Source organism: Camelina sativa, chromosome 9 (assembly GCF_030686135.1).
Source record: "Camelina sativa cultivar CO46 ecotype springtype chromosome 9, ASM3068613v1".
Classification (NCBI taxonomy): domain Eukaryota; kingdom Viridiplantae; phylum Streptophyta; class Magnoliopsida; order Brassicales; family Brassicaceae; genus Camelina; species Camelina sativa.
In genome coordinates, this window is record NC_141888.1 from 9,828,334 (window position 1) to 9,889,281 (window position 60,948).

A 60,948-nucleotide genomic window follows, 5' to 3' on the forward strand; every position below is an offset into this window, starting at 1 on the left:
AGAACCATAGCAAATAAGTAAGAATCCCCCATCCCACTAGAAAGATCAAATAAGAAACCTCTCCTAAGACTTGAAAACCAAAAGAGAAAAGGGTGAAAGAGAAAAGAAGAAGTTAAAGGGGAGCACTAGGATCATTTGGGTTTAGATTGATAGGATAAACACTTTGGGTGCCTTTGGGTAGACAAGGTTTTGTTCTTGTATGTGTCTAAGTGTTCTTACCTTTAGCATTCTTCTAAAGCTCAATCAATTTTTTTATGAGAGAACCTTGATATTGATAAGCCGCACTCTAAAAAGAGACCATCATTGTCTCAAAACCTTTATCTCCAAGCCAAATGAGTTTTAAGCATTGCATAGAATTGATTCATGTTCTTGATTAATGAATGTTAAAGGAAATGGTTGATTTGAATGCATGTGGACATCTAAGGCTCAAATCATTAAAGGTTGTGATAGGCTTATCTAAAATCTTTAAGTATAGCTCATTCAACTTGCATCATAGTACTAGTAACTTGGACATTGATTGTAGATGGTCTATTTGCAAGCTTTAGGAGCTGAGATCCCACTTTCAAACCTCACCTACCTTCTTATGTCTTGATTATTTGCTTGAGGGCAAGCAAAGACTAAGTTTGGGGGTGTTGATGTTCATAGATTTTAACCTGTTTTCCCTTAGTAAATTCACATCTTTTTCATCTTTTGCTATCCATTTTTACCATTGTTCCATAGCTTTAGGACCAATCATGCATTAGAGTATAGTTGCATTGTATTTGCATCTTTTCATGCATAATCAGGTGATTTTGGAGCTTAAAGGGCATGGAAGCAATGCTGAGGAGAAGTGAGGCAATCATAAAGGCAAAGCAAGAGAGTTAAGGCTGAAGAACCAAGGTCCAGAGTCCCACTCGACCGCCCACTCGACCAGACACTCGACCGTGTGCAGAGAGGGACTTGACCGAGTGGAAGGTGCACGAGAGAAGCCAACTCGACCGGTCACTCGACCGAGCACCGGGTCGAGTTAGCCGAGCCGCCTAGCTATTTTGTCTTTTAGCATTTTTAGGGCTTCCACTACTTTTTCTATTTAATGACCTTGTACCCAGCAGCCACCAGGAGTCCAGCTTTTTAGAATAGTCAGAAACCTAGTTTTTACCCTTTTGGAAATTATTCCTTTTGCACTTTTATTTTTCTTAGATCTTGTACTCTTTTAAGAGAAAACATAAGATTCTTGGATTTTGTTGGTTTCATAACTTTCAAGATATTAAGAATTCGTGTTTGATTCCTCCTTGAATATTGTAGATCTTTGTTTTATCTTTCATTTGATGCAAGTTTCAGTATTTTCTGGGTTTATGACTTTGATGTTCATCATGTGTTCTTGTGAGTAGTAGCTTAGGATCTTGAGGATGGGTTAGGCTGGGCTGTGTTTGAGGTTTGTTTGCTTTGGTCAAGCTTGATTGTGGTAGAATCTCTTCTAGGCAAGATGTTCTTAATGCTGATCCTATAACTGAGAGGGTAGGGTTTGATTTCAAGCATCTTAGCATCACACCAATGTTTAAGAAGCATAGATAAGGCTAGATCTAGAGCTTACCATTAGGCTTGCTACGAGATTAGAGGTCTTGTTTGGTATGAGACATGTTGCTTAATGCCTGCTTGTGTAGATTCTTTACTTTGTGAGAACAAGTCTAGAGATGCATAGGTTTGATTGTTTCTTGCCATGAGAGTGGATTAAACTTGTCTTAGAATTATATATCTAGAGATTAGCTCAAAGTTTGCTTGAGATTTGTTGACCAAGTTAGATGACCTCATTCATTAGTCCAGCCCATGAATCCCTCCTCAAGGCCTTCCTTGTTTATTGATTTTTAAGTCTTAATCCTGCTGTTTGATCGTTGTTTGATTCGCTTGTGTATTGCTCTGTTTTTCTTGTATTGCTCTGTTTCACGGATTTGTCCAGCTCGACCCTGCACTCGATCTACACTCGATCGAGTGCTTGCTCGAGTTCATCCCCAGAACTCGAGTTTATGATTTGTAGTTGTCATGTCTTATCTCTTCTCTCATTCTATTTGCATTTCTGTTGCAATTACTTATTGTCCTGTTCATTAATTGTCTTGCATTACTTCATTAGTATAGTTTCTATTTCTGTTCTAGCTTCATATTAGTTATAATCATTCTGTTCTATTTACATTTAGCATCTAGTTCTAGTAGCTTTACCTTCTGCTCTTTACATTTCATCAATAGGACTGTTATTGACAAACATCCTTTGCATATTTGGCTTAACTTAGGCTCATATACACATCTTGATTGTTCACAGCTCTCAGATTGGATTGACACCTCTTATACTGCAACTGCATAAGGGGAATTGAAACACCTTACCATCCATTCATTCATATCTCACCATTGCATACATTCATCATCTCATCACCCACCAAATATATCTTGTTTCATAGTGGAAGCCCTAAAAATGCTAAAAGACTAAATAGCTAGGCGGCTCGGCCAACTCGACCCGGTGCTCGGTCGAGTGACCGGTCGAGTTGGCTTCTCTCGTGCAGCTTCCACTCGGTCGAGTCCCTCTCTGCACACGGTCGAGTGTCTGGTCGAGTGGGCGGTCGAGTGGGACTCTGGACCTTGGTTCTTTAGCCTTAACTCTCTTGCTTTCCCTTCATGATTGCTTCACTTCTCCTCAGCATTGCTTCCATGCTCCTTAAGCTCCAAAATCACCTGATTATGCATGAAAAGATGCAAGTGCAATGCAACTAAACTCTAATGCATGATTGGTCCTAAAGCTATGCAATAATGGTCAAAATGGATAGCAAAAGATGTGAATATTCTAGGGGAAAACAGGGTAAAATATATGAACATCAATACCCCAAAACTTAGTCTTTGATTGCCCTCAAGCAAATAAACAAGACATAAGAAGGTAGGTGAGGTTTGAAAGTGGGATATCAGCTCCTAAAGCTTGCAAATAGACCATCTAGAATCAATGTCCAAGTTACTAGTACTATGATGCAAGTTGAATGAGCTGTACTTAAAGATTTTAGACAAGCATATCACAACCTTTATTGGTTTGAGCCTTAGATATCCACATGCATTCAAATCAACCATTTCCTTTAACATTCATTAATAAAGAACATGAATCAATTCTATGCAATGCTTAAACTCATTTGGCTTGGAGATAAAGGGTTTGAGACAATTATTGTAACGCCCCCGAACCGTCCTAGGACCACGAAGGCCATCGGACAGCCACGGAACGCCACATGCAGAATTGCGCCGAGGTGGTCCGGCCGAGGGATGGAAGCTGCAGACTTCCCGACCGATCCTCCCTAGCACAATCCCACCCGCAACCGAGGTTACTTAGGCTTTTCAACCCTTGCGGCCTGGTGCGTTGTGTTAGCCCGGACAAGGCCGAGTATCATTTGCAACTTGCCATGTTTTCCTAAAAACCGTATATATATTACTTTAGTAAAATAATTCATCACAAATAAATTATTAAAGCAATATATATTTAGATAGTCGGAAAAATATATACATAACCATTTGTGAAATTATAGGGTTTTACAAGGAACACATGAAAACCCTATCCGGTACCCTAAAGTTTGCTCCGGCTCTAGACTCACTTAGGCTTCCCTGCAAAACCACAACAACAGAGACATGAGTAATCTAAGATTACTCAGTGAGTCTGGGTACCCCTTTATCCTAAACAGGATTCTACTTCCCCAACCCGACTACCCCGGCAAGCAAAGAAAACCAGCAAGTAATCAAAGCAACACAGCCGAAAGCGATAGCGGAAGCAAATAAAATTACCATCAAACAAGAGAGGTTAGATCAACGTGACTCGACTCAACGCTCTAACTCTCTATACGCAACATAGAACGGCTAAAGCTCACTTTAGACTCTTCATCTATACACAACTCGCAAGGACAACTAGGATAAACAAGGAATACTTGAACTACCCCAAACTCCTTAAGCGAACAACCAAACAAGACATCTAGAATACGACAAGGAATGCTTGACATATCCAGACTCTTTTCACCTCGCCACACGCAACATGCAAAGACGCCTAGCCATAAACAAGAGACACTTGATTACTCTAGACTCTCTACACCTAGGGCCCTTCGATAATCTGTTCCGTTCCATCTCCTTCTCCATGCCGAGACCACAAAGTTCTCCGGCATGATCCCACCTTTAGCTACATCGTCATGTAGCGGTCACGCTGGTAGCTAGCCAGCCGTGACAATGTCCTCGCGCGAGTGGTCGTCGGGAACTCGCGCGCGACATACACTTTTGGAAACAGAAATATCGTCACACTTCTCTAGCTTAAGACTCAAGAAACGAATTCGAGAGACTAAGCTAAAATAAAACACATAACCCCAAATTCAAGCAATGATAAATCACGCACGTTAGCATGAAATCAAGCAAGAATACAACATGCAATAATCAACAAGAAGCAAGAATATAAATTAAGCAACTTAAGATTATTTTACCGGCATGCAACCAATATAAGCCACTTGAGCGAAATTATGCTACAAGTCCTATTACACATGCAACCATTTAAGATTTACCCATTTAAATCTTAAGTCCAAATTAACATGCAGCCTAACCGATTTACTCATTTAAATCCTTAGGTTTATTTGTGCATGTTCTAACCTCGATTAAAATTATGCAAAACAATGCAAATTACTTAATCGTTTATCACGCATGCAACCGGATTTTAACAAGAAAATATTCAAGTTAAACCAACTCTTTTTAGCATGCAACTCGAACCAAGTTTTAAGTCCCAAACTTACTTAAAACGCAACCGTATTTAACATGCATGGGGATTCAAGTTAGATGTGCTCCTACACCTTTCACTGAAATGAATCCTACTCGGCATGCAATCAATTTCAACCAAAGCTACATGCATCCACCCAACATGCACTACCTCAGACTCACCTTTCGCGTATCGACGATGACTACACAGACTCACGGCACCACACGATCAGACGGTCCTCGCTTGACAATCTTCCACTCCTTCAACCGTTCCCGTTCTCGACTTACTCAGTCCAACCGCGTCTCTCTCCCAACGGCCTCTTCGACAGAGACTCCCTTCTCTTCGACAGCTTGATATCAACACTAACACCGTGTTTTCTCGATGATCACCAGCTAACAGCTCCGCTCCTTCGTCTATAAATAATTCGACGGCAACTCCTCCTTTTACTCGAGGATCTCTCTCTCTCGGTGATCTCTCTTGTTCCTCTCTTGTCTTTGAGAGAAAGCAAAGCTTTATGCGTTTGAGTGTTGAGAGAAATGTGAGAAACTTTTGGTAATGAGTCTCCATTCCTCTATTTATAATGCTCGAATCCTCTTCCTTTCCTTAGTGCAAATCGACATGTGTCTTCTCCTTTTCTTGTTTATGCGACAAGTGCTTCTCCCTCCAATCAAAGCTCGCCAATTAGCCTCTTAATCCTTCTCTATTAGTGCAAAAAACTCCTCCTTATTAGTGCATGCCTTCTCTTTTATTAGTGCATGTCTTCTAATCTCCACAAAATTTTATAAGGCAAGGGGTGACTTGGCTCCATGTTACCCACATCTTCTCCCTTGAATTACTTGGCCAAAATTGATGAAACTTGGCTCAATGTGGTTCTCTTCTTCTCTCTAAGTCTTCTTGGTAGACATTAGTGAGACTTGGCCACCTTAACACCACTTCTTCCTTAATCACCTTGATTAAGCTTAATCTTCCACTAACTTCCTTAATCTTCTTGAATTTTTAATTCTTCCACTAACTCCTTTCTTAATGTCGCATGACTTGGCCTAATTTGCTCCACTTCTTTTCCTTGGTGTAAAATTGCATGACTTGGCCTCCTTAAACACCACTTCTTCCTTGGGAATTAATTTCCCATTAATCCCACTAAGCTTTCTTGAAAAAAATTAATCTCCCACTTATCTTGATTCTTATTGGCCGAAATTTTGAGAAAATAATAATTTTTCCCAAAACACTCCATCCTTTGCCTAACACCTTCGATGTTTCCTTCCGGCATTCTTTGATGCATTCAGACCAGTTCTTTGATAGTTCGGTCAATGGCTATCGGTCCTCCCGTCCATTGGTTAGTCGTTAACGTTCCTCTTGATAAGTTTTCTCGGCAACCTTTTTCGACTCCTCGACTAATTTTTCTCGACTCCTCGATCATCCTTAGGGTCCTGGCCATACTCCCGGTCACTCCGTCTTGGTTTGGTCATTTTTCAACTCCTGACTTTTTCCTCGGACTTCTCCTGGTCGTTCTTCTTTGTTTTACATCTTCTTTCTTTTCAAGCCTTTTCTGGTCCATTCCCTTGATCTTTTATTTTGGGATTTTTACTCTTGGTGAGGGTCATTACATTCTCCTCCCCTTATAAGAATTCGTCCCCGAATTCTCACTTCTCCTTCTCCTTCTAGTGCCGGTTATACTCCTGGCACAGATGTCGTTGCCTTATAATCACTATCGTGCTTATATCTCTGCCGAAATCCTCCTTCCTTTGGCCGTTTTGTCTCCAACATTGAACTCCACATTCATACCACCGTTTTAACTTAAAACACCCGGACCTTGCTTGCAGTTGCTTCTTGGAAAAACTTCTGCATCTCCAGCATATACTTAGCTCCTCCTCATATTTATGGTCCTCCACACATTGAGACTCTTGCTTTGTTGTACCATTGCTTGGTCACCATAAACTTCCTTGAGTCAATGCTTCTCTTTCTTCAGCTTATTCCGGACTCTTCTCTCTTCCTTCCGTTCATAGCTTAACTCATTTCTCCTTGATACACTTCAATGTAGAACTTGAATCGGCTTCATTACGATGCTCCTTCGATTCGCCTACCTCTTCATCCTTACACGCCTTAGGATTTTCTCTCCTATCATTTTTTTTTCGACTGGTTTTTGCCTCTTAAGCATATTAGGGCTTTGCCGTTGTTGTTCATTATTTTCTTGCACCCTCTTTGTCCTCCTCCTCTTGCACATTCTTGGTCATGTTTACTTTGACACTCTCTGCACGTTTGCCGCTGTCGATTAATTTGCACTATTCTTCTGGTTTCTTTGAGTTTGCCTCAACCTTCTTTATCATCCCTCTCTTTTTTTTTTTTCATTCTTCCTTCTTTTAGTTAACAATCTGAACTGATTGTTCTATCTTAGTCGAACTCTCTTGTTCTTTCTTGAGCTTCTTGTCTGATCGCGCTTTGTGGTGACTTATGTGAATCTTCGTCGATCGCGTTAAATAATGCAAGGTAATTATGCAATATAATTATCTATGCAAACCTATAAAACTCAAGCACAATCACAGCAAGTATTAAACATGCAAGGATTAGCAAGCAGTTAAATAGTACTTCGAGAAATACGGCTAGAGAACATAAGGTACTTTTACAAACCGATGGAAAAGCTACACGAGTTCTACACCAACCTAGCCGATATTTCTAAGGGTTCGGATCCTAGACAACACAACAATGTTAGTTCTAGGTACACAACAGGAAAATTATCCAACCCTCACACTTACGCCCAAAAAGAAAACCACCTTCCCTTACCCCCCAAGAGTTCTACGGGTTCCTGAGCCTAGTACATGCTTCGCAAAAGCATACGCACTCGCTAACTGGCTCATCAGGTGGCGGTTCAGCGGGAGACTCGGTTGAGGTAGAGGCGGCAGACGTCGAGTTTCTAGCTTGGTTCATCGGGTTCTCTTCCACTCGTTCAACTTGCCTTAACGGATTCTCTCTCGTCTCTTCCCATCGACCGACTGGGCTCATTCTCTCTCGTACCATCTGATACGGACATTCATGGACATAGTGTCCTCTTCCACCACATACGGTACATACCATAAACTCCAGGTCCGGAAAATGTTGAGGCCTCGTCCTCCAACAATGATTGTTCGGGTGCCCCGGTTCCCCACACGCTTCACACCGCCTCCAATACCTCATGCGGTTTGGGTTTGGGCAACGATAAGCAAAGTGCCCTCGCAGTCCGCACCACTCACAATCTTGGTCCGTTGGGTCGCATATGCGTCTCAACGCCGTCCTCCAACAGTTCTTCGTCCAATGCCCGATGCCTTCGCACAGTTTGCAATAGGGCGTGTTCCTCATGTGAACTTGGTTCGGGTACACCACCCTCTTCCTGGCAGTGGCTCGCACTCTCAGCCTGCCTCTTGGTTGGAACGCTATGGAGTGCATCTCCAACTCCCCTTTCGCCTGCAACGCTTGGTAATACTCCCTTGTTCTCTTCAAACTCGAACTACTTTCACCAACTTCGAACCTTATCTGCTCTCGATTCTGCCTTCTCAACTCATACCTCTTAGCGAGCTTCTCCAAATCCCGGTCCATTGGTTCCTCCTCTTCCTCTGGTAACACCATTTGTAATGGCACAGCTCGAATAGGGCTATCACGCCTCAGCGCTATCTGGTTCGATACTATAGGGTCTGGTACTACTTGGTCTTGATCTCCTTGATCGTTCGCAACTTGACTTGGTTCCCCTTGTCCTCTTACTACCCGTCTTGCACTACGTCTCAATCTCGCGTCCTCCATAAACTCCGTACCCGTATCAGCTTCTTGTTCTCGATCACTTGGTATCGGGTCCTGCTCGTCTCTTGTCTCCACCACAAAAGTTGGGATTCCTTCATCATCACTTGATACTAAGTCAATCACTTCCACAACTTTATCCCTTCTCGCCATTGGTTCTCCAAACTCATAATCCTCCTTGATTTCCGGTACTTCAACTTCACCATCGTCTTCTTTCCCCCTCTCCGGTGAGCGCATCTCGTCCAACACCAATACAATTCTGCTACCCGTCTCTGCTTTCTCTTCCGCTGGTTGTTCACCACTCGGACCTCCGGCCTCGGGTACCACTCCCGTACCGCTTGCAGCTCCTTCTTCCTCCGGCACATACACGTCCGTCAAGAAATTTAGGATCTTATCAATCGCCTCCGGGTACTCCCTTATAAAGTTTTCGGGACTGACATCCTCGCCTTGGTCCTCCACAAGATCCAATAATAACTTTTGCAATCTGTCGGCTAGTTCTACCTCCGCCTCTCCATGATCTCCCACAGGGATAGTTTCAAACTTCCCTTGTGCGTCCATTCGTACTTGAAGTCGGCTTGGCTCGCCAATCTCCAATACTATGGTCTGGTCATCCTGATTAACTTCCAACTCCTCCGTTTCCTCCAAACACTCGGACGGATCGGTCTCGACAGACCAATTGGTGTCGTTGGCATCAAATACACCGTCCTCACTCTCATTACTTGAATCATATAGCCCTTGGCCGCTTTCTGATTCCGTTGACAAGAACCCGTTATGATGTCCACAACCCTCATGTCTCGGCCCCTCATCTCCTGAACCATCCCCGCAACCTGAATCACCTGAATACATCTAAAAGCCCACAAGAAACAAGGTCAGACGCTTAGTTCATTTTAAGGTTCAACCTAGACAAGCAAACCACCGGATAAAATTTCTATGTTCTTGCGACACATTACTCGATAAAACTTTGAAATGCACAAGTGCTCACGGGTTTGAAAACACCGCTCTGATACCACCGTTGTAACGCCCCCGAACCGTCCTAGGACCACGAAGGCCATCGGACAGCCACGGAACGCCACATGCAGAATTGCGCCGAGGTGGTCCGGCCGAGGGACGGAAGCTGCAGACTTCCCGACCGATCCTCCCTAGCACAATCCCACCCGCAACCGAGGTTACTTAGGCTTTTCAACCCTTGCGGCCTGGTGCGTTGTGTTAGCCCGGACAAGGCCGAGTATCATTTGCAACTTGCCATGTTTTCCTGAAAACCGTATATATATTACTTTAGTAAAATAATTCATCACAAATAAATTATTAAAGCAATATATATTTAGATAGTCGGAAAAATATATACATAACCATTTGTGAAATTATAGGGTTTTACAAGGAACACATGAAAACCCTATCCGGTACCCTAAAGTTTGCTCCGGCTCTAGACTCACTTAGGCTTCCCTGCAAAACCACAACAACAGAGACATGAGTAATCTAAGATTACTCAGTGAGTCTGGGTACCCCTTTATCCTAAACAGGATTCTACTTCCCCAACCCGACTACCCCGGCAAGCAAAGAAAACCAGCAAGTAATCAAAGCAACACAGCCGAAAGCGATAGCGGAAGCAAATAAAATTACCATCAAACAAGAGAGGTTAGATCAACGTGACTCGACTCAACGCTCTAACTCTCTATACGCAACATAGAACGGCTAAAGCTCACTTTAGACTCTTCATCTATACACAACTCGCAAGGACAACTAGGATAAACAAGGAATACTTGAACTACCCCAAACTCCTTAAGCGAACAACCAAACAAGACATCTAGAATACGACAAGGAACGCTTGACATATCCAGACTCTTTTCACCTCGCCACACGCAACATGCAAAGACGCCTAGCCATAAACAAGAGACACTTGATTACTCTAGACTCTCTACACCTAGGGCCCTTCGATAATCTGTTCCGTTCCATCTCCTTCTCCATGCCGAGACCACAAAGTTCTCCGGCATGATCCCACCTTTAGCTACATCGTCATGTAGCGGTCACGCTGGTAGCTAGCCAGCCGTGACAATGTCCTCGCGCGAGTGGTCGTCGGGAACTCGCGCGCGACATACACTTTTGGAAACAGAAATATCGTCACACTTCTCTAGCTTAAGACTCAAGAAACGAATTCGAGAGACTAAGCTAAAATAAAACACATAACCCCAAATTCAAGCAATGATAAATCACGCACGTTAGCATGAAATCAAGCAAGAATACAACATGCAATAATCAACAAGAAGCAAGAATATAAATCAAGCAACTTAAGATTATTTTACCGGCATGCAACCAATATAAGCCACTTGAGCGAAATTATGCTACAAGTCCTATTACACATGCAACCATTTAAGATTTACCCATTTAAATCTTAAGTCCAAATTAACATGCAGCCTAACCGATTTACTCATTTAAATCCTTAGGTTTATTTGTGCATGTTCTAACCTCGATTAAAATTATGCAAAACAATGCAAATTACTTAATCGTTTATCACGCATGCAACCGGATTTTAACAAGAAAATATTCAAGTTAAACCAACTCTTTTTAGCATGCAACTCGAACCAAGTTTTAAGTCCCAAACTTACTTAAAACGCAACCGTATTTAACATGCATGGGGATTCAAGTTAGATGTGCTCCTACACCTTTCACTGAAATGAATCCTACTCGGCATGCAATCAATTTCAACCAAAGCTACATGCATCCACCCAACATGCACTACCTCAGACTCACCTTTCGCGTATCGACGATGACTGCACAGACTCACGGCACCACACGATCAGACGGTCCTCGCTTGACAATCTTCCACTCCTTCAACCGTTCCCGTTCTCGACTTACTCAGTCCAACCACGTCTCTCTCCCAACGGCCTCTTCGACAGAGACTCCCTTCTCTTCGACAGCTTGATATCAACACTAACACCGTGTTTTCTCGATGATCACCAGCTAACAGCTCCGCTCCTTCGTCTATAAATAATTCGACGGCAACTCCTCCTTTTACTCGAGGATCTCTCTCTCTCGGTGATCTCTCTTGTTCCTCTCTTGTCTTTGAGAGAAAGCAAAGCTTTATGCGTTTGAGTGTTGAGAGAAATGTGAGAAACTTTTGGTAATGAGTCTCCATTCCTCTATTTATAATGCTCGAATCCTCTTCCTTTCCTTAGTGCAAATCGACATGTGTCTTCTCCTTTTCTTGTTTATGCGACAAGTGCTTCTCCCTCCAATCAAAGCTCGCCAATTAGCCTCTTAATCCTTCTCTATTAGTGCATAAAACTCCTCCTTATTAGTGCATGCCTTCTCTTTTATTAGTGCATGTCTTCTAATCTCCACAAAATTTTATAAGGCAAGGGGTGACTTGGCTCCATGTTACCCACATCTTCTCCCTTGAATTACTTGGCCAAAATTGATGAAACTTGGCTCAATGTGGTTCTCTTCTTCTCTCTAAGTCTTCTTGGTAGACATTAGTGAGACTTGGCCACCTTAACACCACTTCTTCCTTAATCACCTTGATTAAGCTTAATCTTCCACTAACTTCCTTAATCTTCTTGAATTTTTAATTCTTCCACTAACTCCTTTCTTAATGTCGCATGACTTGGCCTAATTTGCTCCACTTCTTTTCCTTGGTGTAAAATTGCATGACTTGGCCTCCTTAAACACCACTTCTTCCTTGGGAATTAATTTCCCATTAATCCCACTAAGCTTTCTTGAAAAAAATTAATCTCCCACTTATCTTGATTCTTATTGGCCGAAATTTTGAGAAAATAATAATTTTTCCCAAAACACTCCATCCTTTGCCTAACACCTTCGATGTTTCCTTCCGGCATTCTTTGATGCATTCAGACCAGTTCTTTGATAGTTCGGTCAATGGCTATCGGTCCTCCCGTCCATTGGTTAGTCGTTAACGTTCCTCTTGATAAGTTTTCTCGGCAACCTTTTTCGACTCCTCGACTAATTTTTCTCGACTCCTCGATCATCCTTAGGGTCCTGGCCATACTCCCGGTCACTCCGTCTTGGTTTGGTCATTTTTCAACTCCTGACTTTTTCCTCGGACTTCTCCTGGTCGTTCTTCTTTGTTTTACATCTTCTTTCTTTTCAAGCCTTTTCTGGTCCATTCCCTTGATCTTTTATTTTGGGATTTTTACTCTTGGTGAGGGTTTTACAATTATGGTCTCTTTTTTAGAGTGGGGCTTATCTATATCAAGGTTCTCTCATAAAAATGGATTGAGCTTTAGAAGAATGCTAAAGGTAAGAACACTTAGACACATACAAGAACAAAACCTTGTCTACCCAAAGGCACCCAGAGAATTCATCCTATCAATCTAAACCCAAATGATCCTAGTGCTACCCTTTAACTTCTTCTTTTCTCTTTCACCCTTTTCTCTTTTGGTTTTCAAGTCTTAGGAGAGGTTTCTTATTTGATCTTTCTAGTAGGATGGGGGATTCTTACTTATTTGCTGTGGTTCTCTTTTCTTCTTATTCTTAAGACATACAAGCTTTTTGCAAGACTTTTCTTTTCTTTCTTTTTTTTCTTTAACTAGAACCATCTTTAATAAAATTTCTACTTCCCATCCTTTCACTAGACCTTGCTTAAACTCATTCTCCTCTTAAAGACTCTACCCTTTTTCTTTCTCTTTTTCCTCTTTTCTTTTCAAAACAGCCAAGTCCCAAACCCAACAAGTGAACCACCTAGTCCTATCTAGTTTGAAAAATGCAAACTAGAACTACAAAAGGCTTTACTCTTGTCAGTTCAAACCTAACACTTTCTACCAAGCTCAATCCCAAAAATAGGCCTCACACACACAAGAATAAACATGGCTTGAAAGAAGGGTTCGTTAAGGGGTAGGAAAACTGATTTCAATGGTTAATCAGCTACTTGGATCAACAAGAGTGGTAAAAAGGAGAAAGATGATCCAAATATGTATATGGTATCCATGAGTTTAAAGCAAGGCACACATTGATAATTGAAATTCAATATTAGGTTCTTATAGATAGGAAATGGTGTCAAATCACAACATGCTTCAATTTAGACCAAATGCAATACAGGAATTCAAGGCTTGGTTCAATCTTATGCTTCTAACTACTCAACTAGCATCAAAGTACTATTAACATGGGCATTGATCCTAGTCTAGTGAATTAAGCAAGCTAATAAGGGAAAACTCATCATAGATCCCTAATGCAAATATTATACAATCCTACATGAAACATGCTAAACAAGATCCTAATATGCAATGCAAACTACATGAACACTCTTTTTTTTATAACAATTTTGCAAAAAAATTTCAAATTTTTAGGGTTTTTCTATGCCTTAGATGCTATGCAAATACTAATATGATGATGCTAAAAATTTGAAATAAGAACATAAAACACAAAGTCAAATGCTATCTCAAACCCTCCCCCAAACTTAAATCACACAGTCCTCTGTGTGAAAGAAATTTGATTGAGGATTCAAGACCAAAAACAAAACACAATTTCAAATGCTATGATATTTACAAGGAAAGGTGATAGTGGTACCTCAAGGATTGGAGAAGAAGTTGTCCCCATCCTCTTGCATGCTGTCAAATGAGTAGTTGGGGTCTTGCTGGTGACTTGGAGGTGGAGTTTGGGGCAGCTCGACGACGATGATCGACCTGCACTCGGTCGAGTGCATGCTCGAGTGGGTTAGTTGAGTTGGACCGCGGATGCCAAAATTCTGAGCTTGCTGTTGGTAGAACTGCTGGTAGAGTGCTGGATCCATGAAGTACTAGGGTGGGATGGGAGGGTAACTTGGATAGCCTGGATAAGCAGCTGGAGGTGGGAAGCCATATGGTGATCTAGGTTGGAACTCGGCCGAGTGCATATGGGGTGCTCGGTCGAGTGGGTGCTTGAGTGACCCGGTCGAGTGCCTCGAAAATGGTTGTTCTTGGGTACTTGAACTCCTCTTCCTCTGAATTGGCTCGTACATTGAAGCTCTAGCTTGTTCCACAGGGTTCGCAACTCTTGAAAGTGCTCTAGTTGAGCTACTTCTCCTCAAAGGGCTTGATGGTGTAGGTGAAGAATTCCCACTTTTCAACTCAGCAATCTCCTTCTTTAAGCCCTTGATAGACTTAGCCATGTTGGTCACCTTCTTCTTCAGCTTATCAAACCTCTTCCCATGCCACTTGCTCCACTTTTGCAAAACTGTCAACCTCTTGCTATTCTCCCTCACTCCTCTACTATCCCTTGGGTTGGGCTCATAATCCTCAAACTAAAACTGCTCTTCCCCATCAGCCATTTGTGTATTCCGAGCTTCTTTAATTCTAGGTTGAACTATCCCATCAAACAAGAACTCATCAGCTGGCCAAAAGTCAATGTTGGCTCCTTCTTGAATGGTGGTGAGCTCTTGGTTAGGTAGGATCAATTGCTTCTTTCCAACTGTTGGGAGCTCAAAGTTAAAGATGTGATTTCCTTGATGCATCTCATTGGCTAGTATGAGGGTGGTGGTGAGGTATCTTGAGTCTATCCACCTTGGTGAAACCCTTTCTCTTCTAAGTGGGACCTTAGCAGCTTGAAGTATTGGAGTGATGATGCCTCCAATGGTTAGGGCTCCTCTTGAACCTTTGTTGTACAGCTTGCCTACCCAGCTCCTTAAGTCTATCATATGGTCAATAAGCACCATTCCAAGATCAGTCTCCACAGTGCTCCCAAGAATGATGGTTCCATTTCTTGCATGAAGGATGATCCCATTCAAAGCCATGTCAATCATCTTAAGCTCTCCTTCATTTAGATTTCCAGTTTCCTTCCTAGCAAAGAAGGTGTTGGCAAGAACTTTGTGGAAGTATCTTAGAACTGGGCTTCTTATCTTTGAACTCTTGGTCTTGGAGAATGAGTAGGTGATGTTGTCTCCAATGGTTTCCCAAATGGAATAGAGCTCCTCTCTTGGTATCATCAAGCTCCTATTGCTCCCAACCTCAAAACCAAAAACATTGGCTATCTTCTTCATTGAAAGCTCATGCTTCTTCCCCATGATTGTGAAGGAAATATGACCAGCTCCAACCTCAGCATCCTTCCTTGCATATGTATGCAGCTTGACTGTGGCCAGAAACTCACAACTTTCCTCCTTGTAGCCCTCCACGCAAAGCCCCATGAACTTGGTTAAGTTGCTCTTCTCATAGAGATACTCCACATCTTCATCAATGGCTAGCCTCTCCATGGTTTCCTTGTGTGGATATCTAGTCCCCAGGAACTCCATGCTCATGAAGGCTTCATAAAGTTGCCTCTTTGTCAAACCACAAGATTCTGCTTCTCCATCATCCTCTAGCTCTTCTTCTTCATCTTCTTCCTCACTCTCACTTTCTATCTCCTCTTGTTCAACCTCAACTGCTGGCCTCTTCCCTTTGGCCTTGTGTCTCCTCATTAACTCATTAAGGGTTGGCTCCCTTTCTTCCTCACTCTCAGTTCTCTCAGGATCTTCCTCAACTGACAGATTCCTTGGACACGGCATCTGGCTCGACCGACCACTCGGTCCACCACTCGGTTGATGGCCTGCTCGAGTGGGGCATCGAGTGGTTCTCCCAGCTTCTCCTCTTGATTCAAGGCTGGCATCACGACGTTCCATGGAGCTTGCAGCCGTTTGTTGAGACTTCCTGGTAATCCTTGAAGACATTTTTGAATAAAACTGAAGGGAATAGACTCAAAGCTCAAAGTTAATAGGTTAGTGACCCAAAAACTTGAAAGAACTAAGCTTGAGCAAAAGATGAACTTTGAGAGAGATTTTAAAACTTGAATTTAGTTGTATTGAGCAAATAAGAGAGTGTGAGAGGTATAGGATCGTGCAAGCTCTATTTAAAGAAGCTAAGGAGACAAGAAGACAAGGGTGGAGCATCCATACCATTCAAATTTGAAATGGGAATCTTTGACTTGCTTTTTGCTGCCACTCGACCCCACACTCGACCAGCACGTGGTCGAGCTCCATTGACCAAAGTTTGAAAATTCAAAATTTTCTTCTTTTTCTTCCCTCCACTCGATCATTCTAGATGAATGAGAGTCGAATGGGCTTTACTTCATTTCCAACTCGGTCGAGTACCTCTCATGGACTGGTCGAGTGGGCTTGCGTATCTACTTCTCCAAGTCCAAATTTCTCTATACCCATCTACATTTTCATTAAAAGGCCTGCCCAACACACACATAAAAGAAAACACATCAAAACTACTAAGAAAATAAAGCATATTTATAAAGGATACCTTAGGGACTTCCTCACTAGTGAGCTTGTTTAAAGTCACTAAGCTTGACTTTGGTTGCCTTCTTAGGCCTGGTCTAGATACCAAGGAGGTGATGAAATCCTCCCTGGAACCTCTTGATCACTGTGAAGTTGATCCTTGATCACCTCACCCTTAACACAAAAACCATACTTCTTCTTGATTTTGAGCCTTGGTCTTGCTTTCCTCAAAGACCTCTTGTTTAGCTTGACTTGGAGATCCTCAACCATACCAGTCAACTCTTGAACTGACCTCTTAAACTTTTCCACAGAATATTCTTGAAGAGAGAGCTCAGCCTTTGGAGTTGCCTTATCACTTAAACTTTCTTGACCACCTTTATCCTTGATAGTAAAAGGTTGATCATCAATGGTAGGAAGGTTGGTTCGGTTATAGATGTTGAACTTCATAGCTATACCCTCATCAATGTTCAAGGTCACAAGATCTTCCTTGATATCAATGACTGCCCCAACAGTAGCTAAGAATGGCCTCCCAAGAATGATAGGATCTTCAGGCTCCTTGTTCATCTCTAGAACCACAAAATCAGTATGAACCCTTGATCTCCCTATCTTCACTGGAATGTTCTCCAACTTGCCAACCACATCTCTATTTGACCCATCAGCTAGGCATACATGAAGGTTGGTGGACTTGAAATCAGTGTGCCCAAGCTTTTGTCCTATAGAATAAGGCATCACACTGATTGATGCTCCCAAGTCACATAGGCACTGGTTGTAGTGGAGATAGCTAAGTGTGCAAGGCAGATAGAATGGACCTGGATCCTTAAGCTTAATTGGGATGATCACTCCTCGAAGGTCCTCAAGATCCTTCTCATCTTGAGTTTGAGCCTTCTTCTTTGACAAATCAAGGAAAAAATCTCTATAGAGAGGATATGGTTCATATTGTTTCAAGGCAGGCTCTCTCTCCTCTCCTTGGTAAGCAATGATGATCTCTTGTATGGCCATCACTTCCTCTTGTTTCTCAACCACAACTTCTTCCTTCAAAGCCTTCTCATCCTCTTGTTGCTTAGCCATCATCTCCTTTTTCTCAATTATTTCCCTTAAATCCTTAAGCTTCTGTGCTTTGAAACGTCCTGGGAATGGTAGAGGCGGTTTGTAAGCAGGAGGAATGTACTTAGCAGGCTTGACAGCTTTGTAGTCTTCAGCTCGATCAACCACTCAAGCTTGCACTCGGTTGAGTGGCTGTTCGAGTTCCTGGTCGAGTGCAATGGCGGACTCCATTTGCTTTGCACAAACGTCACTTGGGGCTTCAGTAACTGATGAATTCCCCCAAACTTAGACTTCACTGTCCTCAGTGACTTCCTCATCAGAGATATGGATGGCTTTTGCAGTGAACTCCCTTGGATTTTGAACAGCTTTTCCAGGGAGTTGGTAGGGTTTAGGAGCTGAAGTAGAGGCAATGTTGCTCTCCATATACTTCACTCTAGAGTTGAGACCTTCAACCTTCATGTTCAGGTCATCATACTGGGATGTGAGCCTTTGATTCAACTCAGCAAACTGTTTGGCTTCCTCAATCTCTCCTTGTGTTTGCCCTTAACTGTTGCATCATAGCTCTTAAGTGTTGTTCTTGGCCTTGGTTAGTCTGAAACCCTGGTGGGAGACACAACTGAGGCTGGAACACTTGATGTTGTTGTTTGGGGACATAGTTGTTCTGTTGTTGAGGCTGTTGAGGTGGATAGACTTGGTCTTGTGGATTAGCTACATTGGTGCTTGTATAGGAGAGGTTGTTGTTCTTGAACCCTCCTTGGTTGTAGCCTTTGAATCCACCCTGGTTTTGCATATAACAGAGCTCAACAAACTCATTCTCCCCCTCTTGAACTTGAACATCTTCCTCACCAATGAAGTGGATGGACTTTTGTTGGCTAAGAAGGATCTTGTCAAGCTTCTCATTGACCATCTTCAAATCCTTCGTGTATTTGTCCTCTTGGTCAGTGGAGGTGGACCTTATGGTTCTGTCATAGTCCTCATTGTAATTGCCATCTGACTGAGTAAGGTTCTCAACTAATTCCCATCCTTCTTCCACATTCTTGTTAAGGAAGTTGCCATTAGAAGCTGTATCAAGAAGCATCCTGATCTTGGGAAGCACTCCTCTATACAAAGTGCTAAGTAGGGACTCATTGCTGAAGCCATGGTGAGGACACTGAGTCTGAAATCCTTTAAACCTCTCCCAAGCTTCACAAAAGCTCTCATTGTTTCTTTGAGCAAACCCAGAAATTTCATTCCTCAATCTAGCAGTCCTTGCATTTGAGAAGAATTTTGCCAAGAAAGCCTTCTTGCAAGCATCCAATGTGGTTATTGCTGCACTAGGAAGAGTCTTCTCCCAAAGGTGAGCCTTATCTCCAAGCGAAAATGGGAAGAGCCTCAACTTGAATCCATCCTCACTCACTTCATTAATCTTTGTGAGACCACAGATTCTATCAAATTCATCAACGTGGTCTAAAGGATCCTCCATTGGTAACCCATGGAACTTGTTGGCTTGAATCATGGAGATCAATCCACTCTTGATCTCAAAGTTGTTGTTTGGTACTGTGGAAGGCACAATGCCAGCTCTCTGGTTGTGGGTATTGGGTGCATCTCCAGCATCAATGTTCCTTGGTCTTGGAACTGGATCTTGTTGCTCCATTATCACTTGATCTCCTTGCTGTTCTTGAACTACTCTTCTTTGCTTATGTCTCAAACCCTTTTGCAGTCTGTGGATGTTGTCAATAGGCTTTTGAAGATTGTCTTTCCCCTTGGACCTTGTGTGCATCAACAAACTGAGGTACTGACTCGAACAGGTGCATGGTCGAGCGCAGGCTCGAGTGGGTGGTCGAGTCGACTGGGAACTGGTGTCTATTTAGATACGCTGTCTGACTCGATCAAGTGCTCGATCACTACTTGGTCGAGTGGTGGTCGAGTGGGTGGTCGAGTGGGTACCTGAAACTCAAGACAGCCAAGCAAAAGAAGATTCGAGTTCAGCAACTTCACAAGTGAATAAACGAACTTAATCTTAGACTAATAATGATCCTAAATGTCACAAAAACACTCTCAAATGGGCAATGGCGCCAAATTGAAACAAGTTATTTGGTGGGTGGTAAATTGATGAATGTATGGAATGGTGAGCTATGAAATGAATGGATAACAAGGTGTTTCAATTCCCCTTATGCAGTTGCAGTATAAGAGGTGTCAATCCAATCTGAGAGTTGTGAACAGTCAAGATGTGTATGTGAGCCTAAGTTAAGCCAAGTATGCAAAGAATGTTTGTCACTAACAATCCTATTTATGAAATGTAAAGAGCAGAAGGTAAAGCTACTAGAACTAGATGCTAAATGTAAATGGAACAGAATGATTATGACTAATATGAAGCTAGAACAGAAATAGAAACTATGCTATTGAGCTAATGCAAGACAAGTAATGAACAGGACACTAAGAGAATCTAACAGTAATGCAACTAGAATGAAACAAGAGATAAGACAGGACAACTACAAATCATAAACAAGATTCCGGGGATGAACTCGAGCAAGCACTCGATCGAGTGTAGATCGAGTGCAGGGTCGAGCTGGACAAATCCGTGAAACAAAGCAATACAAGAAAAACAGAGCAATACACAAGCGAATCAAGCAACGATCAAATAGCAGGATTAAGACTTAAAAATCAATAAACAAGGAAGGCCTTGAGGAGGGATTCATGGGCTGGACTAATGAATGAGGTCATCTAACTTGGTCAACAAATCTCAAACAAACCTTGAGCTAATCTCTAGACATTTATTTCTAAGAAAGGTTTAATCCACTCTCATGCCAAGAAACAATCAAACCTATGCATCTCTAGACTTGTTCTCACAAAGTAAAGAATCTACATAAGCAGGCATTAAGCAATATGTCTCATACCAAACAAGGCCTCTAATCTCTTAGCAAGCCTAATAGTAAGCTCTAGATCTAGCCTTATCTATGCTTCTTAAACATTGGTGTGATACTAAGATTATTGAAATCAAACCCTACCCTCTCAGTTATAGGATCAGCATTAAGAACATCTAGCCTAGAAGAGATTCTACCACAATCAAGCTTGACCAAAGCAAACAAACCTCAAACACAGCCCAGCCTAACCCATCCTCAAGATCCTAAGCTACTACTCACAAGAACACATGATGAACATCAAAGTCATAAACCCATAAAATACTGAAACTTGCATCAAATGAAAGATAAAGCAAAGATCTACAAAATTGGAGAAAGAATCAAACTCAAATTCTCAATATTCTGAAAGTTATGAAACCAACAATATTGAAGAATCTAGTGTTTTCTCTCATAAAAGAGTACAAGATCTAAGAAAAATAAAAGTGCAAAAGGAATAATTTCCAAAAGGGTAAAAACTAGGTTTTTGACTATCTAATGAGCTAAGACTCCTCGTGGCTGCTGGGTACAAGGTCTTTAAATAGAAAAAGTAGTGGAAGCCCTAAAAATGCTAAAAGACTAAATAGCTAGGCGGCTCGGCCAACTCGACCCGGTGCTCGGTCGAGTGACCGGTCGAGTTGGCTTCTCTCATGCAGCTTCCACTCGGTCGAGTCTCTCTCTGCACACGGTCAAGTGTCTGGTCGAGTGGGCGGTCGAGTGGGACTCTGGACCTTGGTTCTTCAGCCTTAACTCTCTTACTTTCCCTTCATGATTGCTTCCCTTCTCCTCAGCATTGCTTCCATGCTCCTTAAGCTCCAAAATCACCTGATTATGCATGAAAAGATGCAAATGCAATGCAACTAAACTCTAATGCATGATTGGTCCTAAAGCTATGCAATAATGGTCAAAATGGATAGCAAAAGATGCAAAATATGTGAATATACTAGGGGAAAACAGGGTAAAATATATGAACATCATAGCAAAAAGAGTGCTTGCAAGGGACTTGTGAAAATACCTCAAGACAGGGCTCCTTATTTGAGCGGATTTGCAGCTTGTGGACTTGTAGGGGAGCTTGTCTCCTATTGTCAGCCATAGAGACCTCATTTCCTCCTTGATAACCTCCATTCCTTCTCCACTACCAGCTTTGAAGCCATATAGCTTCTCCATCTCCTTGAAACTTAGTCGGTAGTATTTATTCCGCACGGAGAAGGTGATGAACCTGATCCCCCCATCGGGTAGTAGGGTCGGGTGGTCCTCAAAATAATGCAACTTCAAGGTCGAAAGGAAGTGGACCGTCTCCTCCTCATATGCTTAAAGGTGGGATCGCATCATCTGGCCCAGGTGGCACATGTCGAACAAGAACTCAACATCTCTAGCGATGTCCAACTGCTTCATGGTCTCACGGTGAGGGTATCGGGTACCAACAAAGCTCATCTTCCAGAAAACTTTGAATAGTCTCACCGGAGTGTCTACTTCTTTTTGCTTCAGCCTCCGTGAGGCTTGGCATGTCCTCTCTCTCTGCTCCTCTTCTCTCTCTCTGCTCCTCTTCTCTCTCTCTGTCCTCCTCCTCTTCCTGTTGATCCTCTTCCTCAACTGCTCTTTCAACTACCCTCTCAGCCTTATCTGAAGCCGGTCTCTTCGCTCTCGCAACTGCAGCTCTGCTCCTTGATCGAGAGGTTTGGACCTCCCCTTGCTCTTCTCCTCCAATATCAGAATTGACCTCCATAGGGTCGGTAAGGGTTCTTTCGGACGTAGACAGGTCCCTACATCAAGGAGAACGGCGAACAGCACTCGCCATCAGACTCAGTGAGCGAACTCGGGGGCCTACTCGAGCATCAGGTCGGGTGGTGGATCGGGTTAAGCATCGGGTTGGGGAGGCAAAACGTCCAGCCAGCGGTTGGGAATGTGGAACGTTTGCTCTCCCTTGAGACTCTCGAGCTTCGCCGGCATCACCTCCGGTTGTAGCAGCGGTGGAGGTTGACCACCTTCCCTTCCTTTGGTAGGTTTTAGCGATTGGCTTCATGTTTGAATCCTTGAGAAGAAAAAGGCTAAGTCTCGAGGTTAATAGGGTTAGTCCTAAAGAAATCAAATGAAAGCTTGAGATCGAGAGAGAATAGAAAGTATGGAAGCTAAAAGAACTTTAGGGTTTAGAGACAACTTACCGGTGATAATGAGGGAGAAGTGGTTTGATACCCTTAAATAGAGTAGGGTTCGGTTGGTGGGCTTCGCCGAGAGTGGGATTCCTTGTGGAATTCGGACTTCTCTCGCCATCCGAGCAGAGACACGATCAGCCGCGTCGAGTACAGTGTCGGGTTGACCCTCGGATTTCCCAATTTTCCTCTTTTGAATTTTTCCATTTTTTTTTAAATAAAATTTGCAAAAAGAGAAGGATTAAATAAAACAAATAAACTAAAACTAAAATTAAAAGATACCTTTGGGACTTCCTCCCAAGTGAGCTTGTTTAAAGTCACTAAGCTTGAGTCTTCATGCTCCTCAAGCATGGGATCCAGGTGGAAGAGGTTTTGGAATCCTCTCCACAATAGCAGGCTGGTTCAACATATTTTCCAGGTTTTGTCCAGGTACTAAGGCAAATGCGCTGTTGAACTCTTCAAGATGTTGCACCTTCCTCTGTTTGGTTTTAGTAGAAAAAGCTTGACCATCAATGGTTGGCCTCTTAATCCCTTTCTTCACATCAAACTCCATTTTGATATGCTCACCATGCTCTATTCTGATCTTACCTTGTTTCACCTCGATCAAAGCACCAACTATTGCCAAGAATGGTCTTCCTAGAATCAGTGGATCGTCTGGTTCCTTGTCCATATCAAGGATCATGAAGTCAGTAGGCACTTCCACTCTTCTAATCCTGAGAGACAGATTTTCTAGGATCCTAATCGGATGCCTCACTGTTCTATCAGCCAGAACCAAATAAAGATTACTTTGTTTAAAATCAGTGAATCCCATCTTGTTGGCAACTGATAGCGGCATGATGCTAACTGAAGCTCCAAGGTCGCACAAACAATTCTTGAAGATCCGAAGTCCTATTGAACACGGCAAAGTGAAAGAGCCAGGATATTCTAGTTTTTCCTCAATCTGTAGCTCTGGATCCAAACACGCTCCACTCCTGAGAATCTCAAAACCAATCTCCTTGACAGCTTCCTTAACCTCATTCTCCAATCGAGCTGCTTCCTTAGCAGCTTCCTCCTGATGTTCGTGTGGGGGCAAAAGCTTAGGTGGTGGAGCTTTACGCTTAGCCATTCGCTCTGCAAGCACCTCCAACTGGATGTCAAGTGCAGCATTGAACCTTTCCTCTAATTCCTCTCCTCTTGGTGCAGGTGGTTGAGTTTGATCTCTTGTTTCAACATCTACTCGATGCATCATCCGATCCCCATCATCGGGTAGGTGATCGGGTGCCACTTCGGGTTGTTCTTCAGTTTGTGATTCTCGAACCAATGCTCGATCATCAACTCGACCAGTCTCCTCGGGTGAAGGCTCGGGTTCATACTCGGATATATATTACTTGGCTTAATTTCTCATTGGGTGTTCCACATCCTCCCCATCTTGATCATCACTGTCCCTAGTGAGGTAATCCTCATAGTCATCATCAAGGAAGATGGCTTGGGCAGTTGCATAATCCTTGGGGTTTTGAACAGCCTTACCTGGGAGTTGGTTTTGTGGTGGCCTTCAAGGTATCTAACCTTAGTGTTGAGCGATTCGTACTTGGCATTGAGATCATTGTATTCTGAGTCGATCTTATTGCTCATCTCTGCGAACCGTTTCGCGATGTCCATAGATGCGGAAGCCTGATTTTGAATCATTTGCTGAAGTAGGCCTCATAACTCAGCTTCGTGTGATTGGTTCTGCGGACCTTGTGGTTGTTGGAATCCAGGGGATTGGTTGTAGGTGTCAGAGTACTGCTGCTTAGGTGCATAGCCTTGGTTGTACTGGACAAAAGGCTTATGTTGGACCTGGTTCCCTTGTACTGCAGATGGGTAAGTTTGGTCTTTAGGATTGGCAACATTTGGGTTTCGATAAGACAGATTCGGATTCGGCTTGTAGTTGTTGTACCCTCTGTTGTAACCTCCCTGGTTGTTGATTTAGTTAACATCCTCTATTTGTATAGTCTTCCAATCTTGTTGTATAAACTGCTCTTCCTCTGATATAGCATGAACATGCTGCTGCTGGTGGTTGAGTAGTTTATCAAGCTTGTCATTGAGGCTTTCATGTCCCTCTTGTACTTGGCATCTTCCTCTCCTGCAGATCACACAGATCGATCATATTCTTCATTGTAGTTGCCATCAGATTGAGCCAAGTTCTCAACTAGGTCCCAACCTTCATCAACATCCTTGTTGAGGAAGTTACCATTACTTGCGGTGTCGAGCAACATCCTTATCTTGGGGACAACTCCTCTGTAAGGTGTGCTTAGCAATGAAGCATTACTGAAGCCGTGATGTGGACATCAAGTAGTGTATCCCTTGAAACGTTCCCAAGCTTCATTGAACGTTTTGTTGTTCTTCTGAACAAAGCCGGAAATGTCATTTTCAGCCTTGCGGTTCTGGAGTTTGAGAAGAATTTGGCCAGTAATGCCTTCTTGCACGCTTCCCAAGTGGTGATGGACTCCTTAGGGAGCGATTTCTCCCAGATGTGTGCTTTGTCTCCCAAAGAGAATGGGAAAAGCCTGAGTTTGAAGCCATCCTCACTAACTCCATTGATCTTTGTGAGGCTACAGAGCCTATGATCCAATGGGTCCTCCATTGGCAGTCCATGAAACTTATTACTCTGTATCATCTGGATGAGACTACTATTGATCTCAAAATTGTTGTTCTGCACAGCTGGTGGCACAATGCCATTCCTTTGCGTATGAGTAGATGGAGCATCTCCTGCTCCTATATTGGTCCTTGCTTGAGGAGCTGGTGGACCGTTCTGATTATTCATCGTCTCCTCAATGATTGCTGGTTCCTTGTGAACTTGTTGTTGTCTGAGTAGCCTAGGTATGTCGATGTTTTCGATGTTGTCGATGAAAGGACTTAGGTTCTGGCTACCTCTGGATCGTGTTTGCATGCACAGGTAGGTATCCAAGTGTGTACACGAGGAACAACCTGATCCAGGTGATCGAGTGACGGGTCGGGTGGGTACTCGGGTTGTACCTGAGATTCAAAACAAACAAAAGTGAAAGCAAACAAGTCAGATTGTGAACCAATATAAACAAAAAGAACTTGATCGAGCAAGTGCTGAAATCCTAAACATAGCTAAATGAAATCAACCAAATGCCAACGACGCCAAATTGATAGACAGGTTTTCACCCAGGGTATCAATTCCCTATGCAGTTGTAGTACAAAGGGTTATCAATCCAAATGGTTGTCTATTGCTAGCAGGGAGGATATGATCAGAACAATACAAGTCAAGCCAAGCAGATAGGGTTTTGGTTCTAACAGTCCTAAAATAAATAAAAGAAAAGAATATAAACGAAGACACCACACGACCTAAACACTCGATGCAAGCAATCGAGTACAGGATCGAGTGGGGTGATCGAGTAAGCAAGTGAGATATGAACAGCTCGAGCTATTACTCGATACAAGTTATCGTGTACCTGGTCGGGTAAGTGGTCGAGTAGGTAAAGAGAATGTAAACAATTAAAATACAAAAGCTTCTAAGGATGGGGTAATTGAATCCTAAGTATTCTAGACCAGTACAGATGCCTTACATACCTCAAGCAATTATTTCCTAGACAATGAATCTCTAAAACTTTGTCACCACACTCTCGCACTACCAACAATCAAACTTTGATCACTTACCACACTCTCGCACTAGCAATATGATCAAGCAGGCATTAAGATCGATTCATTATTGTCAGAAACTTAAACTCATCTAATCTCTTACTCAGAGTCAAATAAACCTCTAGCATTGGCTAAATCATGCATCTTATCTACACCTCTCGGTTGCTAAAACGCCTAGATCTAATCTCAACCTCCCGGTCTGTTGACAGCATTAAGAACACCAACCTAGAAGGAAATCTATCAATCATTTACAATCAAACTAAGGCATCCTAACCGATCAAGAAGACAAAATCATCTATCCCATCCCTAGAAACTTTACTACACTACTCGGACATAGCAACGAATAACAAAGCAACGAAAATGAAGGAAAATGACATTGTATTAAACGGTAAAGATAGAGTAGAAGGAGTACAAGACAGAAATCTAAGAAAAACTATAAAAACTATAAAAACTATAAAAACTATGAAAGAAAATGTAAAAACAAAAGGGAAAAATGTTGAGTCGCCCTTTAGCACCTGTTTTCATCCAAAAAATGCAAATGCAGAAATGCAACATCCTAAATGGTCTAAAAGTGATTTCCTACAGTTAATGACCTAAAAATGCTAAGTTAGAGGTATGAACAATGCAAAATATGGACAAAAAGGGATGCTAAAAACATATAAATTAGAGAGTTATCATACTTCTCAATCTTAAAAAGATGTATGTATCATTTGTTATCTTATGTTTTTTTAAGAGAAAAAATGTGTCATTTGAAACTTCATGTAACATCTGCAAACCAAATAGTCTTTTTTGGAGGTGGGTGTCGATCGACACCAGGGGGAGTGTCGATCGACACCAACAAATTTCGGTTATACCTGGTTGTTTTAAATTGTCGATTTAGTCGGTTTGGTTCAAGTGGAATCCTTAACCGACATATTTAAGGTGTAAGTTGACGTTTTGGGTGAAGGAAAACCTATTTTTGTCGCCTCCTTAGCTTTTGTCGTTTCATGAGAGTGAGAAGGAGTAAAAGAGAGTGTCTTTGAGAGTTTTTAGGTTTTTTTGGCTGTTTCGGTGAGATCGGTTGTTGTGAAAGGGAGTGCTATTGCTAGGAACAAAGGAGAAGCTTTCTAAGGAGTTGGATTCATTATTTTTGGGTCAGATGCAAAAGAGGTGAGTGCATGACCATGGCTGATATAAGCATGAGATCTCCTTTGTTTTGCTTGTTTCATGTTGTTTTTGGTGTTTTCTTGCTTGTTTTGGTTGCTTCATGGTTCATATAGATTCTTGTGGCTTTTGGTTGAGTTTTGGACAGATTGGGGATGGATAGAAGCGGAGATTCTACTTTCGGCTTCGAGCAGAACGTGTCTGCGGAATCGGTATCGATCGACACCAGGTGGGTGTCGGTTGACACCAGGTGGGTGTCGGTCGACACTAAGGAGGTGTGTGGATCGACATTGAGAGGCAGTGTCGGTCGACACCAACAGTCAGCGTCGGTCGACACCAACTTGTCAGCAAGCGGCTGACACTTGTGTTTTTGGTTTGTTGTGTTTATTTGAGTTTGCTTAACATTAAAATCTCAGTTGCTTGTGTGTATAGCCCAATAGATGGGAGGATTGCCTCACTGAATGTTTATGACAATACTCATGCATCTCATTTTGTGTTTATAGTGCAGGTAAAGGTAAAGTATGATCGTGGAATCAAGACGATGAGGAGGATGATATTCTGGAGGCCTGATTGATTATGGTCTAGCTATTGTTAGGTTGCTAGAGTGGAGTCGATAGAACATTGTAGGATGTTGGAATTGGTTATTGACTTTGTTGGTTTATTGGATTATTCATTGTTGTTTTCTTATTGGTTTAATGGTCTTTTTTAGTTATCCGCTATTGTTGATTGATGTTAGGTTTGTAGTGGGTATGAAACCACTAGAGATTTATTATACTTTAAAAACAAAAACAAAAAACGGGAAAGGTTGCTTCAGTTCACAATCAATATATTCTAGATTCTTTCTTATCTATCCTAAAAAAACTTAAGTAGCCGACTTCAAGCAATATAAATAATCCACCGTATACGCAATATGATACAATCATCGTTGTTTACCTTTTTTTTTCTTAGTTGTGTATCACTTTTTTTGTAATTAATATTTTCTTGTTCAGTGTGTGTTATGTTAACATTTCTTTCATCCTTTGGTTTATAATTACTTATTCTTTATTAAATCTTACTTATATAAACTGATAACTACTCTATATTTTGTGTAAGATTTCAAGTTAACATAGTTGGAGAAGCCTAAGCAGGAGAAGTCTAAACCAGGGAAGCCTGAAAATTTTATATATGGAATTGTAGTATAGGCCAAATGCAGATTTTGAAGGAAACAACTTCTTGAAAACAAGAAACAGCCTGTATGATTATGAAATGCAGAGCATGTAACCGGTAAGACTCGAAAAAAAATTCTCTTTAAAGATTTCAATTTTCATGTATTCTGATAACAGGTTAAAGGCGTGACCGTTTCTCTTTATAAAAAAAAAAGACATTATATATTAAGCTTTGATGAGGCAACAAGTGAATTTCAATTTTTAGTGCCAAGGTTGATGGTTGTAGTTTATAGGTCTGCTATTTTAAGAACTATCATAAGTATATCTATAAAAAACTTTCGTTTAATCTATCAAAAGTCTTATATAAAGCGTAATACTTCTACATTTTCTAAGTCAACTTCTTTATGTCTCCATATGAAGGACTAGATTGCTAAGTTTGGGGATTTAATTGTTATGTTAAAAATGAAGACTATGAAACATAGGAGGTGAGCACAAGAATTAGCATGTCAATGATTATGACAACCCGTCCCAAGGACCCCGCTAGCCTCACTGCTAGCCCACTAGCCTCACTGCTAGCCGCCCCAACGGATCCCAAGTTGGTCCTGCAGCTCAATTGGTGGCAACTTGTCCTGTGGGAAGGTTGTTAAAGGGTGAGGACCATGGTTCGAGGAACGCCTGGTGCACCAATAACCTACTGGTGGATTGGGATATCCATAGTGATGGGCTAGGATCGATGCCCTGCAGGGCCAGCTTGGGGTCTGTTGGGGCGGCTAGCAGTAAGGCTAGCGGGATACACGGGACGGGTTGTTACAATGATTTCCTTATAAAGTTAAAAAGGTAGCCAGAAGATGAAACAACACTTCCTGTTTTTTTTTTAATAATAATAATAACAATAATTTCTAGTCGTTTCATATCCACTAATTACCTAGCTACAATCAACAATAGCGGATAATCTAAATAATTCCATTAAACCAATAAAGATTCCAACAACAAATAATCCAATAAACCAACAAAGACAATAACCAAACTCCAACATCCTACAATGTTCTATCAACTCAATTCCAGCAACCTAACAATAGCTAGACAACAATCAATCAAGCCTCTAGAACATCCTTCTCCTCATCGCTTTGATTCCACGATCAGACTTTGCCTTTATATGCAACACAAACACAAATTGAGATGCATGAGTATTGTCATAAACACTCAGTGAGACAATCCTCCCATCTATTGGGCTATACACACAAGCAACTGAGATTCCAATGTTAAGCGACACAAACAAACACATCAAACCAGGAAACAAGTGTCAAATAAGGTTGGTGTGGACCGACACTGACTGCTGGTGTCGATCGACACTGACCATTAGTGTCGATCGACACACCTCCTTGGTGTCGAACATCACCGACTCCGCAGACGCGATCTACTCGAAGCCGAACGTCGAATCTCCGTTCCTAACCATCTCCAATCCGTCCCAAACTCACCCAAAATCTTCAGGAACCTGTGGGAACCGTAACACAACAAACACAAGCAATAAAAATACCACAACAACATAGAACAAGCAAAACAAAAGAGATCTCAGGCTTAGATCAGCTATGGTCATTCACTCACCTCTTTTACAGGAAGATCTGACCCAAAAACGCTGAATCCACTCCTTGGAAAGCTTCTCCTTTGTCTACAACAATCACACTCCCCTCGACAGCAACAGATCCCACCAAACAAGCTAAGAAAACCCCCAAACTCTCAAGAACACTCAAGCGCTTCTTTTCTCCCTCTCTCTCTGGAAACGGTGACCAAACAAATAAGACTACGACTAGGTTGACTTTTTCCCTTAAATACTCGGTTTGAGAATCCCAATTAAATCAAACCAACCCAAATCGATATTTTAATCCAACTCGGTCGAATCAGAAAAAGCTGGGGTCGATCGACACTCGACACCCACCCCCAAATCTCAATACTTGGTTCGCGGATGTGACAGAAACATAATGAGAAAGAGATTAAAGAAGGGCATATTAGATAGTAGAAAACTAAGGAGTGATTTGCTTTATTGTGGGAAAAAGATTAAAGTAGGATGGAAGAAGCAGAGGATTGTGTTTTTATGCCCAACCTCTGGTTTCGTGAAAGCATACGTGGAGTTTTAAATCAAAAGTGTTTTTTGTCCATAGTTTTTTATCGGCCTGGGAATATTACCTGAACCGAGAATTCCGAACCGACTCGAACAGAAATTTTTGGTTTTCGGTTTGGTTTCGGTTAAGAGAAGAAAACCGATCGGAAGAAGTTATAATATGTAATTGGTTATCGGTTCGGTCGGTTCGGTTCACTCTAATCGATCGGTTACCCGAATTTAACCGAATTACCCGTATTACCCGAAATTACCCGAAATTACCCGAAATTAACTGATCCAAATTACCCAAATTACCCAAACTACCCGTAAATAACCGAAATTACCCAAATTACCCGAAAATAACCAAAAATTTTGACCCGATTTAACTTAAATAACCAAACTAACCAAAAAACTAAAAACTTCGGTTAGTTTCTGTAACCAAAAATAATAACCGAAAAACCCGATACCCAAACCAACCCACCCGTTATTTAAATCGGTTATTTTTGGTAACACTTCTCAGATTCTGAACTACCCGACTATTCGAATTACCCGACCCGAAATATCCGACCCGACCCAAATTCGCAGGCTTAGTTTCTTAGTCTTATATCTTAGTGCTGAGAGATTATATACGTGGCAACTTTAATATAAATATACTTTACTTTAAACTTATAATAACCCTTCTATGTAATCAAATGAAGGAAAACACATAGATATTGTTTATTTTTATACAGTCTATGCAAATAATTATTTTTAACATCTAAAACAAGAAATAAAACTAAATTATTGAATATCTGTATAATATATCAATACGTAAAGTATCGTGTACTGGACAACAAAGAAAAGCTTAATCAAAACTCTATTGTTATGATTTACATTTATCTTCTCTTCTCCGTTTTGCAAATAAACGTCAATGCCTCTAAAAACTATACTACTAAATATATTTCACATGTGTATAATTTGATGTTTTAAGATTTTACCTGTTTTTTAAGTGGTTCAATTTACTAAGTCCATATACTTTCAGAAGCCATAACTAAATTTTGATTACCCTAATATAGTTAGTAACGAAACAATATTCTTCTTTAAAATCCAGTCTATTTTTAGTGTTAGGGAAAAAACGGATAATATGGATAATGAAAAACATTATGCAAACATTTTTCTACAAAAGAAAAAACAAAGAGGACTTGACTTTAGAGATAACGGTATAGAATCTAAAATTTTGGGTAGGTATTACTTCTTCAAATTTTCACTAATTTGGATAATGGTTTGACTGATATATAAGGATCCATTTTGCAATGAGTTTTTGAGAATTTTGAGTATTTTAGAGAATTTTACAGAATTATTTTATTTCTTTGGATAATTTTTCTTGATTTAATAAAAATTAAATTTATAAACAGGAATACGGGTATTCCGTCAAAATCTATCATAATAACTATAGTCTAACATGTAATTATTTAAAAGAGAACGGTTATAGGATAAAAATAATTTGAGGTATTGATAAACAGGTTTTCACCAGGGTATCCATTCCCTGTGCAGTTGTAGTACAAAGAGTTATCAATCCAAATGGTTGTTTATGCTAGAAGGAAGGATGCAATCAGAACAATGCAAGTCAAGCCAAGCAATTAAGGGTTTTGATCTAACAGTCCTAAAATAAATAACATAAAAGAATATAAACAAAGAAACCACACGACCTAAGCACTCGATGCAAGCATTCGAGTACAGGATCGCGTGGAGTGATCGAGTAAGCAAAGATGGTATGAACAACTCGAGTGGTTACTCGATACAGGTTATCGTGTACCTGATCGGGTAAGGGATCGAGTAAGGTATGAAAATGCAAGAAATTAAGATATGAAAGCTTCTAAGGATGGGGTAATCGAATCCTAAGTGTTCTTAACCAGTACAGATGTCTTACATGCCTCAAGCAAATATTTCCTAGACAATGAATCTCTAAAATCTTGTTAAAACACTCTCTTGATAGAAACAATCAACCTTGATCACTCCCCTACCCAACTCTCGTTGGAGAAACATGACCAAGCAGACATTAAGATCCGATTCATTATTGTCAGTAAACCCCTTACTCATCTAATCTCTAATGGATTCTAGGGATGGGATAGATGATTTTGTGTTCTTGATCAGTTAGGATGTCTTCGTTGATTGTATTTGTTTAATAGATTTCCTTCTCTATTTGTGTTCTTAATGCTGTCAACAAACCGAGAGGGTGAGATTAGATCTAAGGTGTTTTACCACCGAGAGGTGTAGATGAGATGCTTGAATCAACCAACCAATACCCGTATTCCTTCCTCAAATTTTCACTAATTTGGATAATGGTTTGACGGATATATAAGGATCCATTTTGCAATGAGTTTTTGAGAATTTTGAGTATTTTAGAGAATTTTACATAATTATTTTATTTCTTTGGATAATTTTTATTGAATTAATAAAAATTAAATTTATAAACAGGAATATGGATATTCCGTCTAAATCTATCATAATAACTATAGTCTAACATGTAATTATTTAAAAGAGAACGGTTATGGGATAAAAATAATTTGACGTATTGATAAACAGGTTTTCACCAGGGTATCAATTCCCTATGCAGTTGTAGTACAAAGGGTTATCAATCCAAATGGTTGTTTATGCTAGCAGGAAGGATGCAATCAGAACAATGCAAGTCAAGCCAAGCAATTAAGGGTTTTGATCTAACAGTCCTAAAATAAATAACATAAAAGAATATAAACAAAGAAACCACACGACCTAAGCACTCGATGCAAGCATTCGAGTACATGATTGCGTGGAGTGATCGAGTAAGCAAAGATGGTATGAACAACTCGAGTGGTTACTCGATACAGGTTATCGTGTACCTGATCGGGTAAGGGATCGAGTAAGGTATGAAAATGCAAGAAATTAAGATATGAAATCTTCTAAGGATGGGGTAATCGAATCCTAAGTGTTCCTAACCAGTACAGATGTCTTACATGCCTCAAGCAAATATTTCCTAGACAATGAATCTCTAAAATCTTGTTAAAACACTCTCTTGATAGAAACAATATAAACAAAGAAACCACACGACCTAAGAACTCGATGCAAGCATTCGAGTACAGGATCTCGTGGAGTGATGGAGTAAGCAAAGATGGTATGAACAACTCGAGTGGTTACTCGATACAGGTTATCGTGTACCTGATCGGGTAAGGGATCGGGTAAGGTATGAAAATGCAAGAAATTAAGATACGAAAGCTTCTAAGGATGGGGTAATCGAATCCTAAGTGTTCCTAACCAGTACAAATGTCTTACATGCCTCAAGCAAATATTTCCTAGACAATGAATCTCTAAAATCTTGTTAAACACTCTCTTGATAGAAACAATCAACCTTGATCACTCCCCTACCCAACTCTCGTTGGAGAAACATGACCAAGCAGGCATTAAGATCCGATTCATTATTGTCAGTAATCCCCTTACTCATCTAATCTCTTAGGCTATGTGAGTAAACCTCTAGCATTGGTTGATTCAAGCATCTCATCTACACCTCTCGGTGGTAAAACACCTTAGATCTAATATCACCCTCTCGGTTTGTTGACAGCATTAAGAACACCAATCTAGAAGGAAATCTATTAAACAAATACAATCAACTAAGACATCCTAACCGATCAAGAACACAAAATCATCTATCCCATCCCTAGAAACTTTACTACACTACTCGGACATCATAACAAGAAACATAACAGCATATACGAATGAAAATTGCATTGTATTAAACGATAGAGTAGAGTAGAAAGAATACAAGATAGAAATCTAAAAAAAATGATAAAAAGTTATGAAATAAAATCTAAAACAGAAGGGGAAAGTGTTTGAGTCGCTCAGTTCTCTCACAGAAGCTCTCGCTCTCTGCTTTGAGGGTCTGCGGCGTGCTCGTTTGCGAGGAAGGAGAGGAGGGGTTTATATATGGAAACCCCTTTGACCTAGCTTCCCAGACCTGCCCGATGGTCTACTCGATGGGGTACACGAGGATGAAGTCGGGTTATTCCTCGGGTAGATCTTCGGGTTGTTCTTCCGGCTCTTGGATCCTCCTCGATCGTGTTGGGGTTCAGACTTGTTCTTCTAGCTTGATGGCTCCTTCGGGTACATGCTCGGGTTTGTCCTTGTTTTTCCCCATTTTAGGCTCTTAAGCACATGTTTTCTTCCAAAATATGCAAATGCAACAATGCAACACCCTAAATGGCCTAAAAGTGAATTCTTACAATTAATGACCTAAAAATGCTAAGTTAAGGATATGAACAATGCAAAATATGGACAAAAAAGGATGCTAAAAACATGTAAATTAGAGAGTTATCAGACCCCCAAACTTAAATCTTGCTAGTCCTCTAGCAAGGAAGTAGGAGAGTGCGGTTTAAAAACGGGGACTCCTAACCTTTTTACGCTAAGCGAAGGATTCAAGCTATAGTCCTTAAAGATAGTTTAATTGTGCTAAGATCAATCAACATACTTGTAACATCTGCGAACCAAGTATCAGATTTTTGGTCTGAGTGTCGATTGACATCCTTGGTGTATCGATCGACACCATGTTTTCCGGGTTGGTCGTGTTGGTTTTAATTGCTGGTTGGTTTTGTTTGGTTCAATTAGAAATCCCTAAACCGTGTATTTAAGGCAGAGGACGACCCAAGTCGAGGGTTTCCGTGGTTTTGGTCGCCGTTAAGAGAGAAAAAGGAGAGAAAGGGTTGGAGAGTGTTCTATGAGTTTTTGGGTCTGTTCTTGGCGTTTTTGGAGAGATTTGTGGCTGGAGAAGGGAGAGCTGCTGCTGGGAACGAAGGAGAAGCTTCCTAGGCTGTTTGTTTCCACCGTTTCTCAATCCAATCTTCCTGTAAAAGAGGTGAGTGCTTGACCATGGTTGATCTAAGCATGAGATCTCTTTTGTTTGGGTGTTTTCCTTGTTGTTGTGTTGTTTTGCTTGCTTGGGTTCGTTTTTTTTGTGTTTCCCATAGGTTCCCGAGATGTTTGGGTAAGTTTGGGACGGTTTCGAGTTGATTGGAAACGGAGTATCGACGTTCGTGTTCGTGCAGTTCGCGTCTGCAGAAATAGTGTCGATCGACATCAATGTGGTGTCGGTCAACACCATGTTTTCTAGCCTCGATCGACACGGATGAGGCATCGGTCGACCCTAGTCTCAACCGAGACTGATTTTCCTGGTTTGATGTATTGTTTTGTGTTTGTTTGTTTGCTTAAACATGAGAGTCTCAAATGCTTGTGTGTATAACCTAGTAGATGGGAGGAAGGGCTCACTAAGTATTTATGATAATACTTATGCATCTCAATTGTTGTTTGTGGTGTGCAGGTATGTGACGTGGAATCATGGCGATGAGGAGGAGAATGATCTAGGGCCTCAGTTGTGTGTTGTTGGATTTGTCATAATCTTTATGTTGGAACCTTGGTTAGAACTATGCTAGATTGATGGATAGAATGGTTATGAATGTTATTGTATGGTTATTGTATATTAAGATGATTAACATTATATGTTTCCGCTGTGCATGTTATTGGTTGTTGGTTATTATTGGTTGGTTAGTAATGTGTGGGTTGGTTGGCTTAATTATATATGGTATTTAATTATTAAAAAAAAAGGTCGGGTTGTTTCAACAATTACAAATATTTTTCTATGCTTATTACCATGCATCGATCTAGTTCAACCTCCAACTAAGGATAAAGAACATTTCTTTCACATTCAATTAAGTGTTTGGCGAATCTTGCAAATGGAAGGTGAATCAAGCTCAATTGGTTTCAAGGGTAAGGCTTTTTAGTAAGGTGGTTTCAAACAAATTCTTTGGGTGGTTTTCTCTCAAAAGAAGGAATGCTATACAGTTGTGAAAACTATCTAAGACTGAGAACAATTTGGGCATACAAAGCTTAACTCTTGATGATCTACCCTTTTCTCATTCACTTTTTTTTATTATTTTACCAAAAACCCTAGAATTAAACTACCCACATCCTTGATTTTAACTTTTTTTTTTTACTCCCTAAGATTTAAACTTTAAACTTCTAGCTCTTTTTTTTTTCTTTGCTAAACTCCTAATATATGTATATTTTTTCTTTCTTTCTTGGAGACTATAGCAAAGTATTTTCTCTTTTTTTTTTTATTTTTTTTTAGAGATTTAGAGCTAATTGATTCTAACCTTAGGGACATTTTTTTATTTCTCAACCCAACCCCAAATAAACATACTAACCACCTATCTTTCGAAACCGAATCTATTCGCTAGTTCAAATTCTAACTTAGCTAAATCAAGAGGCAGTTCTTTGTCGTTCTCAATACTCTCAAGGTTTCACAACCTATAGCACAATGAAAAAAGGCCTCACTCAACAATTCACAACAAGGTTTGAAAGAAAGGTTTGTGTTCATGGGTAGGAAAAATGAATCGGGTTAAATGAAAAAGATTGGTAAAAATGGAGTGCTAACCCGAATTTAGAGTTACCATGAGCCAGTATTCAAGTTCCATAAACAAGACAATTAAAGTTCAAATTAAATCCAATAATATAGCGATGTTCCAATGTTCAAACAATTGGAGAAAGCATTCAAAAGATACAAGGTTCTAAGCAAAGATTTTTCATTTTTTTCCAAAGATGATCTAGCAACAACGAACTATTAAGGGCTATAGCTTCAATCCTAAGGTTTGATTTTAAACAAGGTAGCTTTAATCATTGTCCTCTAAGATGCATATGCAACAATCCTATATGAAACAAACTAGACTCAATCCTAATATGTAAATGCAACTACATGAACACTCTCTTTTTTTCTTTTCTTTTTTTTTTTTTGAAATTTTTGAAATTTTTTTGGGTTTTTCAATGCACATAGATGCAGACTTAAATGAATAAAACTAGCATGCAAAAATTTGAAATAAGAAAATAAGAAAATAAAAAAAATGTTAAGAATATTCTAGGACCCTCCCCCAAAATTAAATTATACAGTTCCTGTGTAAATAAAAGCTGGAAAAAGAATTCAAGAATCAAACAAAATAAAAGAAAACTAAATGCAATGTTATATACAAGGATCAGATGAAATTGGTACCTCATGGGTTGGTGAAAAAGGAGGTTGCAGCAGCCTCCATACTCGCCAACGTGTAGCCAGGGTCGTCTCCGGCTTAAGCAGGTGCCGTTGTTTGCTCGTCAGAGAGCTCGGTGATATGCATGGACGACTTACTCGGACCAGCATCCGAGGGGTTGATCGAGGGGGGTATCGTGTAGCTCATCGGTTAGGGCATCGGGTAGTACGATGGGTATGGTGGAAGAGGTCCACAATGATCACCTGTATAGCCACTCGCAGGGTGCATCGTATATGTCATCGTGTATGGCATCTGGTAAGGCGGAGGGAAGAGTCCTGAGTAATCACCCGACTGTGTGCTCGATTGGTGCATCGGGTAAGGCATCGAGTATTCCATCGCGTTAAGCATCGGATAGGCGTCTGAATGGCTTCTCCGCGATGCTTCTGGTCGTGTTACATTCTCCTCAGCTTGGGGCTCGTATGATGATGCTCGTTAAGGTTCTGGAGGTGGCAGTCCTCGAGTTCCTCCTAGCGGTCCGCTTCTCCCCATCCAATTTGGTGCGTGTGTCGAGGTAGGAGCTGAGGCACAGCTTGCCTTGTCTTGCAGCTCCTTGATCTGACCTCCCATATTCTTCACCAAACCAGTAAGATCCTTTACCTTCCTCACCAAAAACTTGTTCATCCTCTTCAGCCATCCGATCCTCTTGTGGGCTTCCCTCACTCCAACCGGTTTCTTTTAAGAGCACACATACTCGTCAAAATCAAAATCTTCCGAGCTATCTCCCTGTCTTTGCCCGGTTGCCTCTCTCTTCTTAGCTTTGGATTCCTCCTCCAGATTGTACAGCTCCTCCAAAGGTGGTGCAAAGTCGATATTGTCTCCTAGCCGAACCTTGGTGCACATTACATGGGTAAGATCATTTGGGCGGCTCCGGCGGTTGGATGGACGAACTTGAACAGCGTCATGCCGTTAGGCCTCTCATGGGCCAAATATCTTGCCAGCACGAGGTAGTCTACGTCCAGCCATCTCGGATCGTGTACCACTCCCTTCAAGGGTACATCGCAAGCCACCAAGATCGGTGTGACCAATCCTCCAATGGAGTTCTCTCCGCCTCCTTCTCTTTTCTTCATCGCCCATGACTTAAGGTAGAGGAACTGATGGAGCAGCACAAACACCATGCTAGTATCCGCAACATCTCCAACTAGCGGTGTACCATCCCTAGCATTGTCCAAAACTCCACACAACGCAATATCTAGCAGCTGGAGCTCATGATCATTGACATTCCCAGTCTCCTTTCTAGCAAAAAGAGTGCATGCGAGGGACTTGTGAAAATACCTCAAGACAGGGCTCCTTATTTGAGCAGATTTGGATCTTGTGGACTTGTAGGGGAGCTTGTCTCCTATTGTCAGCCATAGGGACCTCATTTCCTCCTTGCTAACCTCCATTCCTTCTCCACTACCAGCTTTGAAGCCATACAACTTCTCCATCTCCGAGAAAGTGAGCCGGTACTCCTTGTTTCTAACAGAGAAGGTGATGAACCCGATCCCCCCATCGGGTAGTAGGGTCGGGTGGTCCGCAAAGTAGTGCAAACACAAAGTTGAGAGAAAGTGGACCGTCTCCTCCTCATAGGCTTCAAGGTGGGCTCGCATCATGTGGCCCAGGTGGCACATGTCAAACAGGAACTCGACATCTCTAACGATGCCCAACTGCTTCATTGTCTCACGGTGAGGGTATCGGGTACAACCGAAGCTCATCTTCCGGAAAACCTTGAAGAGTTTTGCCGGAGTCTCCACCTCCTTCTGCTTCAGCCTCCGCGAGGCTTGGCGAGTTCTTTCTCTCTGCTCCTATTCTCGCTCACTGTTCTCCTCCTCTCTGTCTAGATCCTCTTCCTCAGCTGCTCTCTCAGCTACTCTTTCAGCCTTCTCTGAAGCTGGCCTCTTCCCTCTTGCAACCGCAGCTCTGCTCCTTAGCCGCGAGGTTTGGATCTCCCCTTGCTCTTCTCCACCAGCATCAGAATCGACCTCCATGGGGTCGGTAACAGTTCTCTCGAACGCAGACAGGTCCCAACGTCGAGGAGATCGGCGAACAGCACTCGCCATTGGACTTGGTGAGCGAACTCGGTGGTCTACTCGATCGGTTACTCGAGCACCAGATCGGGTGGTGGATCGGGTTGAACATCGGGTTGGTGAAGCAAAACATCCAGCCAGCGGTTGCGAATACGGAACATTTCCTCTTCCTTGGGATTCTCGAGGTTCGACGGCATCATCTCCGGTTGTAGCAGCGGCGGAGGTTGATCTTCTTCCTTTCCTTTGGTAGGTTTTCGTGTGTGGCTCCATTATCGAATCCTTGAGAAGAAAAAGCTAAGGTTCGAGGTTAATAGGGTTAGTTCCCAAAGAAAATCGAATAAAACTCGAGTTTGAGAGAGAATAGAAAGTATGAAAACTAAAAGCTCTAGCGTTGAAAGAAACTTATCGGTGCTGCTGAGGAAGAAGGGTTCGAAACCCTTAAATAGAGTAGGGCTAGGGTTTTGGGCTTCACCGAGAGTGGGCTTTCTTGTGGAATTCGGACTCCACTCGCCACCCGAGTAGAGACACGATCAGGCGCATCGAGTACGGTGTCGGGTTGAGCCTCGGGTTCCCCAATTATTTTTTTATATTTATCTTTTTAATAAAACATGCAAAAATATAAAATAAGCTAAATCAAATAAATCAAAATTAAAATAGAATAAAATATACCTTTGGGACTTCCTTCCAAGTGATCTTGTTTTAAGTCACTAAGCTTGACTCTTCATCCTCTTTAAGCATGGGATCTAGGAGGGAGAGGTTTTAGAATCCTCTCCATTGTAGCAAGGTGGTTCAATTCATTTCCCAAGTCTTGTCCAGGCTCCACAGAAAATGTGGTGTTGACTTCTTCGAGATGTTTGACCTTCCTCTGCTTTGTCTTAGTAGAAAAAGCTTGCCATCAATGGTTGGCCTCTTAATCCCCTATTTCACATCAAACTCCATCTTGAAGTGCTCACCATGCTCTATTCTGATCTTGCCCTGCTTCATCATAATCACAGCTCCTACTGTTTCTAAGAATGTTCTTCCTAGGATCAGTGGATCGTCTGGTTCTTATCTATATCAAGGATCATGAAATCAGTAGGTACTTCCACTCTTCCAATCCTGAGTGGCAAGTTTCTAGGATCCCAATAGGATGTCTGACCGTTCTATCAGCTAGAACCAGATACAGATGATGTGTCTGCATTTTATAGGATTTTAACCATAATTTTTACAATTGAATTGAGTCTTTTATTAAGTCCAAGTGTGCTTTTAGAGTCTTTTTAGTCTTTTGTGAGTCTGTACAGGTTCTAGGCTACTTTGGAAGGAAACTGAGTGTTTTGGGGATTAAGACAAGCATCTGTAGCCAATTTGGTGAAGACTGATCGAAATAGCAAGCAGATGGAGAAAACACAGATAAAGCATCTAGGATTGGCTGATCCGAATTCGGGATCGACCAGTCCCCGTACCCGACTCAAGTTTTCCTTTTTTGTTTTTAATCGACTTTTAAGGTTTTATTTTGATATTTAAGTTAGAGGCACGGCCTCTAGAGACATAAGCTTTATTTTCTGAGACTATTTTGTATTGAGAGCAAAAGGAGAAGATCTCTAATCTTTCTTGACACTTTGGGGAAGATTTCTAAACCCTGTTTTCTATTTCTTTTGCAATTCAACTATGTCTTATTCATCTTTGATTTGCTGTTTCTGCTTCTCCATGTCTGAGTAGTTTCTCAATTGGGTTTAGGGTTTCAGAAAGGTTTATATGATTAATTGATGCTAGGTTTGTTAGATTAGGGATTGATCTTATTGTTCATCATCTATTGTTGTTCTTAATGCTTAAGCTAGGTTGATCACCTAGATTAGGATCTTAGGTTTAATTAATCGGGGCACCAAAAGTGTTGTTGAGTTGCTTGAAAAGAACATAGGTGAGCAAGGTGGACCTTAGCCAACGAAAGTTGAAGTTGAGGCACCTTGTGAACTAATCAAAAATGAACTTGTTATTGCTTGCTAGGATTGCTAGATTCAAACGATGGTTTAGAGTTTAATTAATTCCTTGCATAGATAACTAACGCTGCGACAGTAGGTTAGTTTTACATTCGAGATTTGAGTTCAAGAATTGTGTTTAATGCATCCCTATCTAATCATCTAAATTTGTGATCATAATCCCTAATGATTCCCTGCACCCAATGTTTTCTCCTTTGATTTAAAACACTTATTTCCTTTCCGTTTTGATAGTTTCTTGTTACACAAACTTTCTCTTTTGTCTTACCTATATTTGATCTTGATAATTTCATAGTGCAATCGTTTGGTCTCTGTGGATTCGAAACGATACCACTAGATCGTGGTGGAGTACATATTAGGTTATTAATTGACCTGTTGATCAATTTGGCGCCGTTGCTGGGGACCAAAACGTTGCCTTTGAGATTCTAGATTTAATTTAGTCTAAGATTTATTTTATTTTTATTTACTAACTAGTTCTTTTGTTCTTTCTCTTGTGTTTTAGGTGCATGCAAACAAGAGAAAGAACAAAAGAACTAGTTAGTAAATAAAAATAAAATAAATCTTAGACTAAATTTAAATCTAGAATCTCAAAGGCAACGTTTTGGGTTATTGTTCTGCCACCTCCCCCTGTTCTAGGTTGGCGGAACAATAACCCAAAACGTTGTTCTTTCTCTTGTGTTTTAGGTGCATGCAAACGAAGAGTTAGCCCTACTTGACCGAGAAAACAGAAAAGCGAAAGCTAAAGCTGATAAGATGGAGGATGGATAGAATCCAGTTGGTTGTCAGCCTAACCCTCAAGAGGTTATTGTTCCGCCACCTCCCCCTGTTCCATAATGTCAGGCTCCACAAGAGCAGAATGCGGCTGAGCTGAACCCAGCAGCAAGGCGAGCCACCTTGAGAGACAAAGATGCTCACAACAGGCTATTTGCGAATCGGTCTGCGATTCAACCTCTTGCTCCTGCGAGACAAGATTATGAGATCAAGCATAGCCTGATCAATTTGGTCCAGAACCGTGTGTTTAATGGATTAGCATCAGAGAGCCCTCTAGACCATATTGAAACTTTTGAGAGATTAGCTAGTACAACAAGGTCTAATGGAGTTCCATATGATTACCTCATGTTGACTTTGTTCCAATTCTCTTTAGGAGATAAGGCTTTGAGATGGCTAAATCTCTTGGACCGAGGATCACTTACCACTTGGGAGCAGTGTAGAGCAACATTTTTAAACCACTTCTACACTAAGTCATGATCAGCTATGTTAAGGAGCAAGATCACTACCTTCTCACAAGGTGGTACAGAATCTTTTTGTGAAGCGTGGGAGAGATTCAAGGAGTATATGAGGGACTATCCTCATCATGGCTTTTCACAAGAGAATCTTATGAACATCTTCTATGGAGGAATTGACCAGAAGTACCAGATGGCACTCGATACTGCCAGCAGAGGAGATTTTTCTACTGACACTGCCGCTGAAGCAAACCTCTTGATCGAAAACCTTGCAGCGAGTAACAGCGATCATAGCCATGAGTATGATCGTTCTGTGCGTGTCGTTAGCTCCGTGAATACAGATGTTATTAAGAGTCTCACTGCGAAGGTAGACCTTCTTTTGAAGAGAGATCAGCAAGCTGTCAACATGTGTGACGGGCAGACGGGTGCATATCAGCAAGTTGGAGTAAATTCAGGTTTTGAGGGGATAGAGGAGCTGAACTATGAAGGAGGACAAGGGAACTATCAGAATCTTGGGTTTAATCAGAATTATAGAAATCATCCTCATCTCTCCTACAGAAGCACCAACGTTGAGAATCCTCAAGATCAAGTGTATCCTCCACATAATCAACAAGGTAACTTCTCGCAAGGATTTCAGAACAAAGGTGCTGGATTTAGTAGCTCAAATGTCTAAGGATACCAAGCCCCATCTACAACTCCACAAGATAACAAACTCGAATTGATGATGCAACCACTCTTCGAGGGCCATAAAAAAAGTTCTGCTGAGATTAATGTCAAGATTGATAGCATTTACAATGATTTGACTAGGAAATTTGAGAGGTTGCGTTCACGTGTTGATTCCATTGATAACAGAGTCTCTGCTATTTCTTCTAGCTCTAAGAACAAAGAGTCATGCAATGCTATAACACTCCATGGTGGGATCGAAGATGGGCTGAGTTATGCTGTGATCAACTCATGTTTGGCTTCCGCAGAGACGAGATCGTTCAATCCTGAGACTAGACCAGCCGGTCCCATCCATTCTGATAATTCGAGTTTGATCCCCAGAAAAGTTGGATCGACCGATCCCCTTTATAGATCGATCGATCCTGTCATTGACGCATAACCAATTTCAAAAAGTCCCAGATCGACCGCTCCACGTCGAGACCAGTCGGTCCCTATTGCAGGTATGGGAAAACCCAGCTCAATTTTTCCTTATGCAGATTCCAAGGAATCAGTTCTTGTGGAACCAAAGCCCTATAGGCCACAAATTCCTTTTCCAAGAAGACATGAGAAGAAACCTCTGGATGAAAAGAAGTATGGTCGGTACAAAGAAGCTATAAGTGAGTTCATCGCTGACATTCCCTTTACAGAGGCAGTAAAGCACATCTCTTTGTTTAAGAAGGTTTACAATGATGTTGTGGTTGAAGAAAAGGATTTGGTGGAAGTTAAAGCGTTTTTGGCTCGAGAGAAGAACATTCATGCTCCATATTTGAAAAGGCTACCCAAGTTAGAAGATCCAGGAAGATTTGTTGTTCCATGCTCCATCCTAGGAGTGAACTTTGAGAATTCCCTTTGTGATATTGGATCTAGTGTGAACGTGATGTCTAAGGCTATTGCAGAGAGGTTGGGGATTGATGATATGAAGGCCTCTAAGGTCACTCTCACGTTTACAAATGCTGTCACCACGACTCCACAAGGCTTCATTAACAATTTAGATGTTCGAGTTGGGAATTGCTTGGTTGCTACAAATTTTCATGTTGTGGAAATGAGTGAGGGTTCTGTTATGCCTTTGATTCTTGGGAGACCTTTCCTAGCAACAATGGGAGCAGTTGTTGACTTGCCTAATAAGAGGATAACTTTCTCTAACATTGATGATAAGGTCTTTTACAACATGGCTCTTGTCTAGTTGTAGAACATGAGAAGGAGGTGGATGTCATGATAATGGGAGAGAGTGGTGATAAGAATGAGGTCAACGAAGTCCTGGACGGAGACATTCATTCTTCTAAGAAGAGTTCTAAGAAGGTTAAGAAGAGAGACAAGCCGAAGATAGAAAGAGTAATACCAGCTCTTCACATAACCTTGGTACCCCAGAATATGTTAGAGACACCATTGAGTACAAGGTGAAGTGTAAAGGAATATCTCGGCCTTTCTCTAAAGTTAAAGCCATCCTCACTCCAGAGTTTAAAGAGAAAGGCCAAGAAGCAGTGGATGGTATGTTGAAAAAGGTTCTGGAGCTTAAGCTGACGAATTGGAGAGCTTGTTCTGATATGAGTTCTCATCCTCCCATCACTTGACAACTGAAACCACGGTCAAGCTATAGACCTTAAACAAGAGCTTATGGGAGGCAACCCATGGGGTTTGTGCTGGCTTACCCTTTTCTTTTTATTTGTCTTAGGATTTTGGTTTTTTTTTTAGGATTTATTACGGTGAAATCACGTCCGGTGTTAAGTGTTTTCAGGAACAGGTTCCAAACGCAGAAGATATGAAATTGTTTTGTTCCATGAGCTTAGGATTGATCAGTCCTACTTAAAGATCGATCGATCCTGGTGGTTTTCTGCGGGTATCTCTAAGTTCAATAATGTTTCAGATCGGTCGATCCCACCCTGAGACCGATCGGTCCCCACCCTTGCCAACACCACTCCAACACCAGATGCGAGATCACCGGTTTTTGTTTCTTGTCCTTACTTTTTCTTTTCATTTTTTTCTTATTTTCTTTGTGGGATTCGTTCTTTTCTTGGTTTTGCTTTCACACTGGGACGGTGTGAAGTAAGTCCGGAGGAGGGATGTCTCTAAGTTACTAATGTCGTTTTCTTTTGGTTTTTCTTTTTGTCGAGTCTAAAAAAAAAATTTGGGAAACTATGATCATTTCTAGGAATTTTTTGCTTTGAACAAACACTCTTATGATTGCTTTAGTACTTTTGATTTTTGAATGAAGCTTGGAATGAACATGAGGAGGCTCAACATGCCCCAAAAGATCCTCACCAAGGAGAACATTAAGCTGATCCGATGTTGTCTCTAGATTTGAAATGACTTAACCAGATTTTACTTCTTGCCTAGGGACTTGGTATACATTGAACAAGACTCCTCCCTTAAGCCTTACAAGACATGCATCTACTCATAAAGTATGCTTCCCCTCTCTCTTCCCTTCAATACTCAATAAAAAAGGGAGAAAAGTAAAAAAAAAAAGGAAAGAAGAAGAAGAGGATATAGGTAATAAAGAAGTGAGCCGAGGGTTGTGCGTAAACACGTGCATCCTTCGGAATTTATGGAAACCTGTCCGCAAGAAAAGAGCAAAGGATTGATAAAAAAAATACAATGATACCCTAGAAAATTAGGGAGAAATCAATCCTTTGGATGTGAGAAAAGAGAGAGGAAATGAAGCATATGTAGGAAGTCTTGGGCATTAAAAGGTTGAAGGAGTCAATAAGTTCAGTGATCGATATTCCCTCGGCGAGACAGCACATTTTAACTAATCTGATTTAGAGAGACAACAATGGGAATGCTGAAGGTTTTTTAAGGTTGTGAAGTTCAGAGTAGGGAGTGTTGATCCTAATCATGGGCAGAGTACAAAAAGTAGTTCTTAATTTGATTTGATGAAAAGTGCAAAGAAGAGGTTCCCAATAATATGTGAGTTTCCACTTTCAAACCTTTTCTTTGTTCTTGAGTTTCTGTCTGTTCTTGCTTGAGGACAAGCAAAGATTCAAGTGGGGGAATTGATGTGTCTGCATTTTATAAGATTTTAACCATAGTCTTTACACTTGTTTTGAGTCTTTTATTAAGTCTAAGTGTGCTTTTAAGAGTCTTTTTAGTCTTTTGTGAGTCTGTAAAGGTTCTAGGCTACTTTGGAAGGAAACTGAGTGTTTTGGGGATGAAGACAAGCATCTGAAGCAAATTTGGTGAAGACTGATCGAAATAGCAAGCAGATGGAGAAAACACAGATAAAGCATCAAGGATCGGCTGATCCGCATTCGGGATCGACCAGTCCCCATACCCGACTCAAGTTTTCATTTTTTTTGTTTTAAATCAACTTCTAGGGTTTTATTTTGATATTTAAGTTAGAGGCACGGCCTTCAGAGACATAACCTTTATTTTCTGAAACTATTTTGTATTGAGAGCAAAGGGAGAACATCTTTAATCTTTCTTGACACTCTGGAGAAGATTTCTAAACCCTGTTTTCTATTTCTTTTGCAATTCAATTATGTCTTATTCATCTTTGACTGAGTAGTTTCTCAATTGGGTTTAGGGTTTCAGAAGGGTTTATATGATTAATTGATGCTAGGTTTGTTAGATTAGGGATTGATCTTATTGTTCTTCATTTATTGTTGTTCTTAATGCTTAAGCTAGATTGATCACCTAGATTAAGATCTTAGGTTTAATTAATCGGGGCACCAAAAGTGCTGATGAGTTGCTTGAAAAGAACATAGGTGAGCAAGGTGGACCATAGCCAACGAAAGTTGAAGTTGAGGCACCTTGTGAACTAATCAAACCTGAACTTGTTATTGCTTGCTAGGATTGCTAGATTCAAACGACGGTTTAGAGTTTAATAAATTCCTTGCATAGATAACTAACGCTGCGACAGTAGGTTAGTTTTACATTTGAGATTTGAGTTCAAGAATTGTGTTTAATGCATCCCTATCTAATCATCTAAATTTTTGATCATAATCCCTAATGATTCCATGCACCCAATGTTTTCTCCTTTTATTTAAAACACTTATTTACTTTCCATTTTGATAGTTACTTGTTACACAAACTTTCTCTTTTGTCTTAGCTATATTTGATCTTGATAATTTCATAGTGCAATTGTTTGGTCTATGTGGATTCGATACTGAAGTGTTACAACGATACCACTAGATCATGGTGGAGTACACATTAGGTTATTAATTGACCTGTTGATCAACACACTACTTGGTTTATAATTGCTGAAACCCAACTTGTTGGCAATTGACAGTGGCATAATGCTAACTGAAGCTCCAAGGTCGCACAAGCAATTCTTGAAAATCTGGAGTCCTATCGAGCATGGCAAAGTGAAAGAGCCTGGGTCCTCCAACTTTTCCTCGATTCGCAGCTCAGGATCTAAGCACACTCCACTCCTGAGAATCTCAAATCTAATCTCCTTGACAGCCTCCTTAACCTCATTCTCCAGCCGAGCTGCCTCCTTGGCAGATTCCTCTTGAAGTTTATGTGGTGGCCAAAGCTTAGGAGGTGGAGCTTTACGCTTGGCCATACGCTCTGCAAGCGCCTCCAGTTGGATGTCAAGTGCAGCATTGAACCTTTCCTCTAGCTCCCCTTCCTTTGCCACAGGTAGTTGAGGTTGATTTCTCATCTCAACATCTACACGACGTATCATCCGATCACCATCATCGGGTAGGTCATCGGGTTCAGCCTTGGGTGGTTCTTCGATTTGTGATTCTCGAACTAGTGCTCGATCATCAACTCAATCAGTCTCCTCGGGTGAAGGCTCGGGTTCATACTCGGATATGTAGTACTTGGCCTCGTTTATCATTGAGTGATCCATATCCTCCCCATCTTGAACATCACTGTCCTCAGTGAGGTAATCCTCATAGTCATCATCAAGGAAGATGGCCTGGGCAGTGGCATAATCCTTAGGGTTTTGAACAGCTTTACCTAGGAGTTGGTTAATCTTTGGAGCTGGTTGGTTATTGTGGTGGCCTTCTAGGTATCTAAGTTTAGTATTGAGCGATTCGTACTTGGCGTTCAAATCATGGTATCCTGATTCGATCTTGTTGATCATCTCCGCAAATCGTTTTGCAGTGTCCATAGCAGCTGAAGCATGATTCTGAATCATTTGCTGAAGTAGGCCGCGTAACTCTGCTTCTTGTGATTGATTCTGCGGGCCTTGATGTTGTTGAAATCCAGGTGGTGGGTTGTAGTTTCCAGAGTACTGTTGTTTAGGGGCATAGCCTTGATTGTACTGAACAAAATGCTTCTGTTGGACCTGGTTCCCTTGAACTGCAGATGGGTAGGTTTGGTCCCGAGGATTGGCAACATTCGGGTTTTGGTAAGACAAATTCGGATTTGGCTTGTAGTTGTTGTACCCTTTGTTATAACCTCCCTGGTTGTTGATGTAGTTTACATCCTCTATTTGCACAGTCTCCCCATCTTGTTGTAAAAACTGCTCTTCCTCTGATATTGCATGAACATGCTGCTGCTGGTTGAGTAGTTTATCGAGCTTGTCATTGACGGCTTTCATGTCCCTCTTGTACTTGGCATCTTCCTCTCTTGTAGATCGCACAGTGCGATCATACTCCTCATTGTAGTTCCCATCAGTCTGAGCCAAGTTCTCCACTAGGTCCCAACCTTTATCGACATCCTTGTTGAGGAAGTTACCATTGCTTGCAGTTTCCAGGAACATCCATATCTTGGGGACCACTCCTCTGTAAAGTGTACTCAACAATGAAGCATTGCTGAAGCCATGATGAGGACATCGGGTAGTGTATCCCTTGAAACGTTCCCAAGCTACACTAAACGTCTCATTTTTCTTCTGAATAAAGCCGGAAATGTCATTCCTCCGCCTTGCGGTTTTGGAGTTGGAGAAGAATTTGGCTAGGAATGCCTTCGTGCACGCTTCTGAAGTGGCGATGGACTCCTTGGGGAGTGATTTCTCCCAGATGTGTGCTTTGTCTCCCAAAGAGAATGGGAAAAGCCGGAGTTTGAATCCAACCTCACTAACTCCATTTATCTTGGTGAGATTACATAGCCAATAAAATTCATCCAGATGATCCAATGGGTCCTCCATTGGCAATCCATGAAACTTGTTACTCTGTATCATCTGGATGAGACTACTCTTGATCTCAAAGTTGTTGTTCTGGACACCAGGTGGCATAATGCCATTCGTTTGAGTATGAGTAAATGGAGCATCTCCTGCTCCTATGTTGGTCCTTGCTTGAGGAGCTGGTGGACCGTTTTGATTGTTCATTGTCTCCTCAATGATTGTTGGTTCCGGTTGAACTTGTTGTTGTCTGAGTAGCCTTGGTCTGTCGATGTTGTCGATGAAAGGACTCATGTTCTGGCTACTCTGGATCGCGTTTGCATGCACAGGTAGGTGACCGAGTGTGTACACGAGGGTCAACCTGATCCAGGTGATCGCGTGACGGGTCGGGTGGGTGCTCGGGTTGTACCTGAGATTCAAAACAAACAAGAACGAAAGCAAACAAGTCATATTCTGAACCAATATAAATAAAAGAACTTGATCTAGCAAGTGCTGAAATCCTAAACGTAGCAAAATAAACACAACCAAATGGCAACGGCGCCAAATTGATAAACAAGTTTTCACCAGGGTATCAATTCCCTATGCAGTTGTAGTACAAAGGGTTATCAATCCAAATGGTTGTTTATGCTAGCAGGAAGGATGCAATCAGAACAATGCAATTCAAGCCAAGCAATTAAGGGTTTTGATCTAACAGTCCTAAAATAAATAACATAAAAGAATATAAACAAAGAAACCACACGACCTAAGCACTCGATGCAAGCATTCGAGTACATGATCAGGTGGGGTGATCGAGTAAGCAAAGATGGTATGAACAACTCGAGGGGTTACTCGATACATGTTATCGTGTACCTGATCGGGTAAGGGATCGAGTAAGGTATGAAAATGCAAGCAATTAAGATACGAAAGCTTCTAAGGATGGGATAATCGAATCCTAAGTGTTCCTAACCAGTACAGATGTCTTACATGCCTCAAGCAAATATTTCCTAGACAATGAATCTCTAAAATCTTGTTAAAACACTCTCGTGATAGAAACAATCAACCTTGAATCACTCCCCTACCCAACTCTCGTTGGAGAAACATGACCAAGCGGGCATTAAGGTCTGATTCATTATTGTCAGTAAACCCCTTACTCATCTAATCTCTTAGGCTAAGTGAGTAAACCTCTAGCATTGGTTGATTCAAGAATCTCATCTACACCTCTTGGTGGTAAAACACCTTAGATCTAATCTCACCCTCTCAGTTTGTTAACAGCATTAAGAACACCAATCAAGAAGGATATCTATTAAACAAATACAATCAACTAAGACATCCTAACCGATCAAGAACACAAAATCATCTATCCCATCCCTAGAAACATTACTCGGACATCATAACAAGAAACATAACAACATATACGAATGAAAATTGCATTGTATTAAACGATAGAGTTGTAACGCCCGTATCCCGAAAAATATGAAATATGGAAGTTTATATCGAGAAATGGAGTGAAGTCGGTTTAATTTGTGGTTGGTTTACTAAGCTGGTCGTTTATTAATTAAATTGAATGATAGATTAATTAATTCTGGTTTAAATAAATCTTCGTTTAATCTAATTAAATCATGGTTTATTATAATTAAACCAAAAACCTTTTTTGTTAATAAGAGGACGCATCCTTCCTGTTATTTTCGTGAATGACTGAAAGAAAACAAAGAGAAGATGTTCTCATTCACGTGTGAGAAGAAGAGAAGGGAGAGTAAACTTGATTTTTGGTGTTCAAAGCAAAAGGAACAAAATCGTCAGGGTTTGGGAGAAAGAGGATCCGACTGCTCAAATCGTTTCGAATGGTATTGCTTTTTTTGAAGGGTTGTATCTAAGAGATTTTGGTACACTCTCCTTTTTACAGAAGTGAATTTGAGTTAATATTCTAGGAGATATCGGCAGTTTCGTGGGGCGTTTCTTCTCAGTCGCGGATTGAGACCAGCGGGTGTTTCGGGATCGATTGCGGTTTCATCTGAGATCCGATCTTTCTGAAATTTTGTGGGAAGCGTTGTGCTGTCTAGGGATAGCTTTTCACCGGAGGGATTTGATAGCTAACGGTTAGTTTTTATTTTAGGGTTTCGTCTTTGAGACTGTTCTTTTCTGATGTTTATGTCCAGTTTTGCTATAAGTCATTTTTGGTTGTGTGACTTGTTGTAGGGCGTTGCTGGGCTTTTCAGACGTTAGTAGAGTCTCAACTGGTTGTATTCGTTGTTATAATCAGTTTGATAAGGTGAGTGCGTTACCATGAGCTTATCTAAGCGAATGGGTTGTATAACTTGTTTTGTGTGAAGTTGTGTAGGTGTGATCAATGTGTTATTGGATATTCTGTTAAATGGCTGGTTTGTTATGTTTTATTTGTGGTTGTACTCTTGATTTGCTTGTGTGTGTAGCTCGTATATTGGAGGATTTTCTCACTGGGTATTTCTGGTAATACTCACGCATCTCATTTTGTTTGTGGTGCAGGTAATGTGTAGCGTGGAATCATGGCGATGAGGAGGAGGATGATCTAGAGTCTTGTTTGTGTGTTGTTGGTTATATTGTTTATGTTGGAACCTTGGATAGATTTATAATAGGTTGTTGGACAGGATGGTTAGGAGTATTATTGTATTGATGTGTATTGGTTTTGTATTATTGGTATGTTTCCGCTGTGCTTAAAGGTTATTGCTGGTTTAATGATGAGTTGTGGTTTGGGTTGTTTAATTAAGTAGTATGGGATGCTTAATTATGTATTGTATTTATTATAAAAAACGGGTCAGGTTGTTTCAAGAGTAGAGTAGAAAGAATACAAGATAGAAATCTAAAGAAAATGATAAAAAGTTATGAAATAAAATCTAAAACAGAAGGGAAAAGTGTTTGACTCGCTCAGTTCCCTCACAGAAGATCTTGCTCTCTAGTTTGAGAGTCTGCGGCGTGCTCGTTTGCGAGGAAAGAGAGGAGGGGTTTATATATGGAAACTCCTTTGACCTAGCTTCCTAGACCTGCCCGATGATCTACTCGATGGGGTACACGAGGATGAAGTCGGGTTTTTCCTCGGGTTGTTCTTCCGGCTCTTGGATCCTCCTGGATCGTGTTGGGGTTCGGACTTGTTCTTCTAGCTCGATGGCTCCTTCGGGTACATGCTCGGGTTTGTCCTTGTTTTTCCCTATTGTAGGCTCTCAAGTACATGTTTTCATCCAAAACATGCAAATGCAAAAATGCAACACCCTAAATGGCCTAAAAGTTAATTCCTACAATTAATGACGTAAAAATGCTAAGCTAAGGGTATGAACAATGCAAAATATGGACGAAAAAGAATGTTAAAAACATATAAATTAGAGAGTTATCACGCATAAAGGACAAGACGAGCATCATGTTCCAAAATATATACATCTAGGTTAAATATGTGAAATAAATGAAACTGAAATCGAATCCAAAGTTGATTTAATACCCCTAAATAAACAAACTGTTGGAAATGTTTGGATTCGTTTAGAATAATATACACTTAATATCACTTAACTGAATTATATCTTATTTTTTTCTTATAAATATTACCCATGCAGAGTAGAAGTTTACGTAAAAATTTTCGCAAACATAACCCCGCACCTATGTGCGGATCCAAACCTAGTAATAATCAAAAAATTATATGTCAACATCAATTTCGCATGTTGCCTTTTTGTCACTATACAAAGTGCTTGTGCCTTATCCGCTTTGCAGAAGAAAAGACTATCATCTGGGTGGATATATTACATGGTGTGGACTTTCTCTCGGTGGATATAGGGTCCGAAGGGTACTGAACCATCGATCATACAAAAAAAATAATAATAATAAAATCTTATAAGTTTTAGCCATTCAATCTAACTTGAATGTTCATTGATTATGTCTTAATTTAATATAGTTCTTCGGAATGATATAAGTAATAAGTAATAATTTATAAGTTGAATAAGCAAATAAAAATATGTCAAACATAAAGAAGAAGAAGGTTGACTAATTTTGTTATTTAAAATCTAAACTGTAAGTCATGACTTAATTAGAAAAATAGATATTAGGTGAAGATAAGAAGGATTTGTGTATCAGTTATGGAACAATTTAGAATAATGTGTTGTTAAAATATGTACAAGAAGAGAACATCTGAACATGAGCCACTCACTTAGAAACATAATGCACTTACAAAAAAAAAAAAGGTTTCACCTAAGCTTCATGTATGTCTATAGACCTTCTCTGGAATGGTGAGCGAGCGAGTGAGAACAAAAAGAAAACCATTTGTTCCTCATGAAGCTCTTAGAACAGTTTCCCGAGAATCGTACATAGAGCTGAAAGTGCCTCCACCATTCCGCTCTGCATACTTATAACAACCCGTCCCGTGCACCCCACTATTCCACTGCTAGCTTGCCCCCATGGATCCCGAGCTGGCACTGCAGGGCATCGATCCTAACCCCTCACCGTGGAAAGAAACTATTGGTGCGCCAGGCGTTCCTCAAACCCTGGTCCCCACCCTTTAATAATCTTCCCACAGGACAAGCTGTCACCAATTGTAACAAGTTGTTGCTCTGATACCAAACTGAAACGACCTGACCCATTTTTTCTTTTATATATAACATAAAATAATAAATAATAATAATAATAAATAAACTACAACTAGTGGTTCTATACCCACTAGCCACCTAACCACAATCACATTCAATAGCAGAAATAACCAATACCAATATCCAATAAATATCCAATAATAAACCAATAATTATAACATAAACAATGACCAAAATTCAGCCAACAGGAATCATAGAACCAGCAACCTAGCAATATTTCTAATGACCCAACTCTAGCAACCTAGCAATACCAGACAACAACCAATCGAGTCCCTAGAACATCCTTCTCTTCATTGCCATGATTCCACGATCACACTCACACTTTGTCTTTACCTGCACCACAAACACAAATTGCAATGCATGAGTATTTTTATAAACACTCAGTAAGGCAATCCTCCCATCTACTGGGCTATACACACAAGCAATATAGACATCTCTAAGCATCGACCAACAATCAATAATCAACAATAACAAACGAGGACTCTGCATCGACCGACACCAAGCATGCATCGACCAACACCAGTTGGGGTTGCGTCGACCGACGCATGATATGCATCGACCAATGCAAGGTTCACCTGCATCAATCGATACTCCCATTGCATCGATCGATACTCCCATTGCATCGACCGACACATGCTCGACATAGCACGAAAACCCTAGGTTTTACACGCTATCCTCGCACTTGCATCGACCGACGCACAAAGTGCATCGACCGATGCACATGCCGAGCATCGTTTTCCTCGAAGTTTCTTGCCGGATCTTCGTTCCTACAACCACAAAAAATCGATCCCAAGCCACAAGAAAACTTCCTAACGTCCCAAATAACATTCTAACAAGCCTAGCAACACATAACAAGCAAATCAGAGAGATCTCCAGCTTAGATAAGCCATGTACATACACTTACCTTTGCCAAGAGGATTCTGAACCTCAAACAAGCAAGAAAACACTTCTAGGAAGCTCCTACAACGATCCCAGCTACAGATCTCTACAGGAAACAGCTTCCAATCTCCCAACTCCTCAAGAACGCTCAAGAACACTTAAGAACACATTTTCTCTCTTTTGTTTCTCTCAAAAGCGGCTAAACACGACTAATGAGACAAAAACTCAAGTTCAGGGTTTTCCCAAAAGACCGTCACGAAGACCACTGATCCCGAAGGACTGTCACAAAGATCACTTGTCCCGAAGGACCGTACGAAGACCAGTTGTCCCCCGAAGGACCGTCACGAAGACCACTCATCCCAAAGGATCACCTAAACAGACACATTAGCTAAACAGCCCGCCACAAAGGCCACACAATTGGCTAAACAGCCCGCCACAATGGCCACACAATTGGCTAAACAACCCGCCACAAAGGCCACACAATGTTTCAAAAGACCGCCACACACGGTACAATGACTCAAAAGTCCTCCACACACGGCACAATGACTCAAAAGTCCGCCAATAAGGCCACACAAGCCCCTCCAAGGCTCACAACCACTAAAAATGGACAAATTCTAACTCACATAAAACTTTCCATTTTTATAACTTTCCACTTTTAGAAACTTTTCACTTTTAGAAACTTCTATTTCAGGAAACTTTCCCTCAAACACCACCTCACGGAAATTTCGTACCCCGAACACCACCTCATCTTGTTACTTAGTCGCACAACCAACCACCCCTAAGCGACCAAGTAAACAAGTGAGATGGGCTGCAATACTCCATTCCCACTCCAACCACAGATTATAGATGGGACCAGGCTAGACAAGCTCAAGTCGTGGCTTGCTTCTCATACCACTTCTTAAACCTTGCCTTCATCCTCGCCTCTGGCTCCCAAATCGTGCAGATCAATTGGTGACTCCTTGTCCTGTGGGAAGGTTGTTAAAGGGTGGGGACCAGGGTCCGAGAAACGCATGGCGCACCAATAACCTACTGGTTGATTTGGATGAATAGTTCTTTTCCACGGTGAGGGGTTAGGATCGATGCCCTGAAGGTCTAGCATGGGGTCCATGGGGGCGGCTAGCGGGGGGGATAGTAGGATCCACGGGACGGGTTTTTACACTTTCCATCCTATAAATACTCATTTTTTTCATTCTCTCATTCTCTTTCACTTTATCTTAAATCTATATATACATTTTTGAAATACATTTTGGGTTCTACCCTTTTATTTCTATTTATTTATAAAATTGATCTCCAAAAAATTACACAAAATCACCATAATTTAAATATGGCTAGTCAAAATAGATTCCTAAAATAATATGTCTATAAAATCGCATTTATGATCATGTCGAGATGTTTTCCAAAAAAAAATGATCATATCGAGATTTTGGTAATTTGATATTGATTATACAGTATACAGTTAAGCATGAAACAATTTGTATAGTTAACATTACTCTTAGTTAATTTCGCAAACCTTATTTGGTAAACGTTTCTTTGATTATAATAATAACTATATACCGAATCTCAACTATTGCTAATGATTAAGGAATCTATACTAATATTTTTGCAGCAGTTTTTGCTCAAAAATAAATTTTAGAAAGTTTATACATTTAATGCATTGACTTTAATATTAGTTACCAAAACTTCAAAATTAATTATAGGTAATATTTAAAAAAATAAGAAAATTTTTCTACCTCATTCAAACATAAATATATGATTCCTTTCATTTTTTTATTTGAATTATCTTGAATTATTCTATAATACATTTAGTTAACAAAAATTGTGATTTTTTCCTGCATATGATGTAATACAAAATTTTAAAAACAGACATATATTACTCAATAGATGAATAAAAAAATAAGGGTACAATATCCCAAATCGTTTAAAAAATTTGGCAATGGTTCAGAGTCATACTATAAAAGAGACCAAAATGATTCTGAATACAAATGAGTAGAAATCTTGATTTATCAGGCATTCAAACTTTAAAACTTTTATTTGGTTTATTCCGGTTCTTTATTTTAAAGATTTTTAAAAGGTTAAATATGAAAAATATTTAAAACTTTTAAAAAGTTAAATATGATAATTATTATACCGTAGATACACAATAAATATTAAAAATTAAGATGATATAGCATGAGTTAAAATATCTCGGGACGGGGTTATATAGCAGGACGGATTTTAAAGATATTTATATAAATTAAAAAATATCTTTAATTCGGTGTTATGGGGATAAAACATCATTTCATTATTTTGTTAACACTATCGGTATCAGAGAATAGACATATCTAATTAAATTAAATAAATCAATATTATGTAAAAAATAAATTTTATTTAACAATTATTATATAATTATAACATATTTAACCAACAAATACAACTTATAATTTAAATATTTTAGTTATAAATAATTTTGTCCGTGGTGTACCGCGGGTCCTAATCTAGTTAGTAATACACTAGGTACTAAGCCGCGGTAAACTGTGGGCAGAACTTTTTTATATGTAAATTTGTAATCACTAATTTTGTTATTATGTTATTTATAATTATTCTTGTGATTATAAATTCTGTTTGCTTATATAATAATTTTTTTAATTTAAAAATGTTTAATGTTTATTGAAAACCTTTGTCAATAAAACATTGGGGCTGTAACAATAAATAAATTTGTTTAAACCTTTGTGGTTAGGATCGTATTCTAGTGATAATGTGTAGAGTAGTTTTTTAAAAGATACGGTATTTGTTTTGTTTTATGAGTATATTCGTATTTTTAGTGATGAGAATATTATGAGTATAATCTTATTTTCAGTTAAGGAAATAATCGATGTATCTTATGAGTTTTTTTTTGTTAGAAGGATAAAGATTTAGTAAATAGATTTGATACCATTATACAAAATCTAAGCTGTTAGTGAAACTGTCTTATTTATTATTTCAGCAATGCATTTAATTTAAATTGATTGAGTATCCACGTAACCCGCGATTTTATCTGATTTAAAATAAGATAATTAGATGATTAATTATTAATTATCTTTAATACCCTCAACGAATTTAGTCTTTATTTAACAATTTCTAATGGCATTTAAATGTAAATTTTTACACTTTTTAAGGTTAGTTTATTTTTTGTACTTCTCAATTAATATAGTAGGATATAGACGGCAATGTAGGAGTATATTCCTTATCTCGATTCTAAATCATAATTGTATTTTCCAAGATATTAAGCTTGCGCACCAATTTTTACAAGATTTGCTATCAAACCTAATTCTATCCTTAATAAGTCACTCTATAAATAACCTTAAGACCAAAATTATACCAACTCATAAGAAACTTGTAACATCTGCGAACTGAAATCCCGGTTTAGGAATTGCATCGGTCGATGCACTATGTGCATCGATCGATGCAAGGTTGGTTTTTCTGCGGACGAGTTAAGTTAAACGCTGTGTTTTGGGTTTGGAAAACCTTTAACTTGATTTTTGTCTCATTCGACGTGTTTTGGCCGTTTTTGAGAAAAAGAAAGAGAGAGAGAGTTTTGTGAGTGTTCTTGAGCTTTCTAGAGGATTTTGGGAGATTGGAAGCTGTTCCTGTAGAGATCTGTAACAGGGATCGTTGTAGGAGCTTCCTAGGAGCGTTGTTTTGCTTATTTAAGGTTCAGAATCTTCTTGGCAAAGGTAAGTGCATGACCATGGCTTATCTAAGCTAGAGGTCTCTCTGATTTGCTTGTTATGTGTTGTTAGGCTCGTTAGATCGATATTTGGGACATTAGGAAGCTTTCTTGTGGCTTGGAATCAAGTTTTGTGGTTGTAGGAAAGAAGATCCGGTGAGAAGCTTCGGGGAAACACGATGCTCGGCATTGCATCGGTAGATGCACTTTGTGCGTCGGTCGATACAAGTGCGAGGACGGCGTGTAAAACCTAGGGTTTTCGTGCTATGTCGAGTATGCGTCGGTCGATGCAATGGGAGCATCAGTCGATGCAAGTTAACCTTGCATCGGTCGATGCATATCTTGCATCGGTCGATGCATGCTTGGTGTCGGTCGATGCAGTGTCCTGGTTTGTTATTGTTGATTGTTGATTGTTGGTTGATGGTTAGAGATGTCTCTATTGCTTGTCTGTATAGCCCAGTAGATGGGAGGATTGCCTTACTGAGTGTTTATAAAATACTCATGCATTGCAACTTGTGTTTGTGGTGCAGGTAAAGGCAAATTGTGATCCGTGGAATCAAGGCAATGAAGAGGAGGATGTTCTAGTGGTTCGCTTGGTTGTTTGGCTTCTGTTAGGTTGCTAGAGTTGAGTCCTAGAATGTTGTTTAGGATTGCTGGTTCTCTGGTTTATGTTGTTTGGATCATTAGTTTATGATTGGAATTAATACCGGTTATTATTTTATTGGTTATTGGATTATTGGATATTTATTGGTATTGTTATTTCCGTTGTTGTTTCTGATTGTGGTTAGGTGGCTAGTGGGTATGAGACCACTAGTTGTAGTTTATTATTATTGTTATTATTATTTATATATTTATTATTTATTATTAAAAAAACGGGTTGGGTCGTTTCACATATCAATTGATGACAGCTTGTCCTATGGGAAGGTTGTTAAAGGGTGGGGACCAGGGTTCAAGGAACACCTGACGCACCAATAACCTACTGGTGGATTTGGATGAATAGTTTCTTTCCACAATGAGAGTTTAGGATCGATGCCCTGCAGAGCCAACTTGGAGTCCGTTGGAGCGGCTAACAGTGGGATAGTGGGGTCCGCGGGATGGGTTGTCACAAAACTTTACCTTTCAAACAAACCTTGTACCTTCAATGGACAAATCGTTTTACTCTATATTATTTTGTCTGCAATTTAGATCATTGCTACTTTTTACACTAAACTCATTATTAACTCTTTTTTTTTTTTTTTTCCTATTTTACATTAGCTGAAGAAAGGTACGTGAGACAAAGGTTAATATTAAACAAACAATTTTTTTAAGGTACGTTGACTTTTGAACACATAAGTTTCTTTTATGGTATGTTGACTTTTTATTTTTTACCAACACAAGTCCCTTGCATGATTGTACTCTAAATTGGTTTGATGTTTTCTTTGTAGGTAAGTGAAAAAAAAAAGGGAAAGAGACAAAGAAGAGATAAAATGTAAATATTGTGTTTAACCTTTTTAGTTTTGCTTATACTGTATAAATTTTAATTTTCAATCTTAATCCTAGAAAATTATACAAAAATAAATAAGTGACATATGGTAAATCGACCAAAATTCATAAATTATTATGAATTATTTGCTCTTTTCCTTTTAAAACTAAGAAACATTTTTTTGTTTTATTTAAGAAACAAAAATAATATCAGCTTTAAGTATCTATATTAACATTTTTGAAATACATTTGGTATTTTTTTTGTTCAAACATGAAATTCATTAGAAACCGGGTTAAATCGGACTTGGTACAAAGTTTGATAACACACGCTTTGCCAGAGCATCTGCTTCTCGATTACAATTCATGGAAATAAAAGAAAACCTAATAGACTAGAAAGTAGAAGATAGTTAAGGATATCAAAGATGATCCCATGGAGTTCCTTAGGCAGAGTCTCCAAATTTATGGCTTCAATTAATTGCTTGCAGTCTGAAGCGACTGAGAGTTTGAGAAAGCCCAGAGATGTTGCATCCTGGAGTGCTTGGAGCATCGCTATCGCTTCCGCAACGAGTGGCGATCGGGCGAAGCTGCTTTGTCCCGATCCAG

The 60,948-nt window shown here is 40.4% G+C and overlaps 1 protein-coding gene and 4 non-coding genes across 5 annotated transcripts; 4 read left to right on the forward strand and 1 right to left on the reverse strand.

The window, feature by feature from the left end:
- The first annotated feature begins 18,850 nt into the window (after positions 1 to 18,850).
- LOC147937994 (small nucleolar RNA R71) lies at positions 18,851 to 18,957 on the forward strand. The gene has a single exon (XR_015567584.1). It is a non-coding gene; the product is annotated as a small nucleolar RNA R71 (small nucleolar RNA).
- A 6,075-nt stretch (positions 18,958 to 25,032) lies between these two features.
- LOC147937995 (small nucleolar RNA R71) lies at positions 25,033 to 25,138 on the forward strand. Its single transcript, XR_015567599.1, has one exon. It is a non-coding gene; the product is annotated as a small nucleolar RNA R71 (small nucleolar RNA).
- Positions 25,139 to 43,062: 17,924 nt separating this feature from the next.
- Positions 43,063 to 43,169, reverse strand: LOC147937996 (small nucleolar RNA R71). Its single transcript, XR_015567622.1, has one exon. It is a non-coding gene; the product is annotated as a small nucleolar RNA R71 (small nucleolar RNA).
- Positions 43,170 to 44,196: 1,027 nt separating this feature from the next.
- On the forward strand, positions 44,197 to 44,916 carry LOC104715156 (uncharacterized). The gene has a single exon (XM_010432594.1). It carries the CDS (start codon positions 44,197 to 44,199, stop codon positions 44,914 to 44,916), a length of 720 nt encoding a protein of 239 aa, XP_010430896.1.
- A 4,522-nt stretch (positions 44,917 to 49,438) lies between these two features.
- On the forward strand, positions 49,439 to 49,545 carry LOC147937997 (small nucleolar RNA R71). Its single transcript, XR_015567514.1, has one exon. It is a non-coding gene; the product is annotated as a small nucleolar RNA R71 (small nucleolar RNA).
- The last annotated feature ends 11,403 nt before the right edge of the window (positions 49,546 to 60,948 follow it).

Excerpts from the sequence above, each read along its gene's own strand:
- LOC104715156 (XM_010432594.1), top strand. The coding sequence starts at position 44,197 with ATGGGAAAACCCAGCTCAATTTTTCCTTATGCAGATTCCAAGGAATCA.